The 72,089-nt window shown below is 36.9% G+C and overlaps 1 pseudogene; it reads left to right on the plus strand.

The window, feature by feature from the left end:
• The first annotated feature begins 31,897 nt into the window (after positions 1–31,897).
• LOC140610749 (dematin pseudogene) lies at positions 31,898–34,640 on the plus strand (annotated as a pseudogene).
• The last annotated feature ends 37,449 nt before the right edge of the window (positions 34,641–72,089 follow it).

Below are 72,089 nucleotides of genomic sequence, written 5' to 3' on the forward strand. Positions count from 1 at the left end.
ACATTGATGAATTGTAAATCTTTTCTGCAATGCAAATCTTGTAGAGGCTACTTTTAAAACGTGGGTTTTAAAAACAATTAGCTAGAATTGCTTCTGGTGTAAAGTGTTTTTTCGATTATTTTCTTAAAGATCTTCTTAAAGTCACAAAAATCTTTACATATTCCTCTTGCCTCAGATGAACTATTGTTTAAAACAAGATTTATTTATTTATTTTTTTAATATTTTTAAATTTTTATTTATTTATGATAGTTACAGAGAGAGAGAGAGGCAGAGACACAGGCAGAGGGAGAAGCAGGCTCCATGCACCGGGAGCCCGATGTGGGATTCGATCCCGGGTCTCCAGAATCGCGCCCTGGGCCAAAGGCAGGCGCCAAACCGCTGCGCCACCCAGGGATCCCTAAAACAAGATTTAAATAGAAATGTAATTTAGTTGCTTTACTAAAGATGTTCTTAAAACATTCCTAGGACTTAAAAAAAAAAAAAAAAAAGAAGTTTCACAGACTTTGCCCAATTTCCCTGTAGAGCATTTATGTATGATTTGGACTCCATTTGGTATACCTATGCTAACAGCGGGAATTCTTAATATAGGTGTACATTTAGCAGCCACATTGTGAACAGCATGAATAGAGGAATGAACATGACCTCGAATCAAAATATCAGCACAATGCCCCTAGCACCCACAGGCAAGGAGGGAGCCTTTGGCTCTAGCTTCCATGAATGGAATTCAGCAAGATTTCAGTTAATTAATTGCAGTCAAGTTTGTGCTAAAGAGCAAGCCCATGGGATAAAAAGGTACCAGACCATAAGGAGAAGGGAAAATTTGGGATTCAATCCACCCGACACTACTTACTGCACATCATTTTAACGAGCAGCCTAAGCTGCAGTGCTTTTAAATAAAATAGTATTTATCATAAACATGTTTATATTATTGTAGACTTCAACATGCCTAGACTATATTTTATTTAATTAAAAACATTATTATTTTCTTCAAAAGTTTTGTTCCCATGTATGATTTATTTTTCCAAACACAGATTTCAACAACTTAGAAAATACTATGTTTGGAGGAAGATTCAAGGGCAGCTTTCCTCTTTCCCAGAAGGCAAAGTCTAGAAATACATCAGTCACTGGTGTCAATCTGTGACAGTTCACATTGCCAAAGGTGTTTGGTAAACTTTAATCACTGTCACAACTGTAAAGGTTACTGAGCAGCTTCAATGCAAATCAATGACAACAGTGTTACACAAATGTGAAAGTGTGTGTGTGTGTGTGTGTGTGTATGCCCTTGATAGTTAAATCTTCTGCAGTAGGTAAGTTCAGCAACATGCAGCAAAAACAATAACACCACAAACAAAAAAGTACAAACAAGGTCAACATTTATTTTCATTGAGTACTAGATTTAGGCAGCCCAGAGCTGTTTTGCAGCTTCCTGCTACTTTACCATCCTCACTCTGCTGCCTCATTTCACAAGACGGCTGCTTATGCTCTGGTCATCATGTCTACATCCCAGGAATAACGAAATAGAATCAGAAGGGAAGCCTCATTTCTTTTGAGGATACTTCCTGAAAGTTGCAGATAACACTGAGTTTCCATTGGTCAAAATTTACTCAGAAGGTCACAACCATTTCAAAGGAAATATAGCTTGTGTGCTGGACAGCAAGGTAGTCAGCTAAAATTTGGGGTTCTTATTAATACAAAGGGCAGAAGAATTGATATTTGGAATGGACAGAATTTTTCTCTCACTTTAAAATAGTTAAAAACAGATTACTAGCCTCCTGGGGATGGTGGAGGAACTACTAGATGATTAGGTCTAATTAAAATGAACACAGTCTATTATTTACCATAATGTAAACAAAAGCTAATTAAACTTTCATTTTTAAACTGAATATTTCACTGACGTTCATAAATACAAGTGAAAAAAAAGAAACATTTCCATATATCAGAGAATGCCCAAACTTAAAAAAAAAAACAACAACAACAAAAAAAAAACAAACAAAAAAAAACTGTATAATTCTATTCTATTGGTTGGGGAAAGAGAAGAAGAGGGGGCTGATTAATTTCTCTTAAAAGGGAAAAGTTAACTTAGAAATAATTTCATCCCACTCCTAAATCAGAATTAATGCTCTCAGTTGGGAGTTATGCTGTCACATTTGAGAACCCCTGATTTGAACATACTATTTCTGGAAATGATTTCTTTTAGTAATTACTAACAGTTTATGAAAAGATCTGCAATTTTATTTTTCCAAGTGTTCAAGTAATCTTAACTCATCAAAATGCTAAAATCTTTTATAGCAAAGTTGTCTAAGACTTACTCATGTAAATGGCCTGCCTATTCCCTGGCAGCTGGAACCTCTTAGAGCAGATCTGCAGCCTCAGCCCCACCCCAAGCGCTGGGACTCATCTGGGCTCCACGCAGGAATCCATAGCTCACGTCCAACGCGCAGCTCCACTCTGACCTGGCCACCAGGTCTTCCCAGCACAGCCTCTGCACTTTGCCTGATGCCAGGCCTTCCTCATTCCAGGCTCTCAAGGAACCACAGTAGACTAGAGAGTCCCTGTCAAAGACTGTTTGTGAACCTCACATGAATAGAACTCCATAATCTCCTCATTTAGCTCTTTATATCGTTTTTGAACACCCATTCATGTAGTGAGTACACCTACACTGAAGTTGACTGTAAGTCAGGCACATTGCCAGGCATTTAGTAAAAAAAAAAAAAAAAAAAATCAAAAGCACAGTTACCTGCCGTCTTGGTGGGAAGGACAGCTCAAATTGTTAAAGCGATATTCCTTCCTTATACCCAGTTAGATGTGGTCTCCCAGGAATTTTCATCCCTTGTTCTTAAGTCTGAACTCCATAGTCACATGGAACTGATTCCCGTTCAGACTTCTGCAAATCCACACTCCAACGTGGAATATTTCGAGCAGGATTCCATTCCTGTCAACGTCCTCAAACGCCACTGCAAACCCCACATCCTACAAATAACCTTCCTTCAAAAGCATACTCACACTGTTTCCTTTTTCTTCTCCTAGCTCTTAAAAATCCTACTATGATGACCCTTAAATGAGATGGGTTTTAGTTTCTTCACTCTCTGTGGGATAAATCCCAATATGAAAATATCCTTCTTAGAATTAAGCCTTCAGAAATAAACATAGTACAAGGAAACCCCCCAGTATGTCTTACTTGTACTTTAATAGAACTTCATTATTTCCTCTAGCATGGCATGTTGGCCATAGCTTGGCATAGCACAGGCATTCTTGGCCAAAACAAAAAGAAGTGGGGGGAGAGCTGTAAGTGAGTTTAAGGACTTTCTCAGATCACTTTTGAACTGAATTGAGGGGTGATTTCAGTTCTGGAAGCTCTGTTTTCTCATCCTGGTGCCTCCCTTTAGCTGGTGCCCTCTGTGCGGTATTCTGGCGTGATGGTTATACATGTCAGAACTGGTTCCACATGTGGTTCCCCACTTGCTCACGACATGAACTGGAGAATACTTTAAGATAAATTCGTGAAAATCAGGGTCCTTACTCCCTAAGGTTTCTGAAGGTGATACCAGCCCGTATGTATGAAGCACACTGACTGTTAAAGAGTAAGGACGGGCCATATGGGAAAGACCAAAATTAATAGTTAATTTATTAGTGGTAGTGTTTCACATATAACTTAAGAATCATTCCTCAAAAATAGATTTCAAGTAATCCTAAAGTAACCTAGGATAACCCTGTCATTCAAGTCAAGAACCCCTTCATTACCACCCCATTTTTTATCACATTTTGTGCTAGTTGCCAGTGATCTAAACTATCTTAAACCTCAAGAAGCCCAATGTTTAATGAAAAATTGGAGATTCACAGAAATAGTTATTCCATGAATGCATGAATTGTGCTTGCTAGAGGAATACTCCTACCATCCCAATACATCCCATTTCATTCTAGGGCATAATGCTCTCCCAGCACACAATGAGATTTCAAAAAATGTTGGCTGATGTTTCATACTCAAATATTTCAGGGAAATAATAATGGTAGCCTTGTTCACACAATACTTTGATCTAGAGCTTTATAAATTAAGTTCTCTCCATCTCAGAGTAGATTTACATAGACTGCTATTTCCTATTTTGGGGGATATAATGGATGAGTGAAAAGACACCACCACCATCTTCGAGAAGAAACCTCTGGAAAGTTGATGATAATGAGGTTAAATATGTATTTATATAATCTTATACAAACTTTTAAAAGTGTAGGGATAAAAAAATTATTTGAAAGGCATACTCCAAAATATTTAAAAAGCATATCTCTGGATGGTGAGATATGAGAGAATTTAAAAATATCCTTATACCTCTAAATTTTTAAAATATTCCTCAGTGATGCATATCAAATGTGCATATTAAAGCAGATACACAAGAAACTCTACTAGGAAGGATGCCTGGGTGGCTCAGTGGTTGAGTGTCTGCCTTTGGCCCAGGGTATGATCCTGGAGTCCTGGGATCAAGTCCCACATCGGGGTCCCTGCATGGAGCCTGCTTCTCCCTCTGCCTGTGTCTCTGTCTCTGTCTCTCTCCCTCTGTGTGTGTGTGTGTGTGTCTTGAATAAATAAATAAAATCTTAAAAAAATAAAAAAGGAAACTCTTAATAGGAGAAAGGAAACAGATATGTGATGGAAGTGCAGGGATATGGATGGCAGAAAATTAAGAAGCCGTATGGGCGTCCCAGGTATTAAAAGATTCTAAGTTAAATAATAAAAGCACAAGTAGGAGGGATTAGAATGATAATAAAAATATAGTTTTACCATTATTATAGTCTCCAGTTCTCTTTACATTTGGGCAGGTTGTATCTCCAATTTTACTGCTGAGAAGGTCTATTGACCAATGGAATGACTGAAGCATAATGACATTTCCTATCTGCCCAAAATTTAAGTAAAAATATAAGAATGAATCTGGTTGCACCTTTTTAAAAAATAGGTGTGTGTTCTTCTCAAACACACTAGTCTTAGTAACGTTTCACAACAGACCAAAAAAAAAAAACTCATCAATAAACCATCAATGCACAGCCTTGATTTATTAACAAAGTAATGCATTTTCTCAATGCAAGACCTTTGTTTTTAAGTATAAGAATCAGGATAAATGTTAGTGGAATAAATGAACCAAATTAATCTTTTTATATTGCTGTTGCTACCTTAAATTCTTCTCTCAGAAATAATTCAGTAGATAGGTAAATAGGCAGATAGATAGATAACGGATAGATATTGGCAAAACTGTACCACTTTAATTAAAAGCATTCTTTGATTTCCCCTGATGGATGCAATATCTCTTCCTCCAAATTCCCTAAATATCAAATCAATATCTTAATCATGTAACTTCCACATTGTCTTCTGTAATACAGATATTTTACATAGGCGTTGTATCATACTTCCCCAACTATTACTTCTGTGAGTTTATTATTTGTGTCCCATTCATTTTAAGCCCCTTATGAGCAATTTCAAATTATTCTTAAGACTGATATTACGTAAACAGGATAAATCAAAGTGTTCCCCAAAGTTCTGAGAATATTTTGTGGACTCAATCAACATCTATTATTTGAATAAAAATCCTGTGTTTTTGAAACTGTGGAAACTGCCCAACTGAATTCCAAATCTACTTCTCACATGAGTGGCTGTCGATCTTGTATCTATTCTCAATCTTTCTTTATGAATTCTATGCTTTGTTTTCCTGTGCAGTGGGTTTCTGTCATCATCCCTCTGCGCATTCAGGATGGAGTGGGGAGCCTGCATGGAGAGAGTCTTATTCTGAACATTCACCACGCTGATAAGTTCTATAGTGAAGATTATTTCTTCTTAGATTTTGTTGAGTTTTAGTTTTCTTTTTAATAATGATATAGTCAATCCATCAAAATAATGTTACACCAAATCTGATTTCATCTATATTTTTTCTTCCTGAAGTAGAAAACTCTCAAGCTGCTTAGTGAAGTGCTAAATGCTTTATATTGACAGACTACCGCTGTTCAGCAATCTATATTTGCAGCCTGCCAAAACGAAAGCCATAGTTGGATCTTCTTTGTTGTTCACAGTATTTTAAATTACAAATGATGTTGATTTTAATCATCTTTGCTCTATTCACTTGCAAAGCTCCATGCTGCACAAATCGGCTCTCAGATTCAGTATAAAATACTTTTTATTGGGTTTAGCACTTTGCATAGCACTTTACACCTTCAAAATACTTTGTAAACATTAACTAGTCAATCCTCACCAAGGAAGAAAAAAAGAAAAATACTGTGATGTACCGAGAGGTATGTGTAAGACAGGTCTTAGGAAAAGAGTTGTCCTATAGACTAAATTTGAAGGCAAGATACTTATTTAGCTGTTTATTTTTAGCCAATTGAGTATATTTCAGGAAGCAATTGTCTGTTCTTCAGTTCTTCACTTTCCATTGTGAAAGAGCACATAATTTGTGAGCAGAATGTGAATAGAGCATGCAATTCCAATTTTAGCGATCATATGAATTACAGAAGTATTAATATTATTAACAACCGGTAGAATTTTATGCCACATGAGGAAATCTTAACCTACTGAATGCTGCGTTGTACACTATATCAAGCAAATGTTTTGTGATAAGTGAGTAAGACTCAACTAATCTCAGAGAACTGACATGTATAAGTTATGGCTTCTCCTGCCTGTCCTGTAAGTTGCAGCAACTTCACTTGGTACAGATGCAGGTAAGATTAACTTGGTCCAAATATAAATGAGTCCCCAAGTCCACATTAAATGTATGAAATTATATAGCACAGCAGGAGTCAAACTAACATATTATTTAAAGAGTGCACTATAAATTCTGTTCCTGGTTTTCTAAGTAAAATATAGCTTGTGCCTTCCTTGGCTCTGCTTTTCTTTCATTATTCCGTTAAGGGTCTCTCATTTTAACCTACGCTGTTAAAGGGAAGCACTGTATATTCCTCTTGGAGAAAGAAACACCTACACTGATCATGAAAAAACTCCATGAAGAGCCTAAGATGTTATTAATGCTACATGTTGTATTGGATATTGATTAGACTTTTTTTTTGACCATGCCATCATTCAAAGGAAAGCATTTGCTACCATAGCTTTTTATAAATTCAGAAATCTAAAACAGAAAGAAAAGGGTTGTATCAGAAAGAAACTTCAAGGCTTAGAGTGATAGATAATTTTATATCCAATTAATATGGGACCATAGCTCAGAAACTGAAAGATGTTTATGAAATACATGTTAAGAAAAGGTCTGCATGATATTTTCAACAATTAAACAATCATATGCAACATACTGTAGCTACGATTAAAATCTGTATGTTTAGGGACACCTGGGGGGCTCAGGTGGTTGAGCACCTGCCTTCGGCTCAGGACATGATCCTGGGGTCCTGGAATCAAGTCCCATATCGGGTTCCTACAGGGAGCCTGCTTCTGCCTGTGTCTCTGCCTCTCTCTCTGAGTCTCTCATGAATAAATGAATAAAATCTCCTTTAAAAAAACAAATAAATAAAAGCTATATGCTTAACAGTTTAGATTTCAATTAGGAAAAACTGCAAATTGACTAATTTATTGAAATCATGTTTCCAAATTCTTCAAAGTTTCTTCATCAAGGGTGACAATTAGGGACTAAAATTTGAAATAAACTACTAAGTATTTCAATTTAAAAGTCATAAGTAAAACCAAAATGATCTCACAATCTTCAAGCTCCTGCCTCTTGCGTAAGAATCATAAGATTTACTTCAAATAAATTGATGGAAATACTGTGCACATCCATCAGTTTATTGACATATCTAGGACAATCTTTAAAAAATGCAAAGCACACTCTCTTAACCATATGGTAATGCCACAGAATTGTTACATTGGATTTTATATTTAATTAAAACTTTCGATGTTATTAGCAGCATTTTAATCTTGCTCAGGTACCACTGCAAAAACACTGATCTCTAAGGTGAGGTCTTTGATCATGCACACATTCAGGAGCCTGATGTTCCAACTATAAAAAAAGTAGATCTAATAAACTTCAATATTAAAATTCAAGAGAACAACATTGGATTTCTGTAAACTAATGTGTTTCTATGAGTTCATTATATGACCTCTAATGGCAAATATTTTAAAATCCCTTTAAACAATATTTCATGTCCATGTCAATTCCTAAATAGCTATTTTAATCTTTTCCTCCAGAAGGTCATTCTTTATCAGATGTCAGCTCTTTACTATGTATTCAAGAAAGAGGTTATATAAGTCTGATAATAAATTTAGAAATAAGAAGAAAATGAAGGATGGGGTTCCTATAACCCCTAATAAAAGTAAATAGATATGATATTCTTCTCCTGTTCTTAAAGACCTGAAATTCAACAATTTGCAGCTTCTGGGTTGGTATTTAATTGAGTAAATATTCTCAGAGAAAACAAAGCTTTAAGCTAGTAAACTCTAAAGCCACCAAAAGCCATTATCCTACCTGACAGATTCTTCTGGTATCAACCTAGTTGTTACCTAAACTATAGATAAAATGTGACCACTAACAAAGGCTGTTTACTCGAAACCTGGCCATGTCTCATATAACTGGTTGTAGTTATGACAATTTCTATTTTATAGCTTCCACATATACTTTGATGAGAGATTGGCATTGACATAATAAAATGTGAAACAGCAGGGAAATATTATAAGCCAAAGAGATAGCCTATTCTAACAACTTAATGTCAGGAAAATTTTCCTCACATCAAAACTAAATCTCTCCATCACCAGCTAAGTACATTTAAGGACAGTCTCAGTTGTTCTAGGGTTTGGCTGATTTCCTCTTTTTCTTATGACTAGGACTTTATATTTTCACAGTGCTTTTCAACCACATTTATTAGTTTTTCCTCACAAATATGCCTGAAGTTTAAGACTTTTTTCCACTGTTTTACAGATCCTGATAGGTAAGCACAGAGATATTAAGAGACATGTTCAAGGTTACACAGCAAATTAAGAACCCAGCAGGGGATGGGCTATAGGGCACCCGAGTTTCCAGATTGCTACCCAGCCAGCTGATCCATGGGAACTCTCACTGCACAATGAGTTAAGCAAGAGGAAGAAACTCAAACTAGAAAATAAAATAATGAGAAGAAAAATTGCAGTTTCTTTATCGGCAGAGAGATATAAATACCCTATGATGTAATGCTTGCCATCAAGCTTTTAGGTAAATTTACAGACTGAGAAATCTATTCCTATCTGTCCTCATATTTTCTCACTCATTTTCATCAGGACATAAAACATCAGAAAGCAGTTTCTTCATCTGATGACTGAAATGAACATGTTCTGTTGCTTCATCTCAAAGGACCATAAACGTGGGAATTTCCAGATGAATGTCTGAGCTCTTTGGCTCAACGTCTCCTTCCCAGCACTGTCTTTCCCAATTGGCTCTTATGATAGAACTTGGGGAAAGTGGGAAAATATTAAAGGACTTGGAATGTGAGTGTTGAAGATCAGAGCAATGAATTAGGAGATCAAGAGCTCTTGAACTTGCAACTAAATACTAATTTGGATGGAATTGTACAGTCACTGGGGCATGAAGTATGATGAGGTGGTGAGACAGCAAAGATCTCAGTAACTCTCACATAACGATGTATTGATACTTAAGAAATATAGTCTGAGGGACTTCAGAAATCCAATGAACCCTCAGTCAATAAGCATTCTTTGAATGCCCTTAATGTGTCAAGATATGAGCTAGGTGATAGAAAAAGCCATGAAAAAGTACTGTTCAGCAGCAATGACATAATTCTGTCTGGAATGACAGAATGACACTCCAGTGTCCAGAGTGACAGAAGAAATTACATTTCAAGATGAAACTTGAGAGATGAGTAGGAGCCAGATTGAAGAGGTCGGGAAGAAAATCCTTCAGGCCTGGGAGGCAGCGCATGCAAAAACACTAGAGCAGGAAAGAGCGTGAGACATCGGAAGAAGTGAAAAGGGTAAAAAAAATTGCAAAAGGAGACAGAGACATTAGGTGAAGTTTGAGAGGTAGGCAGGGACTAGATCAAACCAGGCTTTGTAGGTAAAGGTAAGTATTTTTGTCCCCACTTTTCTAAATGCCACAAGAAGCCATAACATGTTTTTAAGAGGGAAATGATACGATTGCGTTGGCAATCTAGCAAAAGTACACACACACAAATGAAAAAGATCTACTCTGAAATAGTTTTCAAAGGCTACACTCATAATAGGAGGTCAAAATCTACATAATAAAACAGATAAAATTCCAAAATGCAAAGCATAATTATCATGCAAATGATAGTCAAACTCTTTAAAATACTAAAACTAATAAGATGCTCCCTTAAATAATTTGTCCTCAAAATTATCCCTTATTTCATACCATTCCTTCTTAGCTACAACACAGTAATCACATGAAAGTAGCATTAAATATTTAAATACGAGTAACTAATAACTCCTCCAAGCCAGTACATGTGACAGGTTTTTGGTGTTTGAATTTTCAGTTTCACTCAATTTTTCGACCTTTTCAATGAACACCAAATACGTCAAGCCCAACAACCATGTTGTCAAAGAATCTCAAGGAAAGGAGGCCTCCTCCTTACTAGGTAAGCCTTAATCTGCTAAATATAACTTGACAACAAGAACAACAATAACAAAATCTATCAATTTCTATTCCACTCAGTGACAGAAGCGTAGCTCCAATCAGCGTAGGCCTCGGTCTAACTGTACCCAGGGCAGTGCTGGGTTTAGGTGGGTTATATTCCTCCAGGATTGGGCACATTCCTCCAGGATTGAACCATCTATGCAGGGTCTTCTCTGTACACAGCTCTATCAGGTGTACAAACATCGGTACCTGAAGGAAAATTAAACCATCCCTTCTCCCAACCATGTGGCCTCTACTGAAACCCCTCTTCGCTCGTGATTAATAGAAGTTGGCCAGAGGCAAATGAATTCATTCATTCTGTTATTTGGGAACTTCACTGGAGTGCATGAAACTGCTTTGCTCCCCATCTGTTTCTCCCTGATTAGACCTACCTCACAGCCACTTCCTCTCTGTGTCCGATGCTATTTGAACTCTGTACAGAACGGAAAGGGCAAGTCACCTATGCCCTCAAATTGCCTTGTACCATCAGTGCTCTACTCAGGCCTCTTCCTGGCAAGCAGTGGCTGCAAAGCCTCTTGTTTGGGATCCACCTTATCTATGTATCTGCTCATTCACTTAATCTTTTGTGATACACATTATTTCTCTTCCAGTTCTGCTTTTCTTCTTGGAGTGTAGGATGTAAAAATGAACCATGGGGCACCTGGGTGGCTTTGTCAGGCAAGACTTCGACTCTTGATTTTGGCTCAGGTCATAACTTCAGGGTCCTGAGAAGGAGCCCTGTGTTGGGCTCTACACTCAGCATGGAGTCTGCTTGTGATTCTCTCCCTTCCTCATCTGACCCTTCCCCTGCTTTCTCGCTCACTCTCTTTCTCTCTAAATAAATAAATAAATAAATAAATAAATAAATAAATAAATAAATAATTTTTTTTAAAAAAGAACTATAATCCTTGTTTATTAATTTGAATTAGCAACTTGAATATCAGAACTCAAGAAGTAATGTGCTTTGCCTTCTCTACTATCTGTGCTCTCATCCCTTCTTGAAGCTAAAACACTAACTGCTTAGCTGTCTGAATGAAAAACATTTCATTAGGACAAAGAAATTTAAAAGAAGAGATAGCAATTTGAAAATCATATACCATCACACCATTATTCTCCTCATCATTCCATATGGGTTTTATGTTTCCCCCATCCAGATACATAAAATTTATTACCTATCCAAATTGATTAGTCCTTTTGTTTTCTTTATGGTTTCTAGCTCCGGAGTTTTTCACGGGATCAATCTTTTGGTTTATGGAAAACACTATGAAGTAGGTTGGGGAATACTAAACTGTGTTAGATAATCTGTCTTCCTTTTCATTCTTAAATATTAAGGAATAAAATGCACAACACACACATTAAAGGCCATTCTAAGTAGACAGTGAATGTGAAGGGTTTTGTAAATTGCAATGTCTTATATAAATATTATATTATCATCTAAGCTCCTACCAGGAAGTCATCGTCAATCACCTCAAAGGCAATACCATCAGCTGAGAAGGGATAGGATACATTGACCAGTTCGGATGCAATGAAAAAAAAATATATATATATATATATGTATTCTGAAACACTATCTATCTGTTCCCATCAAAAACAGTGACTTCAAAATTGTTCTAAATATCTACTTCTGGAATTTAATGTATAAGAAAATGTTCTATTTTTCTCAGTATTGGGCAATGTAATAAAAGCTGTATGTTGTTTTTCTTTAGCTAGTATTGCTCTCCCAACACTCTCATAAAAAACAGGGGTCCAGCTATTGTTTATCCTTTGTGTTGACATTGTCATTCTGTGTACCAGGATGTCATTCCAATGGTGCTTTTCTAACATGTGAGAAAGCACAGGGCAGCGACAGGAGAGCTCGAGCCCAGAGTCTGGAGCAAGCAGGAGTTTTCACCTACATCTCTAACACTGCGCCTGAACTGAGGACCTGACTCATCACTTGCTACTTCAGGCTTGAGCCTTTCTTGTTATATTGATAAAGTACAAAGCATTAGAAGTGGACACAGTGGGCTTTGGTGCCAAGCCTATCCCTGCAAAAGCAAAACAATAGCTTTATAAATTCAATGTATCCTTAGTTTTCCATGGGTATCATTCACCTACCAATCAGTTGCTAATTCTCAATAAATGCAGGGAAATTGGGATGTCCTTAGCATCCCAAGATATCCCACAAGACATAATTAGCAAAACCACGGCAACTGTGGTTTCTGAAGTGGAAGTAGTCAAATTAAATTGAAACATAGGAAAATGGAGACACCTGGGTGGCTCGGCGGTCAAGCGTCTGCCTTGGGCTCAGGGAGTGATCCCGGAGTCTTAGGATCGAGTCCCACATTGGGCCCCCTGCATGAAGCCTCCTTCTCCCTCTGCCTGTGTCTCTGCCTCTCTCTCTCTCTCTCTCTCTCTCTGTCTCTCATGAGTAAATCAATAAAAACTTAAAAAAAAAGAAATATAAGAAAATGGCAACATATTTTATTTTTGATGAGATATATATATCTTCATCAGATTGATAAAAAAGATTAATTGTATTACAAATCTAAGCTACATATCTATCATGTAAGATTCCATTTAAATGTCTTCCCAACTCTTTGTTCTGTTCATTTCTTATGTTACCATATTTTTCATAATTTTTATTAAAAAAAGAAAACAACTTTCTCTTTTTTTTTTCTTTTAAGGATGTAAGACATCAAAACCTAACCCAAAGCTGTTATTCTTACGGAAGACCAGTAAACCCATCCTGTAACAAGGGATCTGGCTCTCAAAGATTGTGTTTAACCAACTGAGTGAGGAAATACTGTAAGCGTCAAAAATAAGAGATTGCTTTGAAAGATACAAGGTATAAATAATATTTTTTCCAGAAACACTAAAATTATGTTGGGTTGACTTCTAGCTTTGGAAAAGATCATTACAATGCACTGTTGTGATACAACTTAAGCCTCTATTTATCACTGTATTTAATATTCAATTTCATTTTTCATCATTAGAAATCAACAGTTCTTTCTGGAACAAAGTTATGCTATTTGATGCTGAATTCCTTTTTTTTTTTTTTTTTCCTCACCTTATGGTGTACACCCACATGTGCAGGGTTACTCAAACAAATGTTTACACCAAATGTGCAAAGAGTTAGCCTCTAATGAAAACGGTGAAAATACATTTACAGGAGATTTTAGAATTCCAGGCTGGCCTCCATTTATTCAGTAAAATGTCAAAAATAGAAGAACTTTAAATCTTTCCACTTGCCCATTCTCATTCGCACATATAGAAAAAGAAAAAAAAAGCTACTCTAAACCTAATACATATGCAATGTTTGTTTCCTGATGCTAATGGTCAGTCATAACCAGGCACTTGGTTATGTTACTTAATGTGCTACATATTTGGCAATGCTGCTGCGTTGTCAATGAGCTTTAGGGCTGACAGTAATTTTCTTTTCAGGTTTAGTCATATGATGCTTTCCTATAGGAATAGGTTCTATCACAGGAGCAAATTATTCAAATCTAATTTAACAGACTCAATAATTCTCAGTTTTATCTTGGGCATTCTGTATTCCTTTCCCTACATCTAGTGGCTATGTAACAATTCAATTACCAAAGTTCCTCATCCAGAAAGTGCAGCTGATTTCCGGTAATTCTTATTCTGTTTGATTTCTTTTTTTTCCTCCTAGTTTAACACATGCCAGTTGGTGTTGACTGAGTTAAAAATCTTGAAATAAGCCTGGCACTGTGTCACCATGTAGGTTAAGAAATGAAAAAAATTTTAATAAAATACACACTAGAAATGGAAAATAAGATTAGTGGTGACATTTCTTGTCATGAGGGCATTTTTCGTCTATGCGCACAAAATAAAACAAGCTCAATGCAGCTGAAGAAAAGAGGAATGAGAGAGATGATATAAATTGAAAGATGAAAAGGCAGGGGGTGAGTGTAAAGAAGCATGTTGAGAGCACAGAGAGTCAGCTGGCAAAATAAAGCAGCTCCAAGAGCCTCAGAAGGTAAAACTCCAATTAACAGATCAAGTGGGTAAAAATCAAGTCTCCAAATAAAAGAGCAATAGCATAAGCAATTTCAAGGAAGATTAAAAGTACAGTAAGGTGATGAAAGTACTCAAGTCTTTGAGATTATTAGGAATTTTAGGGAATTACAATAACGAGAAAATTGTAAGGGAAAATCTTATATATTCATTCATAAAAGAGTATCACCTGTCACAATCTGTCTGCATGGACGTTAGAACTAGATTCTTGTTCTTCAGGGATCCCTGGGTGGCTCAGTAGTTTAGCGCCTGCCTTTGGCCCAGGGTGTGATCCTGGAGACCTGGGATCGAGTCCCACATTGGGCTCCTTGCATGGAGCCTGCTTCTCCCTCTGCCTGTGTCTCTGCCTCTCTCTCTGTATCTCATGAATAAATAAATAAAATAAAATAATAAAATCTCAAAAAAAAATTCTTGTTCTTCAAGAACAAGGTATGTCTTCTGGTCAGATTTAGGTTTATTTTTCCTACATTTCTCCAAATAATCTTTCTCTGATAAAATATGCAAATACACACACACACACACACACACACACAAATATAAACAGTGGAACTCAAAATTCAGAGTAATTAAAAATAGCCTTAATATCAGAACTTCCTGAAACTTATTAGTAATCTGAAATAGTCTAGCAATTAAATCTGGAAATAAATTCTCATAAATTTTATAGGTATATTAGTTATTTCTACAAATAATAAATTCATTAGCGATCAGTAATTATCTGATTAAATTCTCCAATACCAGAAGTAAATATAGATGAATCAGAAACATATATTTGGAGAGAAGGCCTGAGAAAAGTCCCTTTGTGTTAGTATTGATTAAATGAATCAGACAGTGTTTATTTAATACCTGACCAGTGCCAAAAGATCTTTTTTTTCTGTATAATTTTTTATTGGAGTTTGATTTGCCAACATATAGCGTAACACCCAGTGCCCATCCCACCAAATGCCCCCCTCAGTGCCCATCACCCAGTCACCCCACCCCCCGATCCACCTCCCTTTCCACCACCCCTTGTTCATTTCCCAGAGTTAGGAGCCTCTCATGTTCCGTCACCCTCTCTGATATTTCCCACTCATTTTCCCTCCTATCCCCTACAATCCCTTTCATTATTTTTTATATTCTTATATGAGTGAAACCATATAATGATTGTCCATCTCTCATCGACTTACTCCATTTAGCATAATACCCTCCAGTTCCATCCACGTCAAAGCAAATGGTGGGTATTTGTCATTTCTAATGGCTGAGTAATATTCCATTGAATACATAGACCACATCTTCTTTATCCATTCATCTGTCGATGGACACTGAGGCTCCTTCCACAGTTTGGCTATTGTGGACATTGCTGCTAGAAACATCGGGGTGCAGGTGTCCCGGCGTTTCACTGCATCTGTATCTTTGGGGTAAATCCCCAGCAGTGCAGTTTCTGGGTCACAGGGTAGCCCTATTTTTAACTCTTTGAGGAACCTCCACACAGTTTTCCAGAGTGGCTGCACCAGTTCCCATTCCCGCCAACAGTGCAGAAGGGTTCCCCTTTCTCCACATCCTCACCAACATTTGTTGTTTCCTGTCTTGTTCATTTTCCCCATTCTCACTGGGTTGAGGTGGTATCTCATTGTGGTTTGGATTTGCATTTCCCTGATGACAAGTGATGCGGAGCATTTTCTCATGTGCTTGTTGGCCATGTGTAGGTCTTCTTTGGAGAAATGTCTTTTCATGTCTTCTGCCCATTTCATGACTGGATTGTTTGTTTCTTCGGTGTTGAGTTTAATAAGTGCTTTATAGATCCTGGATACTAGCCCTTTATCTGATAGGTCATTTGCAAATATCTTCTCCCATTCTGTAGGTTGTCTTTTAGTGTTGTTGACTGTTTCCCTCACTGTGCAGAAGCTTTTTATCTTGATGAAGTCCCAATAGTTCATTTTTGCTTTTGTTTCCCTTGCCTTCATAGATGTGTCTTGCAAGAAGTTGCTGTGGCCAAGTTCAAAAAGGGAGTTGCCTGTGTTCTCCTCTAGGATTTTGATGGATCCTTGTCTCACATTTAGATCTTTCATCCATTTTGAGTTTATTTTTGTGTCTGGTGTAAGAGAATAGTCTCGTTTTATTCTTCTGCATGTGGATGTCCAATTTTCCCAGCACCATTTATTGAAGAGACTGCCCTTTTTCCACTGGATAGTCTTTCCTGCTTTGTCGACTATTTGACCATTGAGAGGGCCCATTTCTGGGTTCTCTATTCTGTTCCATTGATCTCTGTGCCAAAAGACTCTCTTAAAGATTCCCTTTGGGAATCTGCAAGTTAGGTAAGAGAAATACAATTAACAATTTTGGAACTATTTTATACTCTTGTGCTCCATAAAGAGTCTTGATAGACTTCTTTAGAAAGAACACTGTAGATTTAAATATACAGTCATAAGAAATAAAAATTAACCACTATTCAGCCCTTAATATGAGAAAGGTGCCTGGAATGTCCATATTTTACAGGGGCCAGACATTCGTCTGGGAACTAACCTCACTCTTCTATCTTCTTTATGCTTAGATTTTGACTAGATTACACAAAGTACTTCTACATATCAATAAGAAAAAAAAAAACTTGACAGAAAAGTGGTCAAAATATAGGGGTAGACAATACCCAGGGAAAATTCTGAACATTTGAAACCTTTGAAAAGGCGATCTACACTCTCAATAATCAACAAGATGGAAAGTGAAATAATCTAATAATTAGTAGAAAATAACTATAATTGATTTGGCACTGTACGGAAACAAATAATCACTTATATGTTGTTGATAGAGAACAGTACTGTAACAAGATGTGTCAAACTCGGGCAGCCCGGGTGGCTCAGCGGTTTAGTGCCACCTACAGCCCAGGGCATGATCCTGGAGACCTGGGATCGAGTCCCACGTCTGGCTCCCTGCATGGAGCCTGCTTCTCCTCTGCCTGTGTCTCTGCCTCTCTCTGTGTGTCTCTCATGAATGAATAAATAAAAATCTTAAAAAAATATATTAAATTAAAAAAAAGATGTGTCAAACTCAAAAGTGAGAATGATGGTGAACCATTAAATCTTTTTCTAGGAACATATCTATTAGAAATATTTACTCGTGTAAACAGACATATGACATCTAAGATGTACTTTAAATGAAAGAAAAGGGAGCACCTGGGGGCTCAGTGGTTAAGCGGGTAAATGTCTGGCTTCAGCTCAGTTCAGAATCTCAAGGGTCCCGGGATGGAGCCCTGCATCTAGCTCCCGGCTTGGCAGGGAGTCTGCTTCTCTCTCTCCTTCTCTCTTTATACCTCCTGCCCTGCTAGTGCCTTCTCGCATGCACACACTCAAATAAATAAATAAGATCCTTTTAAAAAATAAATGAAAGAAAAAGATCGAGTAGTAGTAAATAAATAAGGAAATTGCATCATTACATTGTAGAAGGAGCTAGAAGTGGCTGCTGAAAGCTTAAAAGTAGGCTTGCCTGTTTTAATTCTATACTTCTAGATTTTAGAATAATTTATCAAGTGTTTCTGTATACTCATACTCAAAGAGTAATACAAATATAAATTCTTTATGGGTCCTATATTTCTCTCAAGGAGCTATGGGAATGAACTAGACATCAAAAATTGTTTGAATTTTTACAATCTATTTTGTATATGTGTTTAAAAATGGCTTAATGAAATTAAAAATTCTCTAAAAATATTATAAACCCCACTATAAAGGAAAGAATAGCACATTTAGAACCATAAAACTTTGCACTTACTTTTTATATAAGCTTTTATAAAAATCTCTTAAAATCTGAACCTCAGTTTTCCCTGGTCAAAATCATGTCTTCCCTGCTTGACTTCTCATCTCCATAATCATATCTACCCTAACTCTACTTTCAGAGCTAACGCTAAATACAAAGGAATTCTACAAAATTCACTTTGCAAACATCGCAGCATTTAGTACACCAATTGAGCAGAGTACATATTTAAGACTATTGGGGAAAAATATATAACAACCAACGTTTTTTGTTTTTAATATAACTCACTATGCAGAGCTATACTAGACTTCATGACATAACTTCAAGATTCAGTCCCTTATAATTAACCTTTCAACTCTAAAAATATTATCATCAGAAAAATTGTTATAAACTGAAAAAAAAGCCACTAGAATTGTTTCAGAAGTCAACAATGAAATTTTACTGCCTGTCTATAGTCAAAAAGGCTTTGTAAGACTAAAAGAACATTCAAGTTTTTACTCTCAAAAGATAGAGTCAGTTAGCAGCTTGTTGTAATTATTGTATGAATGTTCAGAGACCAGGTAACTACAATAAACAGAAACTGTATTTCCATGTTACTTTAGAGAAAAATCTATTAAAATCATTCCCAAAACTGAATAAATGTTTCAACTTAAAATTGCTCAGGTTAAAGATTGGATGTCGAATAATTACGATAGATGACAGAGATAGATAGATGCATACATGTAATAAAAATTGCATTATAAAGATTGAAGTTCATAATTACATTAAATTAAATAAAAAATAAATCATTTGTTTCTCTAACATTTACCTAGCATTTTTTCTTTACAAAAAAATAACTTGACTAATAAGTAAGTTCATGGCTTGAAAGTTAATATGCACAAATAGTTCTGATGGTGGAATATGAAATGTTTACTTTAGAAAGTGACAGCCCACAGAAGAAAAAGAAAAGAGAAAGGGAAGACACAGTAAGAAAATGATTTAGATTGAAGGTTATAGCAGCTGTGCAAATAAAGAAAATGGTGCAATCAACAGTTCACATCCTTCTGATGGATCATTGAAAAAGCTCTGTGTAAATAGTTTTGACGTTCAAGCTCCTGTAGAAAATAATACAGTAAAAAAAATGCAAGCAAGAAGCTATAAAGTATGAAGAGTCTTGCAATCACTTTTCCTCCAGCAGATATAGGCCACTGATCAGCTGATTTATGTATTAAAAATATAACTCTCAGGATTAGTGATTTTTAAAAATGACAAGGAACTGCAACCTTTGGTGGAAAGCTTAGTAAAGGTTGTATGGACAATATGTTCTGTTGGAGCGCGGGTACTATGCAAATGACAACACGATGGCCCAGACTTTAGCCTCGATGCTAAATCAAGTCTCCAAATGGAGAAATTTCTCTCACCTTAAGATTTTTTAATAAAATAAAGTAACAAAAGTTAATGGCCTGCCAGATGTTCACCACGGGGAGTTTGCTTCACGGAAATTGAAGAAGGAACTTAATTTTGAATTTATGGGAACATTGCCCCGTTTTTCCTTGTTTGTCCCACGTTGCTTTTCAGCTTTGTTGACCAATGCCAGAAGCGCCACAATGGGACTCTTTCAGTGCTATTCATCTCTGCATTAGAACAAGATGTGTTTAACTTTCCCTTTATTTATTTATTTTTCTCGCCAAGGTACAGCTAGAAGTAGTAGTATTATTATCCTGAAGCTGACAATTGCTCTGACAATTTGTGATCAGCTCAACAGAAAGTGAATCGGATGAATCAATGAAAATATCTTAAAGCATAGTCAGCTATTCAAGCCACAGCATTCTCTGAAACAAGGCACTTTATTTCTCAGCTTCTAGACTTAGAGCATTGTATGTGTATTATTCACTTCTTAAATATTTTTGAAAAGGAAATGAAACCGAAACATTGTCCTTGGGTGGTCTCCGAGAGTATATAAATAGTGGAGGAATCAACTTTTTCATAGTCTTAGTTAAGGAGTTGGGGACCTATGAGTGGTTGCCTTTGGAGGGGGTTGAAGTAAGATAAAGAAAGGGAAAGGAAAGGAGGGGAGCTGAAAATGAAAGAATAAAACCAATTGGCTATTCCTCCAGTTACACACCCATATTTATTATTTAAGGAGCGTGTTTAACATCTATCTTATACATAGAATTCTCCACAAATGCTAGATTCAGTCCCTACTCTTTTCTTCAGTGGTTCCCGGTCTTTGAAGTACAAACAGAAATCCCTCAAGAACTTGTTAAAATTGTGGACTCCCAGACCCCACCTGTAGAGAAGTTACATTTTGAAAGGTATCTCAGGAGACTTCTTAAGATGGTGCATGACCTAATGCTTGCAAAATGCTGCTTTAGATCCTTGCAACAAGAATAATAATAAAATCTATGATAATTTTACTTAACAAATAAACATGGGTGGCTTTCTTATTCTGATATCAACAAAAATTATTTTTTAAATGAATATTATAATAAGTACATTATGGTTAATTCAAAGAGAAAATGGAAATTTAATAAATATTTGTTGAATGTACAAGTGAATGAAGAAACGTGCAAACAAGTTTACCTAACATGGGTTCTCTGGATGCTCAAATTTTGTAACCTGGAATACAAACCCTACTTAAAACTGATTAGTTTTCTTCACAATGTACAATTTCAAACCATATGCTGTGTTACCTTACACCAAAGTAAGCAAAAGAAATGCATCGGCAAACAGTACATACAAGTTGCCAAAGCTCCCTCCATTGAAAGATATTAGTCTAACGCATACACCCTTGTTCATTGGCGGTGAAAGCAACAAAAGGCTCAGTATCCATCACTGAAATAAGACAGAGTGAAAAATACATAATTCACCTAATTTTAAGGGTAGTTTTTCCCAAACTTCAATCACATATAAAATAGCTTCATAATTCTGGCCCTGTCCTTGTAAGACATGTCATATATCAAGGAAAAGAATACAGATATTTGTATAGACCCTGCCTATTTTATTTCACGCTAATTCCAGTTATCTCATGAAATCTCTGCTTTATTGTGTTAGCTGTTATTTTCCTACCTCACATTTAAATTAAAAAGAAAAAATCTCGGCTATCAAAGTTAAAAAGTGTTTGTTTCTCTACTACCTAAAATTAGCTCATATCCTAGGGGTAGTGGATTCCCTGCATTTGGAGAATCCAGGCTCAAAGAGTCTCGGCCCCAGAAGCACATAGCTCCTCAGATAATTTCATACCTGCCTATGAATGGACTGCTCCAAATGTTTCCACATATAGGAAATTCTCAAAATGTTCAAAATACTTTAAACTTAAAGAGCTAAGCGTTCATTAGCTCTTCCCAGTGATCTTGGACAAGGAGAATGAAGTAGTGACTTTAAATGACTTTGTTTCCACCCTCACACACACACACACACACACACACACACACACACACACATTTCCAAAACGAAGCCCGGGTTGAAGAAAACCCCAGGCACTCCCCAGGATCACTCTCCATGTTATAGAGGGAAAAAACTTAAAACTACATGATTCCATTTGCCAAGGTAACTCCGACTGAAATGAGATGGACATTATTCCTCAATTACCAGCATAATCATCTTTATCCATATGTTTGCCTAAGGACAACTGGCCTTAGCATGATGAGTCACATTTTCTAATTTGGTTAAATCTACTTGTGTGTGATTTGTTTTATTGTGTTAAGTTTTATTTAAATTCTTTTTATTTTATGCCTGATTGGGGGGCTTAGAAGAAAACAGATAATTGCTAAAGTGTCATTAAGTATTAAAGAAAATTACATATGATGCTATTTTATATCAGAGAGAGAGAAATTCAGGGGTAAGAAAAAGAGGATTGCACTCAATATTCAGAACTGTTTGTGAAATTTACCTTAACACTGAAAATATAACTGCATCTTTAGACATGTGAGCATTTGAGCAAAGTTGAATATGGCAGCATTTTGTTTCAAATTAATTTGTATCTAATTTCAAAATAATAAATCAGGTTCATTGAGGAAATGAGTAATATATGGATATTATCAGCACCTTGCCCATATGGTGAATTGGGAAATAAATGCCTAATTGGATCCTGATCTGTTTGAAACTATTGCATTTTTTTTTTGTCTTCCCTTAGAATGGGAATTTAACCTCATAAGTGATCTACCCTTTCTACTTGTCTTTGCAGAGGTACCAACTGTTCTGCTTTGCCCACAATAGACCACGAAATAGAGATGTAAAACTTACATATTACTGGGGGCGCCTGGGTGGTTCAGTTGGGTTAAGTGACCGGTTCTTGATTTCAGCTCAGATGATGATCTCAGGATCCTGGGATAGAGCCTCGGAACAGGCTCCGAGCTCAGCAGGGATTCTGTGTGTCTCTTTCCCTCTGCTCCTCCTCTCATGCTCTCTCTTCTCTCTCTCTCTCTCTCTCTCAAATAAATAAATAAAATCTTTTTAAAAAACACTTTACATATTACTTAAATCTAATTAAGAATATAGGGATGCCTGGGAGGCTCAGTGGTTGAGCATCTGCCTCTAGCTCAAAGTGCGATACCAGGGTCCTGGGATCGAATTCCACATCGGGCTCCCCTCAGGGAGTCTGCTTCCCTCTGCCTGTGTATCTTCCTCTCTCTGTGTGTCTCTTATGAATAAATAAATAAAATCTTTTTAAAAACTCAATATAACTTTACCAATTGAATAAAGTATTTTGGTTTTCACTCGGGATGGAAATATACAAATAAAATTTGAGATGAACAGTATTTTAATTTTAGGTTTAGATATGATTTTGCATGAACTATCTCCACTTAGTGTATACTGAGAGATCCACATGCACTTCCAGAATAAGAGCTCAAGAAGCCCACAGTGTCCTTGGAGTAACAAAGGCAACCAAATTATTAAATCACAATGGGAGTCTAGAAATGCATACGGTAATGAAGAAAAGAACACAAAGTTGACACAGCAGATGAATAGAAAAACAACTGTACAAATTAAGAAGTACACTAATAAGATGTTTTAAAATTCACAATATCAAATAGGTTTCTCCTCTTATGACCACCATATAATGCTAATGGCAGGTGTGAATTAATACAAGCAACCATATACGAACCACTAATTATGTGACAGGTTGTACCAAGTATTTTACAGACAATATCTATTTCAATCTTGTAACCACACAGTATTATAATACTCCCATTTTACAGACAGTGAAGTTAAGATTTACAGAAATTAAGTAAATACCAGAGTCTCCCGGCTAGTTAATAATGGAATCTGAACTCAAACTAGATCTGATTCTAATACTTGGAAGGTCTTGGCCACTAAGCTCATATCATTTGTGAGCAAGTCCTCCAGAAATTGCAGGCAGAGTATAAAGCTGCCTATTCCCAACCTTACGTCCTTTGGAAATTGTGAGGTCTATCACTTAAATTCCTGTGAATGCTGCCTATAAACAAAAAACAACAGTAAATGTTTGCTTTAATGCTAAAGCTTTGGAACCTGGCCCCAAAAACTGGAGTAACATTTTCACACTTTCCACAAAAGACAGTGACATTTATCCTCTGGCTTTACGTACCATCATGATGCCTGTAGAGTTTGAGAATGTCAGCTAAATAATGTGTGAGAATTATGAAAACACATATTGTTAAAGAGAAAATAAAGTTTTAAAGACAAGGAATTTTGAAAAGAGGAAAAATAAAGGTGGAATATATGTGAAATCACAAATAAAGTTAGTAAAATGCCTTACCAACTGTCGCTTTACCAATCATGTTTTTGTTATTCTGTAGAATATATTATATACGAACACAATTTTTAAATGGCACACAGATATTTCCACATAGAAGAACAGTCACAATCCCTTTAAGCAAAAGCGTCTACTGGAATTATTACTTCTCCAGTTTTCTGAACCATTTAGAAGAGTCTAGGGGATGCTGCAAGTATAAGGCATCTATTTAAAACCCATATTCTTACTATGTGGAGAGAAGAGTAGCAACACGTGTGCTTCAGGATCTTGGCAATTTGTGAACATGCGAAGCAGTTACACAAGCACTTGGCTGAAACTTGCTAAAAATGCAAAGGAGAATGGAAGTGTGGATATATTAACTTTTGAGTCTGTAAGGGGTGGTTTCGAAAGTTTAAAATGAAATGCACATTGCATAATATAAAAATTCTAAGAGAATCTGCCCTAGCACATTACACCACTTCAGTAATAATTCCTGAACAGCTAACAGTGGTCTCAGAGAAGAGTTATCTATGTCTGTATGCGTGTGTGTTTGTTTAGTGTTTTGGTTTCAATGAGATAGATACGTTTAAGACAGATTTCTATCTCAATACTCTATTTTGGAAGTGGCTTTTTACTAGAATTTTTATTTACTACATTTAATTTTTAAAACTATATTAAGTGAAATTTTTCTGCATTCCCTTGGTCTAGTCAACTACAGTTTTGCCACACACTGTACTTCTCAGTGATGTCATACCTATGGTCACCAGTGCGTGACTGTGCAAAAAATAAATGGCAGGACGACACAGCATGCTTAGCAGATGTGGAACATGTATTTGGATCCAAGATATTTAGAAGGTAATAGATTATAGGATTCACAGTATCCGGGAGAAAATAATAAACCACTGACAGTCAGGACATTCTTTCCCTTCCATAGTTGGTTTCTCATCCAGGCTCAGTGTCTGGAGTCATCACTGACATCTCCCTACTTCAGGTCACATATTTAATAATCAAGTCCCGTGGTTCCACTGTCACAGATCTTTCAAATCAATTTCTTCCTTTCTACTCTCATTGCCACCACCATATTTCAGACTTGCATTACCACAATCTGCTCTGTCACAATCCAGGCTTCACGCTAATCAATTCTGAAAATGCCACCGGGTTAATCTTCATAAAACGCAATTCTGGACATGTCACTCACCTGCTCAGATATTTTCAATGGCTCCCCAATGCCTAGAGAATAAAGTCTATATTCCTGAGCTTAGAATTCAAAGTGTTCCCTGTATTATAATTATGGGTGGATGTTTGGTTTCTTCTTAGGCTGTAGAACCATTTTTTTTTTTACTTGTGTGCATATAAAGTAACAGGCACAGAAATGTACACATAGAAGCACATATTCATTCTTAAAGAGCCTACCACGGCTCACATATCTATCTTTCTCAACTCTATCTAATTATCATTGGATTAAGCTCTCTTATCTTTTAATTTCCTCTGGACTATCATATTCATTATTTCAGAAATTTTTTACCATGAGCTTTTCTGAATTAAGTATCAGAGACCGTTTCTCCAAAGTAATCATCACTGTTTATTCTATATTGTTGATATGAGACAAAGAAGAAAAGATATTCGATTACTTACCTGTGGAGCATAAAGCCCTTGGAGTCAGAGACTGACACTGATCTTTAGTCTTCCTCATCTTTCCATCCTTACTCCCCTTCTCCAATTTCTCAGTAATCTTGTATAAATCTGACAAATTGTTTGCTAATTTCTGAATGCCCTGGCACAGAGAAATTAGGTAAAAGAAAAAAAGGGTCAAGTGAGATTTTTAAAGGCCGTATTTGTCTGAACTAATTATTTTATTTTGCTGTGAGTTAGACTATGCTGCTGCATTAACAGTCCACTTATTCAGGAGTAGTTTATCAACGCTGCCTCTCTCCGCACAGAGAATGATTACAGGTGAATCTCCACACGGGTAATTTAGACGGGAGCTCACTTATCAGACCACTTCTGTTCAAATCAGAACTAAAAATACTTTGGGGGCCCCATAAATGTTAAATAGCACAAAGAATAATAATAACTAACCTCTTCTTAGTACATGTGTTCTTGAGTACACATACTTAAATTTTTCCCAATTATAATTCAAGAACATTTCAGTTCCCTTTATTCAGGACCATTATTCAGGCTCTTCTGGAAATGTTTTATTCAGGTTGCACATCTTTCCTCCGCAGTCTCTGATTTAGAATTCAGCTCTCTGATAATGAGTGGAAATTGGGGTCTGAAAGAGAAAAACATCATTTTCTTAAATAATGCTACAGGCATACATTGTCTTAATCTGGGAAAAAAAATGAAATCCTAAAATATTTTTTTTCTAAACTGTTAAAATGCTTGAGCTTTGAAAACAGAGGGGGAAAAACAAATTACAATACAATTCAACTCTGTTTTTAAATATTTGTGATCACATCTGTGACATTACAGCATAATCATAGGAGTAACGTGAAAAAAAAGTCCTGAAAGCAGTTTAGTGGTGTTCTCCAGGCAAATGTGCAACCTGACTGGACATGCATTGTGGGTATAAGTAAAAAATATTAAAAAATCTCTTTTTTGTGTGTGATGATGATACTTGCTTTTATTGTTGTTGCTGCTGATAATAAATAAAAAGGCCTGATCTCAATAGGACATCCGTGCTCAACCTTTTCCCTGGGCTGTAGTTTCTTCTCCTGTTCACACCTGAGGACAGTTGGGCCAGCCTCTTAAGCACTGTAAGGAGATCTGAGCAAAAAACCTTTCAAAATAAATCAGCCCTGTTTATCCCCAGCTCTGAGAGCTGGAGCAACTCATCCCAACACTTGCCTGTGTTTCACTGTGGAACAGGTTGTCTTGTTTCAGCTCTTTCATAAAACCAACCCTAACACATATCTACTTGGCCATTCTTGGCAAAAACAGAAATAAAAAATAGCCAGTCCTGGAGCATTGGAGTACTGTAAGTTCAGAGTGCTTTGAGGGTCCAGCTGAGGCAACGGGGACCTCACAGCTGAATGACTGCTTGCTAATGGCATAGTGGAAGGACACCAGGGGCATAGGAACAAAGTCAAACAAGCATCTGAGTGAGGAAATGTGCCTACCCCACAATGACTTGCCCAGGAAATCAGGAGGCATTTAGGACCACCTTCTTTTTAAAGATTTTATTTATTTATTCATGAGAGACAGAGAGAGAGGCAGAGACACAGGCAGAGGGAGAAGCAGGCTCCATGCAAAAAAGCCCGATGTGGGACTCGATCCCAGGACCCCGGGGTCATGTCCTGAGCCCAAGGCGTCTAGACACTCAACCACTGAGCCACCCAGGCGTCCCTAGAACCACCTTTTTTTTTTTTTTTTAAATGACCATCCTGACAAGAGCTGTTAAGTATTAAACAGGTGTATGCTATCCGTGCTTGCATTCGGATCTCCCAACTTAGTGGTGTCAGTAGAACTAATGACTGAGATAGATAAAGTGGCATACTTCCTGCATGGATTAAGATTCTGTATGAAAGCCAAAATAAAGTGCTGCACACCTGCCACATTTGAGAAAACATAGTCATAATTCCTAAGATGCTTATCTAAACTTTCTGGTCTTAAATTCTCAAATGGATCAGCTCAGAAAGATTTCAGATATTTGGAAGTTAGAGAAAATCACAAAAACTTCTGCAGGCATATATCAGTTCCAAATCTCTTACTCAGGAGAGCATCAAAATTACATTTGCTCTGACTCCTGCATGTGTGATCTGATAAGATCACTGACATATATTAATTGCTGCAAAATGAAACAAAACAATGACCCAGAATGAATAAAGCACTGATTTAAAAATATCCCTCATTCTAATGCTCTATTGTTGAATTAGTTAAATTTAAGAATATAAACATAAACTCTTCTTTGACAGGTAAAATAAAAACTTGCCAATGTTTTGAAATTTCCCCTTAGAATTTTAAGCTACCTTATAAACATTATGTTTTCTTCCTTTTTTTTTTCTTTTTCTTCCATAGGAGTAAGACTGTATTTGGACTTTTTTTGACATCTCAGCTCAGTAATTCAAAAAAAAAAATCATCTGCTCTATTCAAGATGTTTTGTTATACATTATACAGTGTAAAATGATAAATAAGACTTTAGTCTCTATCATCAAAAGATATATTCTATGAAATTTTGTAGGAAAATTACATGTTTAGAAAACACAAATATAGTATAGAAAGTTAAATGCTGTAAGAGGGATACAAAATAATTAGAGGAATGAAAAATTTTAAAATTATATTTTCAAAAATCGAAGATTTTATTATTAAGATAATATTGGACAAATATAAGCATTTCAACAGAAATAAAAGGTAAGGCCTTTTCAGAAAAAGAAAATACTTGAAGTAATATTAAAATAGACATAATAGAATGAAGTTCTCTTTGTAGATAGGTTAGGGGCTCAGATTGCCTAAAACAAAGGGTACATGAAGAGAAAGTAGTTGATTAAAATGCAAAGGACAAAGAATAAAAAAAAAATTTTTTTTAAAAAGCAAAGGACAATGGGAGTAAGATCACAGAAGCCTTTAGCCATATTAATCAGTATGAAATGTGTTCCATAAGCTGTGGAGAATTATTAAGGTGAATTTTTTACTAATTCATTTTATTATTTTATTTGGCAAGCAACACATAACATTATGACATTAGAAAGAACATTACATGATATCTCACCACAGTTAACCTTTCAGGGTATACCATTTTAAAACATTTACAAACATGAGACTATACTAAGGATCATGTTAAGTTACTTGCTTTTTAAATTATATGTGTATATATATTTAATATATAAAGAAAGTTCCTGCATAACACACTTTTCATATCTTTCTTTTAAATAACTCCATAAAAGTTTATTTCTTGAGTGTATCCTCATTTATATCACCATTTCTATATTTTCACACATTAAATTGCTTTTTTAAAAAAATTATTCATTTATTTACTTGTTTATTTATTTATTTATTTAGAGAGCAAGCACATGAACCAGGGGAGGGTCAGAGGAAGAGGGAGAGAGAACTTCAAACAGACTCCCCTCTGAGCACAAAGCCTGACATGGGGCTCAATCTAATGACTTTGAGATCATTACCTGAGCCAAAATTAAGAGTCAGATGCCTAAAACTGACTGAGCCACCCAGCCACCCCACATTAAATTGCTTTTTATCATTATTAAAAATAAGTACAACAAAAATATTTATTAATACCTACCATATGTCAGACACTGTTGTAGATAATTTTCATAAAACAGAATAAAATAGACTAATTCCAAGCTCCCACGAGACTTAACTTTTTGGATATACACTAATATCTCTGTACGTGCATTTTATCATTGATTTACTTATATCTTTAAATGAATGCTGGGTGCCAATAGAATTGAATGTTTTTAAGGGTATCGATGCATACCCCCACAAGCTGTATATATAAGAGTACATTTCTGCCCATACCTCTGACAACATACAGTATTACCAAACATTTGTCCTTTGTCAAAAGGGATGTAAATTACACATTTTCATAATGTATTTTTTCTTTAAAAGACTATCTAAAAAAAAATAAAATAAAATAAAAAAGACTGTATCTAGAGAGTGAGAAAGAGAGAGACAGCATGCAAGCAAGTGGGAGAGGGGCAGTGGGGGAAGGAGAGAGAATCTGAAGCAAACTCCACACGCTCAGCATGGAGCCCAATGCAGGGCTTGATCTCACCATCATGAGATCATGACCTAAGCCGAAACCAAGAGTCTGTCGCTTAACCGACCAAACCATGCAGGCACCCCTATAATGCATCTTTTTACTTTGCTACTGATTTTCAACATTTTCATTTTTGCTGTTGTTGGTTATTCTTTTGCATGTAGGAAGTGCCTGTTTATCTCTAGCATATTTTCATTTTTATTTTTTATTTATTTGTGATATTTCATCATAAATTAAGAAAATTCTGTTAGTTATTTATTTTTCAAATATTTCCTCAATCTGTCATATATACCATAGATATATTACATATATCTGTAATATATATGTATGTATGACACTTATATATGAGAGAAAAACATCTATTTTTTAATTTTTGTAGTAAATTTTAATAGAGAGGTTTATGATGATTTTGGCTTCTGGTATTGTTTTTAAAATTTTTTTTTTATTTATTTATGATAGTCACACAGAGAGAGAGAGAGAGGCAGAGACACAGGCAGAGGAAGAAGCAGGCTCCATGCACCGGGAGCCCGACGTGGGATTCGATCCCGGGTCTCCAGGATCGCGCCCCGGGCCAAAGGCAGGCACTAAACCACTGCGCCACCCAGGGATCCCTGGTATTGTTTTTAAAGGACTTACTAATGTCAGTAGTTATACAATTTACCTATATTACCACTACAAAACATCTTTTACATTTAAGATGTAAGTCTTGTTGATTGCATCAACAACTATATGTTATGTGATATAGGAGTCAAATTTCCTTTTCTAAGAGGTGAGCCTCCTATCTCCATACTATTAATTGACCAATTGATTATTTTCCTCAATGATTAGTTCTCAAATAGTAAATTTGTCTCTATAAAAGCATGATTTCTCTGAGATATAGGGTGCAAAATTTTAAAAATAGCTCAGTAAAACCATTTTCCCCTTATACTTTCCCAATGCTTCCATAACTCCTGTCCAGGATTAAGACAGTAGCTGCCAATTCTTTACTGATATAAGAGAATTCTGAGGCTTCCAAGACTCCCTTCTAATTTATCCCTAAAAGCTGATGATTCCAAAAGCCACTATTTGCTTTTTCTAAATTTCTAAATACCTAACTTTCTAATATCCATGTATTATTTCATTTTTTAGTATGAATACACAACTCAACTCTAACGAGAAAAAGAGACAGTAGTTTCTTATAGATAGATTTCTATCTGTAGTTTAAAATTTATGCTACTTGGGTAAACCCTAGAACCCAATGAGTACCTCCATATACCTCTTAAACAGGGGGCCAGTTCAGCTAAGTCCTGATCTTGAAGAAGCCATTAACAATAGTACCCTCAGATCTCCTTGATGGAAAGTAAAAGAATCCCCAAGTGAGAAATGGAACTATTACAACTAGACTGGGAAAATGGAGGCACAGGTAATTGCTTAGCCATTTTCCTCTCTCTCTCTCTCTCTCTCTCTCTCTCTCTTTGTAACATCCAAATGATAAGGTCTTTCTTTTTCCCTCCCCAAGTTTTAGGTGTAAAGATTTTTAAGTCGTATTTAAACTGTAGCTAATTTAGGAAGACTTGAAACTTCTGTGCCTAAATTACTGGATCTAGTTCTGAACCTGTATCTCTGTAGAGGAAGATATGAGTTACCTGGGAACACATCAAACTAAATACACCCCGCCTATACACACACGCACACACACACTCTATATAATGGAGATCTCCCTATGCCTCCCATTTGCCATTAAAATCACTACAACATAAGCTCTAGCTTCTAATGGAAGTGGATCGAATTTCTGGGATGTGTTGAGAATCATTTCTTTATTAACCATAAGAGATTGAGAAACACCTTTACATTAACTAGAAGTTTATCATGTAATCATTCAATAAACATTTTTTGAGCAACTACTACCTCTTTAATGCTCAGCCTATATGAATACAACCGGGTGAAGAAGAGGCACAGGATTAAATAAACCAGCAAGTTCAGCATGGAGAGACCAAGGAGAGGTGTAAAACAGAACAACACTATGGAACTATGCAGAAAGAATATCAATTCCATCTCAGCCAGTTAGGGAAAGATGTCCAGTGGAATTAGTATCTATGCTGAAATCTAAATGATGAAATAAATTCGGCAAAAAGCAGAAGAAGAAAGTCTCTGGTAGAGGCAAAAGCTTATATTAATGTCCAGAAATGAAAGATTATATCATGTCTGGAGAAATTAAAAAAAAAATCCGGAATGACCAGAGCATAGAATTTAAGTCAAAGAAAGGAGAGAGGTAAAGAGATAAAAAATGAGGTTAAAAAAGCAAATAGGGTGATTATGAGGCACCCACTAAGCCGGTAAATGTGTTTGAATTCTACCAAAAGAGCACAGAAGAGCAAAATGGTTATTTTAAGCAAAGAGCAACCTAAAATTTTCCTTTGAAAAGAAAACTCTGATTGCAATGTGCAAAACAAGAGAGGAGGGCAAGTCTACAGTCATGGAAATGAGTTAATAGGCAAAAATGTTCCGTATTCATTTCTGAGTAAGAGTTCAAATAAGTATTAAGCAACTAGAACTCTCTGGCTAACCATTGATTACCCTGTGAATTATCTAGTTAAAACACAGTGTCTTAATTGTTATACTTAATAATTGCACTGTTTATAATTTAAGTTGTTTATTATCTAAGGTTTAACACTCAGAGAATTGATTAAATTGGGTAACTCCTCTCTTGGATGGAAGCAATAACCTTCAATGGAATGCTAACTACCTCTGAGAATTATGTTTAACTCCGACTTTCTTTGCCATAGGCAGAAGTAATTGATTTTAGGCTGGGTGAACTGGTTCTTAATACATATGCCCACAGGGAGAATGTCATTTTAATAAGATGCTTCTACAAGCCACATCCTACTTAAAATAGAAGGTTTTCCCTTTGCTTTTATAAGCAAAAACTGAAGGAGTCCTGTTTGCCCTTAAGTTCATAGTAAACAACTGTGAAGTAATGTAACACTGAGTCGGCAGTCTACAAAGTACCTCTTTGCCAATTCAGCTATCTATGTTTTGTTTTGTTTGTAGCTGAAGCTTTCCCAGGAAAATACATCTATGTTTAACATTCTTGAAAACCGCTAATTAGTACACCTAAATCTGCTTGTATTGGCTCTGCAGCAGTTGTTCTCCTGATTTCCTAATCTATTGTTTTGCTCTGCAACCACCATGGCGCAACTAAAATAAAAGTATTCAAATAATTAGAAATTGTGGAGGGGAGATAATAAAATAAACCACTGCACCTCAAGAGATCAAGACAAAAAAATGGAGAGCCTTCAAGAATAAAAAATCATCAGTTCATTGAAACAGTCAAATTTTGATGTTGATTCAGATTTGACCCAATCCTGAGTAGTTCAAAACTACTGAGTTGTAGAGAAAATCGTTCACATGTTTCTTTCAATTCATTATTTATATATCATCTGTTAAAATGTTTAATTTTGGTAAATGTTTTCTAGCTCACATAATACATTAGCATCATGTATGTTATATATAATATTAACTTTATTTATGAATACATCCATGTCATATATGTAGGCCTAAATTATCTATATAACAAAGTTAATTATCATGCAATCAAATTTGTTGCCCATTGTTCTTACATCTAATTTACCAAAATGCCATATGTAGCCTACTTTTAGGCATTTACATAAAATTAAACATTTATATTAAAAAAACAGTTACTTTAAACTTTTCAAGTTATGGTTGGTATTATAGTCCTTCAACAATAACTTTCACAAACTTCATCACAAACCACTGGTGTAACCTGGCTTATTTTATATAATACACAGATGAACTTTTACAACTATTTTATTAGTTGTGTATTTATTCTAATGTCAGTTAGAAAAATTGCACACAAATGCCACGGACATCAAGGCGTTGGGCTACAAGGACTTGGCTGCCACCCCCAAGGACAAACTATCCTTAACATGAGATAGCCTGACCTCATCATGATCTACAAGCGTCGCTATCCCTAATTCCCTCCTGGAACATAGGGAATTACTACTCAGAAGTACTACTCAGTACTCAGAAGCCAAGATCTCGCTGTCACCCAAATCTGCATCTTCCCACCATCCCCAGAGGTGTGGGCAGAGAGCTGGACCTCTGGAACCATCTCCCATGCTTCACCTCAAGAATCACTGGGACCTCTCAGAACACCCTGGCCCATTTCCACCATCATCCTACTCAGATTCTAACATGTACAAATAGCCATGCATCCACAAGCAGAGAGAATCCATGGAAGGCAGCTCTCAGAGCAAGCCTTTCATTGAGGATCTTATCATCAAGTCATCCAAGTTCCCCATAACCCAGTCACTCACTTCGACCCACCCACCAAGATTGAAACTGATTATTGGTCATGCCCTCTGTCACTGGTCATTGCAGAAACAGAAAGACAGAAGCAGAAGGAGCACAGAAAAAGGCAGAAGAAGAGGATAAATCCAGAAAAGAGATGAAAACTCCCAGGAAGAGTCAGAGAAAGGAACTCGGTAAGGTGACTTTCTAACGTAGGAAAGATAATCTTCAAGAAAGAGATGAAAGAGTCATCGCCTACATGAGGAAAACTCAGTCCCTACCGGATCAGACACCCTTTGAAACCTCCCTGCACTCTAGGTCACCTAAGTGTTCTCTCCCTAACTAAGGCAAGACCACGCTGAGCTAGCTACAGTCCACAGACTTCAGCCCGTGGGGAGTGAGATTGGAAGGCCAGGACTGTAGATCTGTCATTATGAAATGCTGGTAGCAACCAATTAAAGGTAAACCGAGTTTCCTCCAGATGTGGATGAGATGAGGTTTGAGATGTGTCTCTCAAGTGAGGATTTATCAGGGGTATTTTCCATATCTCCTGAATAATTTGACAAACTGGCTCTGTTAAAGCAGAACAAACTCAAGATAAAGTATTATCTTCTCTGATTGTCCCCACCATCACTCTCCATGACTGGAGCTCACTGCTTCAGGGCTCTGGAGCTGGGATCACTGATCCCAAGGCTTCCTTTTCCTATAGTGAGCAGGGAGTGATCATCTCTTGGGGAGCAGGGAGGTGGGACAGAGCTGGATTTGGCTCCATTCCTCAAGTGGAGAGGCAGCCAAGAACTTTGCAGCCCCGGGGTTGTGAGACATGGACTTTCTCCCCCATAATGAGGGGGTAGGGGTGCTCTTTCTCATCCCTGGCACTCAATGCACAAGGCAAACCCAGTCTGGGCATAAAGTTATGGTTTTGCCCACACCCACAAGAAGAGGAGCAATTAAGAAAAAAATGAACATGGCTCCTAGTGGTCAGTCCTGTCAGGTTTGTTGACCATTAGGTAAGTACAACCCTTGGCCCTGATTGGTGAGTGTGAGAAGCAGCCAGGCAGGCAAAGAAACTCCAAGACCCTGTGTGCCAAGCTCTTATCCTCATCTCAACTTTTATAGCTTGCCCTACACCTGGGCCTCTACTCTTCTGACTCCAGCAGAAAGAGGCTCCAGCTCAAGGAGATCTCTAGCAGGGAGGCTGCCCTGTTTACCCTCCTTTACTTGCCACCCTCAAGAATGGAAGTCTCTTGCTCCAGTACTGACTTCCTCAGAAGCCTTGGTTTAAGTTGGAGATGTCGTCTATACAAAACCCCAGTCTACATCAGACTCAAGCCCAAGTCAACTTGAACTCTACATTCTAGAACCAACTCAGGTCCTGGGCAGAACCCAAACCTTCAAACTTCTTTGGAGGAGATTAAGAGAAACGGTTACAAGGACATTTCTCAGCATCTTGGCTACCTAGTCCCACTCATATACATGCATCCTCCAACATACTCTTTAAAGAATGGCAATTTATTGGAGCACTTCCCCCTTGCTTTCCTCACCTATCTCCTCTCTGCCCAACATAAATCACACTGTCATTGTTTCATTCTCTACAAATATATACGTGAATATAATTTTACATTTCATATATATACATTTCATATATATTTATATATATTTACAAATACAGGAATATCTGGGTCTCAGTTTTGTTCTTGCCCAGACTCTGGCATCTCTTTCTACTATGTGTATGATAATGCTGGGAAGGGAGGGCTGTGCTTGGAATTAAAGGTTGCAGTGGATCCCACCCCATCCCCAAATTTTATACACATATACACACACACACACACACACACCATATGAATGCTCTATTATTGCCAATATTTAAGTAAAACAAAGTAGTAAAAAAGGTTGTATTTCAAATGTGTGTTTGTAGACAGAGAGAGAACTCAATTACAAATGATAGATAAGGAAAAATTTTGAAGATAGCTTTTTTCCTGCCTTCAGACTTGAACTAAAATATCGACTCTTCCTAGATCTTGACTCTGCTGGCCTTTGGACTTGAACTATACCATCAGCTCTCCCGGGTCTCTACTTTCTGAGTTACCCTACAGATCTTGGGACTTGCCAGCTTCTGCAATTGTATGAGCCCATTCCTCACTTCCTTATAATAAATCTCTTGATACATGGATAAATAGTGAGAGATATAGATAGACACTGATGAAAATATACAAACTAAAAAGTTGGAAAAGAATTTCTTATTGTACTGATGCCATTACTTACACACACACACACACACACACACACACTCCACTTCTCTGCAGTACCCTGAGTAATATACTGTTACATAAAAAGACTGAAGATAACTCTCCATCCTAACATGAGGACCAGGAGATGAGTTCATGTTTCACATGTTATCCAGTAATGGAAACAACATGAAAAAAAAAGTTATCTCCCAGAAAGACATGATGACTTTGATAACACCTGCATATTTTTATAAAATGCTTTCCTGAAAAAATAATTATTATTTTGGGACAGCCAAAAGTTAAGTCAGTCTCCTTAATATTATAATTGTATTTAAAATTTTCTCCTCACCAAGGACTTACTTTCATGTGCTTCTAATCGTGAAAGTGCACTTTACTAGAACTATAGAGTATAGTGTTAAAGAGATGCCACATTTACCATTGAGCAGTAACATAAAATCAATGGCAGCTAGTCATACAGGCTTTTTCAATTTCCATCACACATGGTATGCGGCCCTTGGTTCAGTGGATAATCCAATTGTAAACAGTGACTCACTGTTAACAACTCTAGGAAATAGGATTAGCAATTTCTAATTTAAAAGTAAACCTATTTCATTTTTGTCCTGCAAATAAAAACAATGTGTTCAGAGATTAAGCTTTTCAGCTCTTAGAGCTCCCCAGAAACAAAAATGCTGGAGACAAACTTTTATTGTACTAATGCCATTAATGGAAATCAATGAGTTTATGTTCCTAATAGCTTTTTACAGTTTGGTACTACTACTACTACTACTACTACTACTACTACTACTACTACTAGATTGAATTTCAATTAGAGGAAACTTGACGTTTGAATGGAAAGAAAAATGAATTGAACCTCTGGAAACTAAAAATCTTAGACATATCCTCTACTCAATGTAATCAGGAGAAAAAAATAAAAGTTCATGTATCATTATATGTTTGTTTCCACATCAAAAGTTTTAGATGAGATTTTATCAACTTGGTTTTTCTAGGAACACACTTAGATTGAATCAAAGATCTTGTAATTTTTGTGAATTATTTATGGTGCCATTCTAAAACTTCCTTTTCCCTACTTATCTGTGAATATTTTTAGTAAAACATTGCCTTGATCGAAAACTATACTTCCGTACTGAGTTACAGACTCTTCTCAGCTCCCTATTCCAAAGAACAGAGGATTGTAGCTTTTTTTTTTCTGCTTTTAAAATACAAAAGTGTCACTGTGTTAGGCCACTGGGTCTCTGTCAATAATACTCATGTTTGACTTTTTTAAAAATGCCCACGCTTGAACTCTATATCCAGGGATTTCTCTAATTGGTCTGGCCTGGAAACTGCTAATCTGTGATTTTTAAACTCCAGATATTTATAGTATACAGCCATAGTGGGAAACACTGGCCTAGATTAACCAAGGAAGGGTTACACCAAAAGAAGCCTCAGGCTATGTAACTGGGATTTAGAACCACAATATTTATTGTCCAAGTTTGTAGCAAGAAAACTGTACTGAATCCAAAGGGCAACTAAGATCAATCAAGAGACAGAATAAAGTTAGTGGACAGGAAAGTCAATATTGCAAACTGAAGGAGTTTTGTGGAACAGTTTTTATGACTTGTGACCATTGGCAGAAAGCAGATTCAGGAGTTAACTTGAATAAGCCATTCGAGTCTGAAAAGACTAAGAATAAATATCTCCCTAGCTACTTCTGTGGGAAACTTGACTACCTGTCCAGACAAAGAAATTATATTATCCTGACATCGCAAGGCACATTTTTTCCCACCGAACTCATTAATCATCAGCAAACTTGTTCACATCATTCTGATATAAATACATGCTATCTAACGTGAGATTAGAGAAGGTTTGTGTCATTTATAAATTTATGGTGGACAGTAGTTAAAAACAGAGCTCTAGGTCCATGAATGACCAGTCTCACCCACCTTTAAAATCACACTCACCTACAAATTTGTAAAGTATTTTTATAGAACTCATTGGACTTTGGAAGCCACTAGAGTTAATTCATTTATCAGCCTTTTATTTTGTATTAGCTATATCTCAGAGGCACTATACAAGATGCTAGACACTCCGGAAAAGATACAGGTCCTGTCCTCAAAGGTCTCACATTTTCACAAACAAACAGAAAGTTATCAAACTATTAAAATATACTGAGGATACTGCATCATCAGTGATATACTAGCAGATAAAAACAAGGTGTGAGAAGGGCAGCACAAAAGAATTCAGTAGGTGTGGTTGGGAGTCGATTGCTGGGGACCATCAAAATGCTTTTGCAAAATTATATCTACAGTGATTCCTAAAGCAAGAAAGGAAGTATTAAGGGACTATAGCGCAGAGACACAGAAAATTCAAAAAGCATGCGTTAGGGTATGGTCCAAAAAGGGGCTGCATGGAAGGAAAGACATGGGAAGGACAGAACAAGACAAATACATATTTGCTTGTTTGTTTGTACCCAAGATTGTTTAAATTCTATCTTAAATGTAATAAAGAACAATTTAAAGATTTCACACGAGAGTGTGAACAATTAGATCTTTAAGAATAAAGAGAAGCTAAGTGAGAGACAAAAGCATTCATGATAAGCCTACTGAAATAATACAGTTGATATTTATTCGAAACAAAGCTAACACATGGGATCCCTGGGTGGCGCAGCGGTTTGGCGCCTGCCTTTGGCCCCGGGGCGCGATCCTGAGGACCCGGAATCAAATCCCACATCGGGCTCCCAGTGCATGGAGCCTGCTTCTCCCTCTGCCTATGTCTCTGCCTCTCTCTCTCACTGTGTGCCTATCATAAAAAAAATAAAAAATAAAAAATAAATAAAGCTAACACAGCTAAGATAGAGTCTGAGTATGGAGCGAACTGAATTCATTGAAGAGGCATTTAGAAATTGACAGGATTTAGCGAATAGTAGGAATGAGGAGGGCTAGAATAATATAAAAATGACTCCCAATTTTTAGCTCACAAAATTAGATGAAACTGAAGTACCATTCACTAGGGGGGGATAGAATGAAACCGTTAATTTAGGACAGAGATATTATGATGTTTAGTCTTAAACACGTTTAATTTGAGGTACCACTGGCCAGTAAACAGGAGCGATCATAGAACTGTTGGGAGACATGCTAAGAAGCACAGGAGCAAGTCTGTGTTTGAGTCAGGCATTGTGAGTCATTAATCTATAATTCTTTGTTACAGCCATGGGTCTTCTCAGAAACCTGATTCCCAAGCTTTTCCTTCCTGAGGAGACCACAGGATCAGCTGATGGTAATACTCGGGTGACAGAAAAGGTAGCAGAATCCGCACCTTTGTCACTCAGTATACTTTTTGAGAAGGCAATGGGCTTCAGATGAAACCATGGGAAACACAAAAACAGAGAGCATGGTGGAGGATATATCTCCCAAAAGGATGCTAAGATAGACAATTCAAAAAATATGAAGAAAACAAAGAGGCCAAGAGAAGAAAGCACTTTAATGGGAAGAAAATGAAAAAGTCAACTCTACTACCAAATACTACTCAGAAATTAATTATATAAATACCATAAATCGTTCGATTTTACAATTGGAAGTTTTTGGCAATATTGGCAAAAGTAGTTCCAGCAATTTCCAGGGATGGGATTCTAATAACAGTGAGTTATGCATAAGAAGCATGAGTAAGAGATGAAAGGTATTCTTTTGAAACCCTTGGCTGTTAATGGACAGAATTATATGGTGCGCTGCCTAGAAAAATATACCAGACTGAAATGAGTTCTGGGTTCATTAATTGTTTTCGGTTGGAGAGATGGAAATGTATTGAAAGGAGTAGTTATAGGAATCTTGCAGTTACAAGAGTCAGCCATGATATTTGATGGATTGATGCCCTGAGGAAACAGGGATGATGGCACCCATAGCAAAGTAGGAGGGAATTTTTTTTTTTTTTTTTTTAGCAGAATGTCTGCTTCCTCTGAGAAGGAAAGGAGAGAAGGAGAGAAAAGCTTGAGTGGACACAGAAATGTTGAGAAACTAGAAGAGTCCTGCTACTCTGTTCTGTTTTCTCTGTGAATTCCAAAGCAGAGTCAACTTCTGTGAATCAAAGGATAGGAGCAGGCTAGGGAATTTGAGAAGAATTATCGGAGCCTAGAATAATAACGCATAGAAGAGAGACTGATGAAAAGCTTAAAGGATTTCCAGGAAGATTTAAGTACCCAACTGAAGCTAGAAACTATAAATCTGTTCTGGCCCATCCTTCCACAGCTATGTGATTTCCTTTAGCGGTGGTCGGTTGTCCAAACATAGTTAAACAGATAATCCAGGTTGACGACTAGGTTTCAACGTGCAAGCAGTGAGAAACAGAGGGAGACAAAGCTGCTGAGGCTATTGGAGAAAGGAGATGAAAATGAGGTGCACAGTTTCAGGATAAAATGCAGAAGAAAATGAGGCTGGGATAGAGAAATAGAAAACTAATGGAAAACTAAAAAATCAAGGATATGAAAGTTACCTTGAAATTAATGTATGGGTAGAGTGAAAAAAAAGGAGCTGGAGATTGGAAAGGCATATTCGGCAAGCGGGCTGGGGCAGCCTACTACTGCATACTACAGCTATCATTTTATTTTGTACCATTATCTTCCACAGCCATCCCCGGTACTCAATAAATGTTTGTCAAATTAAACTTATTCTGATATATATAGAAAAGAATTTTTGAGAGATAAACCACAAGGTACTCTACATTGTAAAATACTTTCCTCACACAGACAGAGCACAAAGGTCTTATATTCAAGCTAGTAAACCACTCAAAAGCAATAGCGAGCACTAAGCCTCCAATTTCATCCTAAAACTCAGAGGATCTGATTCAAATACCATGTTTTGGCCACTACGATTTAATTTTAAAACTAGATGAGTCATCCTGTTCATGAGATATTTTAAGTAAAGATTGCCCTGCATGAAGAGACACCCTATCTAAGCTTAAAACTAATACGGAGGAAACACAGCAAATTATACACAATCTCTGTTGCTGGCTTTTTTCCACAGAAAAGTAGATTAGTTACCAGAATTTGACTTCACTCAGCTGAAGAAATCGATCCTGGGGATGCATATGTTGACAATCATTTGTAACCATATCTACCTTTCTCGTTTTAGAGGAAGAAAGTCCTTAGAGATCACTTAATCCAAGCACTTCATTATGCAGCATGAAGAGAAAGGTTAAGTGATGTATCCAAGGTCATACAGGAAGTAAGCAGCTACACTGTAACCAGGACCAAATTCCTCCACTAGAGTGAAAATTGCTGGAATATTAAAGAAGCTCTCTAGTTTATTTATGTAAAGTATGTATATCAGTGAAATTGAATAAAATGGCCATCATTTCAATAGAAGCGATTGCTTTCCATCTACCCCTTTATTAGAACACTGTGGGCTAAAATCCTACCTATGAATCTTCTTTTTTGTTGCAGATGAGCAAAAGGTTCAAACAGATGATAACACCCACACCCACATACATTCACAGATTGAGGGGGATGGATAACAGGAAGATCTATGAAAACATAATTCACAAATGGAAGTTTCTCTCCCTGGATAATTAGAAATAGGTTTTATTTGCTTACCTTTTGTTTTTGTTTTTGTTTTCTTGTAATCCCTGATGTGTTTGACTAAAATGGTAATTAGCTATATTTTCCATTTTGGTTGAAGCACATTGTAGATCATGTGTAGTGTAGTTCTGGTCTCAAGGGGGAAATGGATAATCAGGAGAATATTTTTCAATGTCTCCTCTCTGTAAAGATTTACTGAGTTGTCTCTAATGTACACTGACAGCTTCTGCATTAAAATTAAAGGAAAGTAGACATCGATATTGTCAAGCAAAAGAAAAAAAAAACCTCTACCCTTTCATTTTCATTCTACTAAAATAAATCAGGTCTGTATCTTTTAATATTTTATTAGAATTGTTCATTTCTGAAGGTCAAGAGCAAAAGGACTTTTCAAAGTTTAAAAAAGATTCAAAAAAAGGTGGCAGTTAATTGATAGTCCCCAGACACCAACAAAAGTCTGGACTAGAAGCCTAAAAGCTTTATTAATTTCCTTGTTCAAGTTACTGGTGTTATTTGACTATGCAACTTAACTTCAGTGTGTCCTATATTAATTTGTTTGCAAACAGCAGAAACTCATTCTAAATAAATGTAAATAAAACGAAACTTACTGGAAGAACATCAGGGCACTACCAAGTGGATGGAGTTGTGGAGAAGTGGGTTTATTTATTTTTTATTGGTGTTAAATTTGCCAACATACAGAATAACACCCAGTGCTCATCCCGTCAAGTGCTCCCCTCAGTGCCCGTCACCCATTCACTCCCACCCCCCGCCCTCCTCCCATTCCACCACCCCTAGTTCATTTTCCAGAGTTAGGAGTCTTTATGTTCTGTCTCCCTTTCTGATATTTCCCACACATTTCTTCTCCCTTCCCTTCTATTCCCTTTCACTATTATTTATATTCCCCAAATGAATGAGAACATACAATGTTTGTCCTTCTCCGATTGACTTACTTCACTCAGCATAATACCCTCCAGTTCCATCCACATTGAAGCAAATGGTGGGTATTTGTCGTTTCTAATGGCTGAGGAATATTCCAGTGTATACATAAACCACATCTTCTTTATCCATTCATCTTTCGATGAACCCCAAGGCTCCTTCCACAGTTTGGCTATCGTGGACATTGCTGCTAGAAACATCGGGTGCAGGTGTCCCGGCGTTTCATTGCATCTGTATCTTTGGGGTAAATCCCCAACAGTGCAATTGCTGGGTCGTAGGGCAGGTCTATTTTTAACTCTTTGAGGAACCTCCACACGGTTTTCCAGAGTGGCTGCACCAGTTCACATTCCCACCAACAGTGTAAGAGGGTTCCCTTTTCTCCGCATCCTCTCCAACATTTGTGGTTTCCTGCCTTGTTAATTTTCCCCATTCTCACTGGTGTGAGGTGGGATCTCATTGTGGTTTTGATTTGTATTTCCCTGATAGCAAGTGATGCGGAGCATTTTCTCATATGCATGTTGGCCATGTCTGTGTCTTCCTCTGATATTTCTGTTCATGTCTTTTGCCCATTTCATGATTGAATTGTTTGTTTCTTTGGTGTTGAGTTTAATAAGTTCTTTATAGATCTTGGAAACTAGCCCTTTATCTGATACGTCATTTGCAAATATCTTCTCCCATTCTGTAGGTTGTCTTGTAGTTTTGTTGACTGTATCCTTTGCTGTGCAAAAGCTTCTTATCTTGATCATGTCCCAGTAGTTCATTTTTGCTTTTGTTTCTTTTGCATTCGTGGATGAATCTTGCAAGAAGTTACTATGGCCGAGTTCAAAAAGGGTGTTGCCTGTGTTCTCCTCTAGCATTTTGATGGAATCTTGTCTCACATTTAGATCTTTCATCCATTTTGAGTTTATCTTTGTGTATGGTGAAAGAGAGTGGTCTCGTTTTATTCTTCTGCATGTGGATGTCCCATTTTCCCAGCACCATTTATTGAAGAGACTGTCTTTCTTCCAATGGTTAGTCTTTCCTCCTTTATCGAATATTAGTTGACCATAAAGTTCAGGGTCCACTTCTGGGTTCTCTATTCTGTTCCATTGATCTATGTGTCTGTTTTTGTGCCAGTACCACACTGTCTTGATGACCACAGCTTTGTAGTACAACCTGAAATCTGGCATTGTGATGCCCCCAGATATGGTTTTCTTCTTTAAAATTCCCCTGGCTATTCGGGGTCTTTTCTGATTCCACACAAATCTTAAGATGATTTTTTCCGACTCTCTGAAGAAAGTCCATGGTATTTTGATAGGGATTGCATTAAACGTGTATATTGCCCTGGGTAACATTGACATTTTCACAATATTAATTCTGCCAATCCATGAGCATGGAATATTTTTCCATCTCTTTGTGTCTTCCTCAATTTCTTTCAGAAGTGTTCTATAGTTTTGAGGGTATAGATCCTTTCCATCTTTGATTAGATTTATTCCTAGGTATCTTATGCTTTTGGGTGCAATTGTAAATGGGATTGACTCCTTAATTTCTCTTTCTTCAGTCTCATTGTTAGTGTATAGAAATGCCACTGATTTCTGGGCATTGATTTTGTATCCTGCCATGCTGCCAAATTGCTGTATGAGTTCTAGCAATCTTGGAGTGGAGACTTTTGGGTTTTCTATGTAGAGTATCATGTCATCGGCGAAGAGGGAGAGTTTGACTTCTTCTTTGTCAATTTGAATGCCTTTAATGTCTTTTTGTTGTCTGATTGCTGAGGCTAGGACTTCCAGTACTATGTTGAATAGCAGTGGTGAGAGTGGACATCCCTGTCTTGTTCCTGATCTTAGGGGAAAGGCTCCCAGTGCTTCCCCATTGAGAATGAGATTTGCTGTGGGCTTTTCGTAGATGGCTTTTAAGATGTCGAGGAATGTTCCCTCTATCCCTACGCTCTGAAGAGTTTTGATCAGGAATGGATGCTGTATTTTGTCAAATGCTTTCTCTGCATCTAATGAGAGGATCATATGGTTCTTGGTTTTTCTCTTGCTGATATGATGAATCACATTGATTGTTTTATGAGTGTTGAGAAGCAGGTTTAGAATCAGAGCAAGAACCCAGACTAGAAGTGCTTTTCTGTAAGAAAAAAAAAAATGCTGGAATGAATGGGTTCTAGCTATTTCTTCTATCCTGTTTTATTCTACTCAAGATTTATAATCCTAGAAGAGGGACTCTATTTGGCTAAATTTTGGTTTCACATGTACCCTGTAAGCATATACAAGTCTTGAGATGTAGGGAACTTCTAGCTTCAGTAAGCCATAAAATAGTGCCATATGGTTAACTCTCCCTTCTGGACTACATACAATGGGAAAGAGATAATGTTTCACACACAAAAATAAGGATATTGTTAAAAAATGGAAATTCATGCTGGGCAGTGAAAAATTTTAAAGACTATCTGCTTCAAGCCAAAAATCTTAGTATTGATTTTGAGAATAATAATAATAATAATAATAATAATAGCAGCTATCCTTTAATGCAAATATGCCTGTTAACATATAAGAAAGTGTATACATTATTCAGAGGTCCCTAAATCAAGACAACAGAGGATACACTGGAAATCTGGGACAAGTACCCTGCTCAAGGGATAGTGTTTATAAATATCTTTTGCTTACCAGCAGCAGTCTAAATGCCTGAGGTGACCAACACTTTATTTTTTCTTTCTAGAGCCACAGATCAGGCTCCACATTTATAGGTCTGGTAAGTCACCATATATCCAACATAGAGATAGCCGGTAGTCCAGCCCAAAGGAAAAGAAGTGGAATCACTGCAGAAATGATTTAATACATGCATCAAACTAGAATATCTATCCTGAAAATCATTCCTGACGGCATGGACACCTGAGAGAAATCTGCATTTAATGGTTCTCATCTGACAACCACAAACGTTAAACCTTAATAACATGTAATGTTGCAGAAGTTTCACCTATCTGTAGTCCATAAGTACTATCTGTTTTGAGGGAAAACAAGCTACCAAAAGCATATTCAAATGGTTTCAATTTAATGTGATGACTAATAAAATAATGCTGAACACTGAGCAGAACTCTAAAACCGACTTCAGCGCTTCTGACAACTTTTCTATTTCCTGAATTAATAATTTTCTTAATACAGACACATCTAATATAATATGGCTGTTTGCTTTTATGTATATTGTGCGTCGCTCAAGAAATACATTCTTAGATTATACAGAGAAAATCAATTAACAAGTTGGAATAATTCCAAAAATTCTGAAACAATTTTATGAACCAAAATGATATTTTAGGACAATTTCTAAATGATGTTACATAGGGTTTTATGAGACATATGTCTTAGAAGGTAATTGGAAACATTTTAGCCTAAATTATTTATTTCATGAGATTATCAATGCTCTAATAGCATATATTACATAATTAAAATCAAAGACAATTCAATACAGAACATGGGATTGAGTATGAACAAAAAGTATGCTCCTGAATATAAGCAATATATGGTTCCAAAAACTGATATGAAAGCTGATATATTGCCTATCTTTGACATTTACCTTTATGTCCAGAAAAAAAAATTGTCATCTTAAATATTAACTCTTGCTCTTTTCTCCAGAGCCACTCATTTTCAAATTTCTAATAGAAAATGTACTGCTATATATCAGGTGTCAAATAACTACTTTATTGACAGTCTCTTTGTCCTTCTTCAATATTACCACAAAGAACAAACACGCATCTCAGAACTAGAATATATCAAATAATTTCCCAAAGAGATATGCCAATAAATTCTCACAAATAGGAAATGCAGGGGCACCTGAGTGGCTCAGTAGTTGAGCGTCTGCCTTTGGCTCAGGCCATAATCCCGGGGTCCTGGGATTGAGTCCCACATGGGGCTCCCTGCATGGAGCCTGCTTCTCCCTCTGCCTGTGTCTCTGCCTCTCTCTCTGTGTCTCTCATGAATAAATAAATAAAATCTAAAAATAAAATGGGATTGCAGGGAGGAAGTGAGGTTTTCATTAAATATTATCTTAAAATAGATATATTTATATAGAGCAAATCATATGTTTAGTCTATGTTGTTAGCAAAACACACACACATACAGAATCAGACTTTTAGAATTATATAAAACTGTACAGATTAGCTAGACTGTTGTTTCATAAATGCAGTAAGATTATTTTGATAGGGGGACATTAATTTTTTAAAAGGCATATTATTTATGTATTAAGAAAAGTAGAACTAGAACATCAACTGCCTTATTTCCTTGATATCTGCTTTAAGAAAAAGCTAAAAGTCTGCTGTTTGGATAGTGTTTGGTTTAGTTCTTCTGCTGTGGGTTGTTTTTTGTTTGTTTCTAAAGACTATTTCAGAATGTTAACAATTTGGGGATATAGGTAAAGGTAACTATGTATTCACTACACAACTCTTGGAATTTTCCTATGTACTAGAAAACTGTTATAACATTAGTTATTCCATGCCTCTATGCACTTTGCATACATTGACCTTCCCTATCTGCTCTACCTAATTCTGATCATCTTTAAGCTCAAATATCATTTCCTAGTCAGATGACCTGCCCGCACAGAGCTAGGCACCCTCCCATCTGTAAGCACACTATATGCTGTCCCCAGGCAATGATATTTGTTGTATAGTACCTATTTGTTTTCAGTGCCATCCCTTCCACTTTCAAGTGCAGATATGCAATAAAATCACACGAAGAAAATTTTTAGGGTACTGATATAATTCTCCAGTCAGACTTGGTGAGGAATAAGAATCCACATTTTTTAAAAGTCCTCGGTTGAGTCTAATGCTCATCTATAGTTAAGAATAAATATACTAACCTGCAAACTTCAAAGTGAAAGAGCTTTTCTTACTTATTTACTTATAGCTTGTTGATTGAAACATGACACATGGTAGGCACAGAGCAATGTTTAGGGAAGCATATAATGCAGTAGTAAATAGCAAATCAGTAATGATGATGCAGACAGCAATACATGGGGAAGTTCAGATTAAGCTGGAAGCAGGCCTGCATAGACCTGATCTTTAAACGAGGTTTGGCTGAAAAGACAAGAATAGTAGGAGGATCATCAGCTCTAGCAGCACAAGCTACTTCATGCATTCAGGCATAAATCTGTAATATTAAAGGAAAAATACTTCCTGCTGTGGGGATCAGAGCTCCTGGTTAAATGGTCCCTGTAAGAGCAAAATCTTCTAATGCTCCAAAGTAACTGCAAACTTTCTATTGACAAAGAACTTAGTTGTATTTAAGTATTTTCACATGGTTGTGAGGATATTTTTATGCAATTTTATTATAGGTCATCTTTTTTTTTTTTTTTAATGGGGTCCCATGTCTCTTTCTTTGGCAAAAACATATAATTCTGTATTTAAAATAGTTTCCTCAAACTGAGCATTCTGAATACTATAAAGAGATGTTTTAGTACACATAATTTAGATAAATATATCAGGCAGGCAGGAAGCATTTGGTTTACTGAGGAATGAGTCACTATCTGAACTAAAATATAAGAAAAGTGTCCTTGCAGCAAGGAAAGGTCATTCCTGATGGATGAAGCATGAGTGAAGGCCTCATCACTGCCTCCTGCAGAACTTTTCCCTTCCTTTCAACCCCTATTATTCATATATAATACTATTCTTTCTCTCCTAATTTGCCCTTCCTTTTATGATATGAAATTGTGAGATTTCATTAAGTAATAGAAACTCAAGTGTTCAGAGTTGATTTCAATGAATAATACTAACAATATTATTAATTCATTAGTGAAAATTAGTGCTATCAAGGCATGGAGATTGTTGTAATCATTTCTGTATCCTCAGTTTCTTGAACATATCTGGTAGACAACAGGCAGATGACAAACATTTGTTAAATAAATCAACGAATTAGTGATACTAGGTCCACTCTTCCATGCAGTAAATGGAGTGCAAATGTAAGTTAGTGTTTCTGTGTTATAAAATACATTTCTTTTTACACTCAAACCTAGACTTAAGAGAATCCAGAGTGGCATATCTTGAAGCTCAAAACGCTGCAGCCAACCATAGTGCTAAGATTGTAGACTACCAGTTGACATTCTTCCTATCTTTCTAAAGCCTGGATTGAAGTGCCCTTGAAAGCCATCCAGAATAGATTGAAAAATGATGCAGAGGGATGTGAAGTTTCTATCCAGTCAGCCATAATAAGAAAAATCACAAGACCATCCAGAAGGGGAAATAGTACATCTTATCAGGAAGAAGAAAATGCATTATCTTCTGCTGTTGGTATGTTTATAAAACTTGAGATTCAGTTTCCTATCATCAAAGACCCAGAAACCATGAAAGTTTATTTCCCAAATTTTTCATAATTAAAAAAAAAAACAAAACCTCAGGATGGATATCATAGAACCTCAAAGCTGGTGCTTTTTAAATTTTTGCTGGGTACAAGATCATTAACAGAGAAATATACCATGACTAACATGTCATACAGAAGTCTTGATGTCTTTAACGTTGCTATTAACAGCTAGGGAAATTCAGAGCCTCTTACTCATTCCCTCATTGTTTGCACCTGATGTCAACTTAGTCAGAATGATTTGTTTAAAATATGTAATTCGGAAGGCATCTCAAGAAGTAATGTGGAATGTATAAACCGGGCCTGCCTAATTTCAAGTGAAATACAAGAGAGAAATGCATATTAATGTAAAATGACTATAAATCAAAAGCTATTTCATTTTCTAGGGTAGTATAAAAGCCAAACCTGTTTGAAACCATAATTCAGCTGTCATAATCTCTTAGATATACCACTGACCTTCCTTGGAAGTTTCTGTCACATAGAAGTGAATGGATCAGGAGGAGGAACATTAAATCACACGGCATTACTGAGAGCCAGGTACTTGAAAGTAATTTAGCTCACTTGAGCAAGTCCTTTAACCACAAGTTACACTTTTCCTAGATAGAGATTCCTTGTGCTGTACATGCACATACATTGACGTAAAACACGTTCACTGGGTAGACTCTACAAAGAGATTCATTGTGCATTCCATGCCTGAGCTTACAGATTTTTTTCAATCAATACTGAACTTGGGGGCTCCAGTGTTTTCAAGGAACAGCTGAAAGACTTTGTGTTGTCATTCCTGAGCCACTTGTCTGATTAACTTAAGAATGTATATTTTCTCTGGGTATTTCACATTTATTATTAATAAATAGCCAGTATCCAACATGATTGCTTGGCTGCCTACCTCTCCAAAATGAATCATTTTATTAAAACTGTAACTTCAATGTTAAGCCTGAGGTAGGAAACGGGCTTGAATCTAAAATCATTTTATTCACCAATGCCAAGAATTGGTGTTAGGGATTAAAAAAAAATAGACATATTTTTGGAAGGTGGGTTAAAGAACAATCTGCCTTTGGAACTTACGGAGACTTTCAAGCTAGAAGGAAATAGATGATGTTTATTTGACTCCATGTGCAATTTGTTACTGGATTTTCAATAAAGAGCTGGTGGTGTTTCTATGGACAATAATTATTTTATCATCACCTCTTCCTTCAAAGACAGAAGATTAAATTATTACTTTAAAAGCTTTTAAAACTATGTCACAATTTCTTATGATTGTGGATGAAGGAGGGTAAGGTGAAGAATACAGAGACCTCTGCTTAGAGCTTCAAACAGCTATCTAGGAACTGCACCACAAATGGGTAGATCCATGTTTTACACTCAAACCCTTCCCTTAATGAGTATCTGATCTCCAAGAGGTTTTGTTTTGTTTTTTCAAGATAAAGAGAAAACTATTCATTTTACAGTTGAGGAATCACTGATTCCCCAAGAGCTTATGCTACCCACAAGGAAACACACACACACACACACACTTTAAGAATCATTTCTATTATCCAATACAAAGACTAAGAATATAAAGTCCTTGGTTCCATTTAAAACTCTACTAATAAACTTCCGGGTATAGTACTCTGCACCTAAAATTTTTACCTATAAGACTTCCAAGTTGGGGATTTAAAAGCTAAAAACATTCTGCATACATTGAATAATGAGCTTCTATTTTTAAAAAAATCATGTTATTAAAGCATGATTTCAAATTATTTGTGTAATTAACAAATGGATGATCAGTAAATATTTGTTTAACCCCATTTATGTGGATGGGGTGCTATGATATATGATGAATAGTATTTTGAAAAATAATGCACAGTCCTTGACTTCACAAATGTTACAATTTTCATGGCAAAGTCAAGTTTTCAATGGTTTCATTCATGTTTCCAGAGTCATTTATAGATCGACTGCAAACAATTTTATAACAACCAATAGCCATCCCTCATACTGGGTGAACAGAAGTCTACCACAAGAGGCTGGATGACTTTTAAAGAATTTCAGCATAACTTGGCATAATTTCTTGAAAAGATAATACTAGGTAGATAGTTTGCTTTTTCATATACCCAACCCTCAAGCTCTTGTGAGCTCTTACATAGAAACACTCTCAATTAACTAGAAGGTAGAAGGAAACAATTATTCTAATTGTCATATAAAATCTGGAAATATTTCTTCTTACTATCACTAAAGTCAGTCAATTTATCCCCCACCTTATGAATCTGTCTTGAGACTCCTAAGGCTCCCGTGGTATACCTTGTTGCCTGGTGATGCCTGCCCCCCATTAGTTCCATAGCCACATAACATTTCTGGCCATTTTTATGAGCATCAGTACTTTCCCATCTGAGGGCTCCTCTCATATTTACTCTAAAAAATAAAGTTAAAAAATAGTTTAAGTCACCCCCAAAACAACTTCTATAGAGAGCCACCTTGTAGAACTGATTCATGAAATTTGATTCTGCTTCTGACTAATGAGGAAGATTTTAAGTTCCCTATTATTTCAAAGAGTGGCAAATTAGAGGCTAATTCCACCTAAAAAGAGAAAAAAAAAAGAAAAAAAGGAAATATCTGTCTGATATCTTAAACTTTTTCTCCTGAGAAAAATCATTGAAGTGTGGGACATTTAAAAAATGTAAAAAGGAATAATTAAAAAAAAAAAACAGAAAATACTTAGGTGAGTATAACATTTTCCAAGAGCATTTATATAAGACTGGAAAGAGTACAAGATAAGTAGTCTTTGCTTCTGGCAACTTCCTAGTTATCAATCATCAAATCTTATAAGGTCCTCATGTACCTAAGTAACCTAAGCCATGAGAGAGAAAATGACATGAAAGATATAATATGAAATATAAGAACTGATACATCTCAGTGAAGGGATTATATTCCTAGTGAAGAAGAGATTGAGAGATTGAAGTGTGGAAAAGATGCCTTCAAAAAGGAGTCTTCCATGGTCTTGATGAAGAAAGGAAGTTTCTATCAGGAATAGAGGTAGCTACAAAGAAGAATATCTATCAATAGGCTATTTTCTTTCACCAAGAGCTGAATCACAGGCTAGACATCTCATTCACTCATTATTTCAAAGGCCATTTATATTTTGAGGTCCTCACAAAGTTCTATTTCTGTATCAATTCATGATTTGAGCTTTATACAGTATCTCCAATGTCTACTGGACATCCCCAAAAGAATGTCAAAAGGCAACTCACACATACAAAGTCTAAATACTGAACAATATTTATTTCACTATTGACCCGTTCTTACTCATTTAGGCAGTCAATCACTCAACCATTTATCCAATATTTATTCAGTAGCCACCATGTGTTTGGCATTATTCTAGAAGTCAGGAATACAGAAGAGAACAAAACCTTCACAAATGTCTTCCCACATGGCGTTTCCATTGCAGTGGAAATGTACAAACTCAGAAAAATAAAATATAACACATATTGATAAGCTCCAAAAATATATAGAACAGGAAACTGGGAGGGACTTTAGAGAGGGAAGTTGCCTCATAGAATGTAATCCTCCTCCTGTTTTTTTTGTTTGTTTGTTTTTTTGTCTCAGAGAATGCCACCAACACACACTCAACTGCTGATCCAAAGACAAAGGTTGATTTGTAATGCTGCAATTATTCGCTATCCATAATAACCCTCCAATTCATTCAATTATTTCCTTCCCACTGTTATAACATGAGGTCAACCTGACATTATCTCTTATCAAAATAATTACAACATATCTCTAAAAGGCCTCCCTAACTCCATTCTTATACCACTTGAAACCATTTTTCAAACCGTAGCCAGAGAGATATTACTAAAGTATAATCTTTAGGGCTGCTCAGATTCCTCATGGATAAAACCCAAATGAACTTTTCCTCTCTTGTCCCTCTCTATCACCACCACTCTCTATTTTACATTGTCCTTTCAAGCCATAGACTGAATTACTGACAATCCCCCTCCTTCATACATTTTTTTTCTCTTGTTTCTACACGTGCTATTTCCTTTCTCTCAAATATTTTTCATTCTCCCCCTTCCTTGGTCTCTCCTCCCCCTCTTTTATTTTCAACTGGATAGATTAAACTACTTTCTCAGTTTAGACAACCCCTTCTGAAGGAACTCATCACTGAGATCCCCTGGAACCGATTCCTAGGGCTTCCCACAGTACACTGGGCATATGCATATCAGAAATCTTTCATCATTATATTGAAAAGCAGTCACCAATGCAGTAGAATGATACTGTGATGTCAACTTGTAGTTTCTTCTCCCTCTCTTCTATTCAAATAGTTAGTTGGTACTGACAATGTTGCTTTATGGAGAGATGCACCAGAAAAAATAGCCCACAAACCCTTCCGCTACCAAAGGATGGAGAGGACTTTTAGGTGTAGGCGAAATGACTAGGTTCACAACATGAAGAAAAGCCAATGCCCTCGCTATTAGAAAGAAACTGTGAGAACAGAAGTCTGTGGGTTCAAGAGCAAAGGGAACCTGGGCTTGACTCCCAGAGCAGAGTCCAGGGGTGAGTATGACTGTGGGGTGCATAGGTGCAGATGGTTCCATGGGCAGTTTTCAAAGATGTCCCAGACTCCAAAGTAACATGACAAGCAGAAAGATCACTGTGAACCAGGGCTTTGGGGGACACAGTGATATTCTGGAGCACCAGGGACTGAGGACTCTATGCCTCGGCAGTACATGAGAACTCTTGTTTTTAGTATAATCAGGGTGGAGAGATACTCAAAAAAGCCAAAGATAAGTACAGAAGACATGCTTGGCTCCCTACTCAATACCTATCTGCTCTTCTACCCTATTAGGAAGCACCACTTTTCTTCAGGGCATCAATGTGCCTAACCAAAAACTCAGTGATTTCCTGCCTTCCTCATAGCTAAGAAAGCTCAATAAGATGTAAGCCAAAGGTCTTACGGGGACTTCCTGGAAAGTTCTGGAAGATGTGCCAACTCAGTTGGCATACACACTTCACCTTTTTCCTTTCCTCAAGTTCTTGCCTGTAAGTTCAATGGTGACAATGAAGACTGTCTTTGTCACTGTATTATCCCCAACAAAGTGCACACTGCACAGTAATGATTTAACAACCATCATTCAGTGAGCTACTATACAGGAAAATTTCTGTAAATGCAAATGATTATTACATCTGAGCTCTGGATTTCCCAAAGCACCCAAAATAAAAGGATGGCAATTGGCCATATGTTCCTAAAGAGAAGGAACTACATATTACCTATATTAGGGACTTCGGATACACACAGCCTGATGTCATTTTTTTAATTACTTCTAAAGCATCAAAAAATAATACATGAGAATTTTGAAAAAATATTCTGAACCACTTTTTATTCTAATCGTATGAGGACCCTCCCCGAGCTCTCAGTGTAATGAGCCCCTAAAATTATCTGACCATGTTGGTGCAAGTCAGGTTTAGGCTAGTTTATGCAAGAGTAGCAACCAGCCTGTAAGTTTCGGGGATTTATCACTATAAACTTTGTTTTCCTAGCTCAGGCCAGGTCTACTGCCAGTCTAGGTGGTCCTCCAGAGCAGCTCTTCTCCTAAGGTTGGCTAAGGATTCCAGGCTGCGTTAATATTTGGCACATTTGTGTCAACACATGCCTTCCATGGTCACAATGGCAGGAAAACAGAGTTCCTAAAAATCTCATGTTGGTCATCAAATGTTCTGACAGACAATGACAAATAGGTACCACTGCATTCTAGATGTACCCACAATGCATTCTAGAACTAGTCACACAGGTCTGTTTAGTTGTAGGGTTGTTAGGAAGTATATACTCCTCCTATGTTTCCAAAAGGAGAAGAGAAATGGACCTTGGTGATCATGTGCAATCGCTAGCATTCATAGGCAGTTTTTAGAGAAGATATCCTCATATCTCTAAAGACAGAAGTTCCAAAACTTTTTGGATCTAGGATCTCTCTATACTTCAAAAAATTATTGGGGCGGGGGGCGGGGGGTGGTTCTCCTGGATGGCTCGAGGGTTGAGCATCTGCCTTCAGCTTAGGTCCTGATCCCAGAATCCGGGATTGAGTCCACATGGGGCTCCTTGCGGGAAGCCTGCTTCTATCTCTGCCTCTCTCTCTCTCTCTCTCTGTGTGTCTCTCATGAATAAATAAATAAAATCTTTTAAAAAAATAAGTAAATAAATTACCAGGAGATGGTGAATGTCTCTGATAAAGAAGTAATGAAGTAAAACATGTCATCTGTTTTTTTTTAAATGTTTGTTTAAAAAACAAAAATTATTGAGGAGGCTAAGGACTTTTGTTCATGCTTATTTCATCTATCAATATTTATCACATTTGAAATTAAAGCTGAGGAATTTTTAAAATATTTTGAATTTTTTTAGGAGAACAGTAATATATCCATCATATGCTAACATAAATAATATTTTTTAGTAAAAATGAATAGATTTCCAAACGAGACCAAAAAAATAGAGGAAGGGCATTCTATTATATTTTTGGAAACCTCTTTAGTATCTTTATTAAATAGGAGATAGCTATCTTCACAAATCTGCATTCAATCTGTTGTGATATCACACTTTATGTAGCCTCTCGAAAAATTGTATTGTGTATCCACAAGAGAATAAAACTGGCAAAGGCAAATAACATCTTAGTATTACTATAAAAATAGTTTTGACCTTACAAAACCTGAAAGGGCCTCCGAATACCCCTAGACACTTAAAGAAATACTGCCTTAAGATGGCTAATGTGATCGCTCACTGGCACTGCAAAATCTACAAAGGTAAAAAGCTTGCTGCCTATAATGTCTTCTATTTTGCTTTACTTTTGCTCTGAAAACTTTTATTAGGTCAACTCATTGTGGTCTGATTGAAAAGTATTCAGCGCCTCAATCAGAGGATAAACTTGCCAGCTGGTTTTTCCAGAAACGATCTGTGAAGAATGTCTCCATTACCTTAAATAATAGTATTGTTTTCTTCTTCTGCTGTGCCTTTTCAACTTTCTCAGTGAATCCATCTGTCATTTTCTGATCAGCAGCTGAATAGGCACCTTTGCTTTCACATCCTCTTAAATCCACTTTCTCTATCCCTTGGGACCCTAAATCTCATAGTATGAGGGTCGTTATCCTTAGCATACTCTTTCTTCCTACCTGTGGGGCTTATTATCTTGCCCTTTCTTTGGTTTAAATCCCTTTATCAATAGGGTTCATGGATTCTCTGAGATGGAATGAAGATACTCCTTTCCGTTTTCTTTCTAATTAAAATATTCAAATCAACAGTCATTGAATAGCTACCATACACAAAAGACTTGTAGTACATACACAGATTCTACATTTATCCAAATAAATAAACTATAGATTCTTCATAATGATTTAAATATTATCAAAACAAACAATATATTGGAGTAGAAAATAAGATATACAAAGTCAGAGGACAAAAATAGAAATGTTTTGAGTCCCTTTCCTTCTTTTGGACCTTAGTTTTTCAATCTGTAAAATAGGACTAACAGGTCTCAGAAGTCTGGGAATTATTCTTTCTGTGGGTCAGGCCAGGAAGTTTATACCCACTCCTGACTCCTCCCAGGCCTCCAGCAAAGCTACAGGGTTGTGGGTGTCCTGGGGCAAATTACCTTGGTGCTAGTGGGACAAAGTGGGAACCATCCTCACACCCAAGCCTCTGACCAAGGCCTTTCGGGTCGTTTCTCTTGCTCCCACCCACCCACACACTGCAGAACATTCTTGGTACTGCAGGGACAGAGAGGGGAGGGCACGTACAGAAATCCACCAACAGTGGAGATGTGCTCAGGTTTGGGCAAGGGGCCTGAAGATGGTATTCTACCAACATGAGTGAGACTCAGAGGGTAAAGGTACAGGGCCACTCCCTTCCACACTCTCTGCAGGTGGTTGTCCTCAGCCATTCTGCCCCTGCCCTGAGATCCCCTGGCTTCTTCATCTTTGCATCCAACTTTGTTGTCTTTAGGGGCCAGCACCCTGATGCCATGCATGATGTCTGCCAGGAGTAGGCAGCAAGCCTGGAACACTGAGCTATACCATGGGAGATGTTCTTGCCATGGAGCTTATGCCGTCTTGAAGCAACTACTACTGTAGGTGAGGAAGCTACACTGCAAATGCCTGTGGTACCAGGAGGACCTCTAAATAGCTGATGTCCTTGAAGTTGAAGAGCCTCAGTATTTAGCAATCCCCCTCTTGCAGTAGAATCTTCCTCTCTAAGGATTTGAATTCAAATCCCCATTCTGCCACTCCTGGCCCTGTGGTCTTGCACAAGTCCCTTAACTCTCTGAGCCAGAGAACATGATATAATACTAAGCATACAGTAAGTGCTCAATATATGTTAGCTTACTATTGCTATTATTGGTAGGATTATTACAATTTTTATATTTCCATTTATTAATTGTGTGACCTTCATCAAATAACTGTTCTAAGCCCCATTTCCCTCAAAATGGAGATAACGGCACCTGTTCTCCTAGTAGGGATGTGAGAATTAAATTGCAAGGCAACACATAAAGGTTAGCTCCTTTTACTTCCATCCCTACTTAGTAACCATGTAACTTCTGCTTGTTACTTCACTTCTGGGTCCTCAGTTTCCTCATCTGCAAAATAGGGGTAAACAGTATCTACTTCCCTAGAACTGTGATCATTCAGAGATGTTTGACATAGAGTTACTATCAAGCATGTTACCTTAGTATTATTATTCTTGTTGCTGTTATTTTTAGCCCTCCTTACCAGCTATATGACCTTGAACAAGTTCTTTATGCTCTCTGAGCCTCAGTTTCCTCATGGGGTAAGATGGGAAAATTCAACCCCTTTCTTAGTTTCACTCTGAAGAAGAAATAACTACTTCAGTGCTCTGTTCTTACCAGCTGTTTCCTGGCTCTGTGACCACAGGCAAGTCCCTTCCTTTCTCTGCACCTCAGTATCCTCATCTGCCCTGTGAATCTAGCAATCTCCACTTATCCAAAGCTGTGGGGTAAGGAGGAAATAGTCTCAGCCTGGTGCCTGACTAGGAATGGCATGGATGATGTTGGAGCCATGGTAACTCCTGGGGTCACTGATGAGGAGGAACTTGCACCTGTCTGTGTAGAGCTTTGAATAGTCCTGGACTGGCAGCCCTTCCCGACGTCCTGCAGCAGCAACACAAACTGCTTCGTGGGGCGGTGGGTGAGGGCAGTGTGGAAGCAGCTTGCTCTAAAACTGTGGGGGATTCCATGTAAGGTCGATCCCAGAGAGCAACCCATACCTCATCTCTGCCTAAAAGACTCAGAACTGACTAGAAGAAAATATCTAAACCAGTTCTCCTCTCAAAAACATTCAATGGCCTACTCGGGGGACATCCAGACATCATGGACTACAAAGAAGGATTGAATGGGAACTCAAGCATCTGGACTTTAAATCGTGGCTCCTTCACTGATCAGCTCTGTGGAGAAATGCAATTTTTTCTTGGCTCTACTTTCCTTTAGGCTTCATTCTCCTCAACTAAAAGAATCACTGACCTCTATCGTTCTATGATTCAAGTAAGGGTTTGATAAGCCATCTATGTATTAGCAAATCTCTTGATGTATGGTTTTTTTCACCATCTATATCACATACCCTGTGGAAACACTACAAATATTAATGATCAATGATTACTTCACTTGTCAATTGTTATCCGAAATTCAGAACAAATTCTAGACCAATATAGTAACAGGGGCCCCTGAGAGAAAAAGCAAAGCAGCCAAGGCATCTCACAAGATAGCTATTTACTTTTACTCCTTAGAAGTGGTAAAAGTTGTTAGTTAGAAATTTCCTCTGGGGATGCCTGGGTGGCTCAGTGGTTGAGCGTCTGCATTCTGCCCAGGGTGTGTTCCTGGAGTTCTGGGACCGAGTCCCACATCAGGCTCTCTGCGTGGAGCCTGCTTCTCCCTCTGCCTGTGTCTCTGCCTCTCTCTCTGTGTGTCTCTCATGAATAAATAAATACAATCTAAAAAATAATAATAATAAAAGAAAAATTAAAAAAAAAAGAAACCTCCTGTGGAACTTCCTGATGTAATCTGACACTGGCCTCCATACATGGAGGGTAGAGAGAGACTAAAGAAGCAGATGACTCCAGATTGGTAGATGGCAGGTTTAATAATCAAGGGAACTGACACATGAGGCTTGTCTTGGGCAGCCTCAAAGCAAGTAGATTGCACTCACCAGTCAGCTCTAGGTAGATGCCCTAACTGGGTTTAGCCACATATCCAAATCCAGATAGCCTCAACACACTCCTATCTCAAGGCTGGAACATCTTCTGGGAGCAGGGAACCCACGCAGAACACACATTACAAGGACAGGCAAGGAGGTGGGGAGCCTCCAATTGCCCAGATCCAGTTCACAGGTCAACTGGAAATTATATTTCTTGATGGCCCCCTCCAACAGAAGTAAACTGAACAGTTAAATTGCTAGTAAAATGTTTAAAATATTAACAACCATATAAAATATGGTTGATAGCTGAGAACCTGAGGTTCTCTCACTGCTATCTCCAAATACCATGAGAGATAGTTGCGTATGATGGGGGAAAGCTTGAATTTTGAAATGCATGAATAGTGAGTCTCTTATCTCAAATTTTAGGTTTCAACCAAACTGGTTCTCTTATTGAATCATTTAAAAAATCTATTGAGGAGGAGGAAGACATTGGCAATAGAAACCTTAAAGACCTAAGATTCAGCTTGTATCTAAAAAAAGCTGAATCTTCTTTAGATTCACTACCAAAGTCTAAAAGAACCCCATTAGCATTAGAGGTAAGAAAATGAACATGAGAGAAACCAATCCAATAATTCAGTAGATCTTGGTCTCTGGAATCAGAAAGACACAAATTTGACACACATTTCTGTCATTCAGAAGTCAAGTTAATATATCGGCAATAACTACTCAAGTTATTCAACCTTGGTAAGCACCTCATCTGCATGGAGTTGTCTTCATCAGTATGATTGAAATGACAAAGTGCTTGTACCTGGCACACTTCAGGAATTCAAAATAATTGCTTGACAACATCTTACTTTTGACTAAATTATAAGGTTGATATGGATTTGAGGTCTAAAGTATATGAAGAGATAATTTTAAAATACCCAAACTTTCTGGAACATATACTTTGGCATATTCATTTTCATGTGATTCGCTGTAATCACTATGGAATAAGCTGGATCATTCAAATAAGGAGACATCTAGGAAGAGAACCAAAGCTCTGACTTCCACTTTGCTGGACTGGTTTCACATAAAGGAAAGAAGACCTTGAAACACTCTTTTATTATAGAATTAACCACAAGATTTAGAGACACAATTCTTAAAGGGTAAAGTTGATAGAAACCAAATATAATTTTTAACTAGCTTTACAAATTAAGTTCTTGAGGAAAAAAAAGTCACATCTAAATGTCTGCCATAGGCTTATCAATAGTAGTAATAATAGTAATTTTTTGCCTATCGTGACATTGACTATCTCAACAAAATAGCACCTCTCTGTAGTCTTAAATTCCTGTTGGAGAAGCAAAGTGTACTGCCAATAACACAAGACTGGATTAGGCATGCAAATGAGAATCCAGGGCCTTTTGAGTCCTTTTGAAAGGGAAAATGAATGACTGGCAGGTCTTATCAAAATGTTTGAAAATGATTTCAGAAGAATTAAAGAAAAAGGTGCAATGATCTACAGCTTCCTACAATGGCTCATAGAGTCAGCAGCTGAGCATGGATAAGGTAGATAAAACCAGAAGACACATCTTCAACTGGGCTGCCAAAACACATACGGTGCATTTTTACATTAGAAACAATCTCCTATCTGAATAGAAAATAATCCGAAGGAATGAATTTAGGAATTGGTTCAAGAAACAAAACTAAATTTCAAATATGTGAAAATTTGTAGAAGTCTGCACATGAAGAATAGCGGGAAGTTCTCAAATAAAAAAGAGTTAAATATTCTCCTGTACCTAATTAAATGCAATAATCAATAAATCTTTTACCAACCACCTGAAACACACACACAGTTACAATAAAATCCCCACTGTGATAATTCCCCTGAGTAAATATTTCTGTAATCAAAACTCTCACATATCTCTAAGTCTACATTTACAGATACAGAAATTATTCTGGTAATATCTTTATCTGGTATGCTATATAATTTATATGCTATTTTCAAGCTGTCACATCCTTGTCTCTAAGCACTTCCATACTCACATTTATGGGAGTAAAAATTGTTTTGTTAATATCTGTATCTGGTAAATATTCCTATGTCATTTTCCAGTCTTAAATATATCTTACAAATGAGACAATGTCCAGGAAAGCTTTACTAAACTTATTACATTTTGACTATCGACATGGCCCAACCCCCAAAAAAGTTATTTGGGGAGCAGTGACAAGGTGTGACTATGTTTGTTGTTTGAGTTAAATCAAATCATTTCTGACACAGTTCAAATCCTTAGGAACCTATCTATGGCCAATTCAAACAAATAAACACTTGAATAAGAAAAGTAGAATGAAGTCCTGCTGTCATACATTTCACTTAATAGTTGCTTTCCTGGTGTATCCGAGAAGAGTATTTGAAAGGACAGTATGTATTTTCTTATGATGTCAAAATGTCAATTCAAAATCCATCTGTTTTAGCAGAAAAATAATACTTTGTCATAAATGCGAGCTAACAGCCAGTACTCTACCTGGCGCCCAGAGGAGATTGAGAAAATCCTCTATTGTCCTAGCACAATGTTAGTTATTATTTATAAGGCCTTATAGAAAAAAATAGTTGCCTGACATTCATATGGTTTTCTTAGGAGAAATGTTCCCTTTCCTCAACAGTGTTTAAAACATTACCTAGGCAGCCAGGGCTATGGTTATTTACCTTGATATTGAATTATTTTTCTAAAGCTTGTCATTTTTAAGGAAGAGATGCTAAATATTGATAAGGTTTGGTTAGTTCCACACCAAGAAGCATAGAGAAAACCAGGAATAAAATAAAGCTTTTCTCCCACTGTGCTGTAAATACATTTCATTCAAACCTGGTGTGAATTCACCTCAAGTCTATGGTCCTTAGAATTTTAAGACTGGAAGCATATCAAAGCTAAGATTGCCAAATTAGTACCAATTTAGTGCAATTTAAAATTGTGTAATTTTGTATAAGAGAATACAAGCTGAGACTATCTTATTTTGTCTGGTGACATGTATGGCTATCTCCATGGTCTTTATTGCTTCACTATTGATGGTATAGCAGACAGCTTTTCAAAATATCATGTAGCTTTCTGGCTAACATGGAAAAAAATTACCTATAAAGGCCAATTGTTGGTCTGATGGGTATTCATCTTTCAAAAAAACCCCACAAAATTTAAAGAAGCTAGCCAAAGAGACCAACTTGCTGCTAATAAATAAAAGTGTGATGTTGTAGCCATAATACCTTATGTAAGATGTGATATAGATACGACCAATGATTCTTTTAAGAGCAGGTTTTACCAATAAGCGTAAACATAATATGTATAAGAAAGGTGCTAGAGCAGTAGGAGATGGGGGTGCTGATTTCTTACATTTCTTATGAGCATCTTTGAGGACTAGGGAAAATTTCCCTCCCTTTCTCTTCCCAAGATATAATAAAACACCTCTGGTTAAAGTTCAGCAACATCTGGAAAACTCCTTTTCATCAGTCCCTACATCTTCATGTGTGAAATGAGACTACTGGATCATACCATTCACTCATTTGCTTGATGAGACTACTGGATCATACCATTCACTCATTTGCTTGCTCACTCCTCAAATATTAATGAGTACCACATCAGGCCTGTGCTATACATTGGGATGTCAGAAAAAAAAAAAAATAGGCCTAGTCTCTGAAGCACTGAAGTCCACAGACTATGAGGGAAGACCTATGTCGTCCACAACAACAACAAGAACACATTTCAATTGTGAAAAGTACTATCAGGAATCAATGCAAGATGCTATGGAAGCATTTAACAAAGAAACTTGACCTGAAGGTAGAGGGGAGAATCTTCCAAACTGAAAGAATCACATCTGAAAAGGCCCTGAGGTGGGAAAGTGCAGGTTAAGTTTGAAAACCCGAGATGAGTATGTGGTTGGAACAAATAGAGTGACAGGGCAACCAGAACAAGATGGGGCAACAGAGCTGGCAAGGAGCAAGATCCTGGGGGTCTCTCAGGCCACAAGAAGGATTTAGGGCGCTAGGCAGAAAAAGAGGAAAAGTATTCAAAGATTGTAAGAAGAGGGATGATATAACTTGGTTATCCCTGAGGTTGATTCCTACTCTGAAATTCAATGGGAATGTGGTTTTTTCCTACTAATTAAAATTGAAGTTATTTATTCATTATTGGAATTATTATTATTATTGTCTTACTACAGATATTATAAATTGACATAGGTGTGGAACTCAGGTTAATAAACTGTAACTTTATGATTATACTGCTAAATTAATTTAGCTCATTTAGCCTTGATTCCTCCATTCCCAGTGATGACACGGTATCTTACTCTTGGCAACTCAAGTTAAGCAGAATCAGTTCTACTTTTTTTTTTTAAGATTTTATTTATTTATTCATGAGAATACACAGAGAGGAGAGAGAGAGAGAGGCAGAGACACAGGCAGAGGGAGAAGCAGGCTCCATGCAGGGAGCCTGACGTGGGACTCGATCCCAGGTCTCCAGGATCATGCCCTGGGCTGAAGGCGGCGCTAAACTGCTGAGCCACCCGGGCTGCCCGAATCAGTTCTACTCTAAATCCTGCTCTCTGTATAGTATAATGCAGCCAAGTACAGTCACTCCTTAGAATTCTTCACCACTCCCATCTGAACTTCCCTTCCTTTCTTTCTGGATATAGTCTACCTTCTCTAAGGCCATTTGTCTTTTTGGGCATCTGGCCCAGGACTCTGTTCTCTCCACATTGTATGTAACTCATCTCTTCTATTCTCCTTCATAAGATTCTGATATTTTCTTTTTTTTTTTTTTTTTTTTTTTTTTTAATTTTTTTTTTTTTAATTTATTTATGATAGTCACACAGAGAGAGAGAGAGAGAGAGAGGCAGAGACACAGGCAGAGAGAAAAGCAGGCTCCATGAATCAGGAGCCCGATGTGGGATCCAATCCCGGGTCTCCAGGATCGCGCCCTGAGCTAAAGGCAAGCGCCAAACCGCTGCGCCACCCAGGGATCCCAGATTCTGATATTTTCTAATGATGGTCTCAAACCTACCTTGACCCAGCCCCAGCACGTACCCACTCCACATCCTGACCTAGTCTTCTTTGCTGTGAGATCTCCTTCTTCATCTTAGGAGGACAGGACTTTGGGAGACTCCACCAAGAATATTAGAGGTACTCCTCTCAGCCTCTGCTGCTCTGTCCCTTCAACTATACACTAAACATGGGTCTTCCCAAAGAGGTTTGTAGTCTCACCAACCTTTGTTCTGTGAAGGTCACATGTGTCTTCTATTCCTAGATTCTCTTAAACTTATCTGCGTCTTTAAAATTGCCCAGCCCCACTCCTTATCCCCACCATCCAGATCATGATTCCAGGCAGCCTCCAAGTTCTAGTCACACTCTCTCTGATCTTCTCTCAACCAGTGATCAAAACTGGCTCCATGTGAGTGGGCACAATGCTTTCATGGCATTCACACAGTCTTCCCTTAGTCTGTGTAAGCTTTGTGCCCTGAGTTCTCCAGGTTTTGCTCTTGATATTCGGAGCCCATCTTTTTCGAATTCAAACAAAACAAAACAAAACTGTTCTCTCTGAATAAAATCTACGCATTCCAGCTCAAAAGAGTTTTGACTTTCAGACTATTGACTTTGCAATAGATTTATAATAGTCTACCTCAGAGCTCAAAAGTTAAAAATTTGACTCTTTATTCCCTTTAGGTTATTTTGTGAGCTTGTTTCAGTGAGTAATATGCCTCACCCTCCTGAACTAGCTTTACTGAGAGAAAGGTTCCAGGATGCAAAGAAAAAGGAACTATATAAAAGCTAAATTTACCTCTGTAATTCTTTCAAAATTTTAAACCCAATAATGAATGAGGGGCTAAAATAAAATAATAGGTTGGACGTTCCAAGATGGAAAACACGGCCATCTATGTTAATTTGCAAAGGAAAGGTAATAAAACATTTCAGATTTTGTTCCCAAGATGAAGCTTCCTTTTTTTAAAGGTTTTATTTTTTTGTTTGTTTATTTGTTTGAGAGAGAGAGAGAGAGAGAGAGAGAGAGAGAGAATGAATAGGGGGATGGTCAGAGAGAGAGGGAGAAGCAGACTCCCCACTGAATAGGGAGCCCTATGTGGAGTTCAAGGTGGGGCTTGATCCCAGGACTCTGGAATCATGAACTGAGCTGAATGCAGATGCTTAATCGATTGAGTCACCCAGGCACCCCAAGATGATGTTTCCCTTCTGATAAGCTTATCCTCATAAATTTACAACAAAACAAAGATGTGGCTTCACTATTGACAAAGGTCAGTAAATCTGAAAAGAAGTCTTACAAAAAAAAACAAGAGTAACCTGGAGTATAGGATTTGTTTTCTCAGGTTGATAGAATGTAATTAGAATGTCTTTCCTCATAGTTCTAGAACTGAAAGCAATCAGATCTCAGTAAGGATCGAGGCCCATTTTTCCCTAATTTAAGGTATTTCCACTTAAAATAAAGTAAATGCCAATGTGTTGGCTCAGGCTTTCCTATTCAAAATGTGGTACATGAACTATAAGCAAAGCCATCAACTGAGAGCTTGTTGGAAATGCAAAATTTCAGGTCCCTGCTCTAAACTACTAAGTTTCAATCTACGTTGTAATAGAATGGGTTCCCATGATGTGTCTATACAAAGTTTGAGAAGCCCCAGGTCCTAAAAATTTAAAAAAATATATTTAATGGGACATTTTATTAAAGATAGATGTAATCAATGATAGATGTAATCAATCAAAAAACTAAGCTTTTTTCTGAAAACAAAAGGTAATCTTAATGTTACTTGCATAGCATTCAACACTGATATACGTAGTTATGTAACAAGGTACATTAATGTTGCTCATGAGCCAAACAAAATATGAATGAGCCCAAACTGTCCATTCTTAGTCTATTTCTGTGCTGAAATGAATTACACCAAGTCCACTGGCAAAATCGAGTTTAGAGAGTCTCACTTGGTACAATTATTAGTACTCAATCTATCTGCTCTAAGTTACCCTGCTGTAGCCTGAAATACAGTTGGAATCTTTAAATATTTCTCTGAGAGAATTGCTCCATGTTTTCCTGTGTGTGTGTATGCATGCCACATTGAAGGCTATGATTGAAAGCTAACTGAAAAACCAAATAGTGTTGAGTGATACAAAAACCACATCAAAGAAATGCTGTTTTCAAGTCTTAAAAAATTTCTCACTTTAACAGCTCGTACATTAAATAATGTCATGTTGATGAATATGACATATTCGAACATAATCATATTTTCAGTTGCTCCATCAAAAGTCTGAAACCATGTGTGGCATGTTTTTCAGTAGTCACAATAAAAGCTTACGGTGTTCATTTTCCATCTTGAATACTCCCTTATGCACCACTGCATAACCATGTCTCCAGAACTAAAGTGAGACTTGGAGTTAAGCAATCATTCAATAATTTCTAGTGCCAGGTATGGTCTTGGCCTTCATGGACGCTTATAAATGTTTATTGATGATAATTGTCTTATAAAGCCACCACTATTTACTATGAATTACCCAAATTGCCTTTTTGAATTGTTAATGTTTTCTAAATAACTCTATGCTTCATTTTGATTCTTCAACTCTGGCCTATATGTCTATCTTGATTAAGTTCTTCCAAAATGCCCTGGAATACCAAATTTTGAAGACTTGGTATGCCGTTTCTCTTTCAGCCTTCTAATTTTGTCTATTAAAGTGATAGAAAATTGATGAATTCTGAAGATTAAACCTCAAAATTCATTCAAAAGTATTTCTCAGGCAGAAAGGATGACTTGTTCCAGACCATCTGTAATCTCTTTGCTCTTCTGGCCCACAGCACATAATGGTGAGGCAGCTGGTTGGGTTGGAAATATAATAGATGGCTGCTCTACCACCATCCCCACCTCCTTCATGAAGTTTACTGATCTAGAAAGAATCACAGCAATATCTACTGGCTCTTCAAGATTTAGTGTGTTTCGCTCAAGTAATATGCTGGGTGCTTTTCATCTGTTATCTCACTTAATCTTAAAAACATCCTGTGAGGTAGGTGCTATTATCATCATTACTCACATTTTACACGTGTAGAAACTAGGGACTTATGCCAAATAGCTGGTATTATAACCAAGATTCAAGGCCAAGTTGTCCTGCTCCAAAGTCTCCTCTCCTCTGAGATTTTCATTACCATGACGTTTGCCCAATATAGTTTTCTGACATAAGCTATCCTGTCCAAAGGTGAATAACACTATTCAGGTGAATATAATTAACCTTTAAATTCTTAAAATAGAAACCTGCAAACACATATATACTCACAAACACGGACTTGAAATAGAGCTGTTTCTGAGTCATAAATGCTGTACGTGAAGTGACACACACCTGGTGCAAACCTATAAAATGAATGAAATGAGAATTACTATGCCATTCCTACTGAATAATATCCAATCTCACAGACATCAAAGCAAATAGCTCAATGTACACAAGAATGAGATTTTGTATTCTTTAAATAAAGCATACATGTGCATTCCGATTGCATATACAAATGGACCCACACATATGGACCTCAACTGTTATGACACACAAAGGACATTTTTACTTAAGAAAATCTGAGGACTTGCTGAATTCACAAGTCCACTTCAGGAATTTTTTCATTCCATGTGCATGGACATCATTACAGGCTGAAAGCTTATTAACTATAATCAAGAAGGTCCTTTTGGAATTATCTTCCTTAGCCTACTTCCAAGGGAAATCATTTGTAGGTTTCTTCAGGGCAATGGTTATCAACCAAGTGCTCAGGCTCATTTTCAAATGTTCCAGACTAAATTTCCTGTAATAATGATAACTGCTCTTTCAGTATCCTGATCTTTTTAACTGCTATACATCTTTTCATCTATTTCCATTTCCCTTAGGTAGAGTACAGACTAAGAAATCATCAGACCCATTTTTCAATACTATACATCATCAGAAACAATTTTGATAATCATATTATTAGTGTGCATAACCCCATCCTTCAGAACTCTATGAAAAGAGTCACCTAAATGTCCTGCTCTTGTTCACATGCTCTATTTATATCTACAAATGTCAAAAATTCTAAATGAAGTGTATGAGCCTTGATTGATAAAGAGAGATGGCTCTCTTTTCTAGCAAGTAAAAAATAGTTAATAAAATCCCAGCACCTGCTTAAAATTGATCTTTAAATTCTTCAAAATTGTTCTTTAGTTAATTCAGGTGACACACATTTGTATCCCTGTTCAGGAATAGTTTTTTAATGCATGATTATTTGGGAGAGATTATTAGATTTATTACCTTTGCTAATGAACACTTAGATAAAAGAGGTATTCTCAAGATAAGTATTCTCATGACATGAACTCTGATTACCATATATTAATTTTCATTTCAAGTTAGAATTATATAAAGAGTGAACCCAGTGGCTTTTACATATAGAAAATGGGACCTCTCCAAAGTACACTCTGCTAGAATTCTCAAGTGTCCCCTGTCACATTTGTAACGCGGCATATTAGTAGAACCAGAATTCATCATCATGAAAGCAATTCCAGGGGTTTAAGGTAGCAGTGGGTATACCTTAAAGACACAGTGTTTAATCTCAGATCTTTAAAATACTGTGTTAGCCTTGTTTCTGTGGGATTAGGGGAACCGACTCTAAGAATGGTTAGTGAATTGTCTGAGATGCCCCATCCCATATATTCTACACCCGAGACAGTCTAACTTATTTACCCCTTTATCACAGCATCATTTAACACAGAATAAATGCAACAGAGAACGCAACTCCTTGGTAACTGCAAGGTGCATCTGTGTCTCCAATATTTGAGACAATGTCACAATTTCTCAGTACCAAACAATGCCACCAGGACCATAGAATTCACATTCTCTGTAGGATATGTCCTCGTCCTGAGGAATCTTAGGCTGATGGATATATCATGAAGCCAATGAAACTAGAATTTTAAGGTAAAATTGATTTTATCTCACTGGAATTGAGCAGGGAAAAAAACTTAATGGCCTTCATGAAATCTAAGAACTAGAGGTAACTTATGAGGCCAGTATTACCCAGATACCAAATCCAGATAAAGACACCACTAAAAAAGAGAACTACAGGCCAACATCCCTCATGAATATAGATACAAACTGAATCCAACAATATATTCAAAAATCATGCACCACAATCAAGTGGGATTTTTCTTCCAGGATGCAAGGGTGATTTAATATTCACAAAACAATCAACATGACATGTCACATCAATAAGAAAAACGATAAAAAACATATGATCATTTCAATAGATGCAGAAAAAAAGCATTTGACAAAGTGTAACATCCATTCATGATAAAAAAAATTCCTCTGCAAAGTAGGTCTAGAGGGACCATATCTCAACATAATAAAGGACTTACGTGAAAAACCCACAGGTAATATGATCTTCAATAGTGAAAAACTGAGCGCTTTTCCCCTAAGGTCAAAAATAAGACAAGGATGTCCACTCTCACCGCTTGTATTCAACATAGTACTGAGGTCCCAGCCACAGCAATCAGACAACATAAAGAAATGAAAACCACTGAAATTGGTAAGGAAGAGGTAAAACTATTTGCAGATGACATGATACAATATATTTAAAAAACCCAGACTCCACAAAAAAACTACTAGAATTGATAAATGAACTCAGTAAAGTCAGAGGATACAATATCAAGGTACAGAAATCTGTGGCATTCCTATATACTAATAATGAAGCAGCAAAAGTAAAATTAAGAGGTGCCTGGGTGGCTCAATCAGTTAAATAATCTCGGCTCAGGTCTTGATCTCAGGTTCATGAGTTCAAGCTCCACATTAGGTCCAGTGTGGAGACTAATGAAAAAAAAATGATATTAAGAAAACAATCTCATTTACAGTTGCACCAAAAGAATAAGATATCTAGGAATTAACTTACAAAAGAGGTGAAAAACCTATACTCTGAAAACTAAAGAACAGTGATGAAAGAAATCCAAGGTGATACAAAGAAATGGAAAGATATCCCATGCTTATGGATTAGGAGAACAAATATTGTAGAAATGTTTACAGTACCCAAAACAATCTATACATTTAATGCAATTCCTGTCAAAATACCAATAGCATTCTTCACAGATCTAGAACAATCCGAAAGTTTGTATGGAACTACGAAGGACCCCGAATAGTCCAAGCAACCGTGAGAAAGAAAAAGCAAAACTAGAGATTTCACAAGCCCACATTTCAAGTTATATTACAAAGGCATAGTAATTAAAACAGTATAATACTGACATAAATACAGACACATAAATCAATGAAACAGAAGAGAAAACCCAGAAATAATGCCACAATTGTATGGTCAATTAATCTTCAACAAAGGAGAGATGAATACACAATGGGAAAAAGTCTCTTTGACAAATGGTGTGGGGAAAACTGGATAGCCACAGCCAATGAATGAAACTGGATCGTTTTCTTTTATGATATACAAAAAAATAAACTCAAAATGGATTAAAGACCTAAATGTGAGACCTGAAACCATAAAAATCCTTGAAGAGAGCACAGGCAATAATCTCTCTGACATTGGCCGTAGAACATTTTGCTAGATATGTCTCCTGAGACAAAGGAAATAAAAGCAAAAATAGATTATTGGGACAACATCAAAATAAAAAGCTTCTGTACAGTGAAGGAAACAATCAACAAAACAAAAGGTAACCTACAGAATAGGAGACAGTATCTGAAAAAAAAAAAAAGGGGAGACAGTATCTGCAAATGATATATCTGATAAATGGTTAGTATAAAGTTCCTTATATAAAGAACTGATATAACTCAACACCCAAAAAGAACAAATAATCTGATTTAAAATGGGCAGAAGACATGAACAGACATTTTTCCAAAGAAGATATACAGATGGCCAACAGACACATGGAAAGATGCTCAACATCACTTATCAACAGGGAAATGCAAATCAAAACTACAATGAGATATCACTTCACAATTGTCAGAATGGCTAAAATCAAAAACACAAGAAAGAACAAGTGTTGGCAAAAATGTGAAGAGAAAGGAACCCTCTTGCACTGTCCATGGGAATGCAAACTGGTGCAGCTACTGTGAAATACAGTATGGAGGTTCCTCAGAAAATTAAAAATATAACTACCCTATGATCCAGTCATTGTACTATTGGATATTTATTTTAAAAAATGCAATTCAAAGGGTACACGCATCTCTATGTTTACTGAGCATTATTTACAAAGGTAAAACTATGGAAGCAGCCCAAGTGTCCACCCATAGATGAATGGCTAAAGAGGAGTGGTTAGCTCTAAAAAATGAAAATAAAAAATTTGCAACTACATGGATAGAGCTAGAGAATATAATGTTTAACAAACAAAGTCAAAGAAAGACAAATACCATAAGATCTCACTTATATGTGGAATTTAAGAAACAAATGAGCAAAGGAAAGAGAAAGAGAGAGAGAGAGAGACCAAGAAACTGATTCTTAACTATAGAGAATAGAGGTGCCTGGGTGATTCAGTGGTTGAGCATGGATCCAGGGTCCTGTGATCAAGTCCCACATCAGGCTCCACATGGGGAGCCTGCTTCTCCCTCTGCCTATGTCTCTGCCTTTCTCTGTGTGTCTCTCATGAATAAATAAATAAAATCTTTAAAAAGAGAGAGAGAGAGAGAGAGAGAGAACAAACTGATGGTTACCAGAGGGGACATGGATTGGGGCGGGGGGAAAGACACAGATAGGTGATGGGTATTAAAGAAAATACTTCTTAAGATGAAAAATAAAATGGTAAAAAAAAAAGCACTAGAGGGACCTTGAACCATCATATACTGTGATTATTTATTCCAGAATACGTTGGTGTTCTAGTGGACATAGGAAATATCAATGTACTGTACAGCATTTGC

Source organism: Canis lupus, chromosome 2, assembly GCF_048164855.1.
Source record: "Canis lupus baileyi chromosome 2, mCanLup2.hap1, whole genome shotgun sequence".
NCBI lineage: Eukaryota > Metazoa > Chordata > Mammalia > Carnivora > Canidae > Canis > Canis lupus.